The sequence below is a fragment of the Lithobates pipiens genome, unplaced genomic scaffold, assembly GCF_037356315.1.
Source record: "Lithobates pipiens isolate NorthernLeopardFrog02 unplaced genomic scaffold, aLitPip1_a1.2 Scaffold_8, whole genome shotgun sequence".
NCBI lineage: Eukaryota > Metazoa > Chordata > Amphibia > Anura > Ranidae > Lithobates > Lithobates pipiens.
In genome coordinates this window covers 680,106,569-680,178,657 of record NW_027507903.1, presented here as the reverse complement: position 1 = coordinate 680,178,657, position 72,089 = coordinate 680,106,569, and the positions used below count along the sequence as shown (strand labels likewise).

General features: G+C 45.8%; 1 protein-coding gene and 2 long non-coding RNA genes across 3 annotated transcripts in view; 2 read left to right on the top strand and 1 right to left on the bottom strand.

Moving 5' to 3' along the window:
• LOC143962081 (uncharacterized) overlaps nucleotides 1-1,449 on the bottom strand; it is a 6,888-nt gene extending 5,439 nt beyond the window's left edge. Inside the window, exon 1 of the long non-coding RNA XR_013270622.1 lies at nucleotides 844-1,449. This is a non-coding gene — a long non-coding RNA (uncharacterized LOC143962081). The remainder of the gene's footprint in view (nucleotides 1-843) is intronic.
• An 11,005-nt stretch (nucleotides 1,450-12,454) lies between these two features.
• LOC143962079 (uncharacterized) lies at nucleotides 12,455-68,764 on the top strand. The gene is made up of 2 exons (XR_013270621.1): nucleotides 12,455-13,525; nucleotides 65,428-68,764. It is a non-coding gene; the product is annotated as an uncharacterized LOC143962079 (long non-coding RNA).
• LOC143962076 (E3 ubiquitin-protein ligase TRIM8-like) lies at nucleotides 61,896-62,676 on the top strand. Its single transcript, XM_077471409.1, has one exon. It carries the CDS (start codon nucleotides 61,952-61,954, stop codon nucleotides 62,654-62,656), a length of 705 nt encoding a protein of 234 aa, XP_077327535.1. The 5' UTR covers nucleotides 61,896-61,951; the 3' UTR covers nucleotides 62,657-62,676.
• Nucleotides 68,765-72,089: the final 3,325 nt, after the last annotated feature.

Sequence of the window (72,089 nt, the reverse complement as noted above, 5' to 3'; positions counted from 1 at the left end):
TGGGGTGGCCATGGCTTGGGTTGCTGCAGAATTCCCCATCTAGTAGTCTGGGCAGTGTGTGTCTAGTGGCAGGACACAGGTGATAACACCCGGTTTGTCCAACAATCCGGTCTCTGGTCTGGGAGTAGGATCCCTGATCTTTTTTGGGGCAGATGGACTTATATAAAACTATGAAGATTTACCCTTAATATACGATGAAGGGTAAATTTTTCCTGGTGGCGGGATATACCCCTCTTACACCAAGTCTGCAAGAGAACCCCCCTGGTCTGGTGGTCAGTCAAATCCACTTGTCATCTATTCTTAGGAAGAGTAGACCTAACGTGCAATGGGGGCAGGCGGATGCTATGTCACTACAAGAGGGCTCCTCATATTCTGCACTCATTTAAACAACAACAATTATTTTCCTTATACTCTATATTAAAACTTATACTCTATATACTTACACGTGTACCTAGAGAGAAACAGACATATTCTTAATATACTTTAAGACATGAAATAACCGTATTGCAATACATTTATCAATTTATAGTGCACTTTTTTTTAAAAAAAAAATTTTTTTCAAATGGGCGTCCACTCCACCAATCCCTTTGTCACGGGCGTAATCTACTACTTCCCGTGTTAAAAATACTATTACCAATAGTTTTAAGTCAGACCAACCTAGTCGGACTCCCCTAAACCTATAAATTCCTTGCGAGCCCTTTTAACCTCCCGAGGAACCAGCCTAGTTCATCGCGAAGGCACAGTTACTTCTTTTAATTTTAAACTAAGTTCGTAGCGGCCGCCCGGACAGAGTAAGTGTTTACACCATTCACCAATCAGGTAAAAAAGAGTAAAGTGACTTACCTGTCGCAAGACGAGACGAACCCCACTTTGCTGGTACCAAAACTGTTAGGTTGCTCGTCTTCTGTAAGTAACCCCTGGTAGCCTAGGCTAGGATTGAAGAGCGGAGGTCCCTTTCACCGGTGGACAAAACATTACACATACACGCTATTGTACGTGAATAATGAATGTGTCTATTGAAGCACACACAACAATTTTATTTAGTTTGAACAGAAGGACAGCCCTGTGGTTTAACCAATCAGGGACTGCCACATAAAATATGCAAGATAGTATATTTTACTACGTCATCATGGTTTTTTTGTACAAGCAATTTCTGCCTAGTAACAAAAAGCTAAATATATACATTTTTATACAGTTTAAAATGTTTCTTAAGTCTGGTGCAAGACAGGCCTGTGGTTTTAACGCCATGGAGTTACTTCTGCTCTCAAAAAGGGAAGTAGCTTAACCGCATCCATCTGTTCTAAACAGATATCTAACCTTGTGATAAAATACCTTGTACAAGCAAAAAACACATATGACCTTAAGCAATAGATTTCTATGTCATGCTAACAGTAATTTTCCAATACCCAAAATGGATGTCTTCTAACAAGATGGTTCCCTCATTTACCTTATAATGTACATATTTAAACTCCTCTCATTGGCTCAGTGTTTCACACTCAGCTAATTGAAGAGAATCCCATGTCGCTGATTGGTTGTTTGATCTTTTTGTTTTTGATCATAGAGCTACTTGGCTACATTACCATTCTTGGGTGGAATCCGCCCCTTGTGTGCAGCTCGAGTGCCGAATCCACTTGTACCCCCCGGGTTCTTCTCATCGGGTTAGAGATCTGATGCCGGCTGGCAGACATTCCTCCATTACACCTTTCTAATATGTTGGATGCCCTCTGAACAGCGATGTACAGCATTACATGGTTAGAATATACCATACAATTTTTTGATCATGTCTTTATTCAAATATTGTTTGAAAAAGATCAACTATTTGCAAATACTGTTTGTTTACCATTACTTGTGTCTTCTTATAATGCTTATAGATGGGAATGTAATACATCACCAGCCCCTGAAGAAGAGGTTAGATCTCTTAACAACCTTAAAAAAGGCATCGGGCCATTTCTTGGTCTCATTATTGAGCTGGGATCGATATTCGTGGTGATATTATCCCTAATATTTTGGTATATTAACACTGTAGTTTTTTGTGCATCCTCTAATAATCACTGTGCATCCCTAAGTTCTTATTGTTATTTATGTGATTTTCCTCTTTATGGCAATAAAATTTATACTTTGTTACAAACTTTGGAGACTACTGCCTAATTAAAGTCCCACTAGAGGAAAAAATTGGTTTTGTATTCTCCATAAATCAGATGTCACCAGCAGATTCCCTCCATAAATCAGATGTATCCTCAGCGGAGCCCCTCCATAAATCAGATGTCCCCAGCAGACCCCCTGCATGAATCAGATGTCCCCCACCGGAGCCCCTCCATAAATCAGATGTCCAACAGCGGAGCCCCTCCATAAATCAGATTTCCCCCAGAGGAGTTCCTCCATAAATCAGATGTCTCCTCAGTGGAGCCCATTCATAAATCAGATGTCTCCCAGAGGAGCCCCTCCATAAATCAGATGTCCCCCAGCAGATTCCCTCCATAAATCAGATGTCCATCAGCAGAGCCCCTCCATAAATCAGATGTCCCCCAGTGGAGTCCCTCCATAAATCAGATGTCTCCCAGCGGAGCCCCCCAATAAATCAGATGTCCCCCCAGTGGAGCCCCTCCATAATTCAGATTTCCCTCAGCGGAGCCCCTCCATAAATCAGATGTCCCCCCAGCGGAGTTTTCCTTTACAATGTTGTATAAATGTCTATCCCATAGTTTGTAGACGCTTTAGCGTTTCTGCAAACCAATCAATACACACTTATTGGGATTTTTTTACCAAAAACATGTAGCAGAATACATATTAGACTAAACTGATGAAGAAATTTGATTTTTAAAATGTTTTTATTGGATATGTTTTATAACAAAAAAAAAAAATATATAAAAAAAAACATTAAAAAATATATATTTTTTTATTTTATAGCGCTAAAAATGCAGTGATGATCAAATACCACCAGAAGAAGCTTTCTGGGGAAATTGCTATATATTGAATTTATGTACAGTGTTGCATGACGACCCAATTGTCAGTTAAAGTAAAGCAGTGTCGTATCGCAAAAAATGGCCTGGCCATGAAGGGGGGTAAATCTTCAGATGGTTATATAACCAATTTCCTTTTCATCATGATGTACTCATCTCCACTTTTCATGTCATTGCACTTAGTGCTCCGCATGTCTTCTCCACATCCGTCTTTCCCTCTTTCTCTCTTCTAATGTTGGGAGGTATAATTCTCATTACTACTGCAAAACGAATCTCCTCCCTTCTGTACTCTGATCTCCGTGTCCTATAATATTCATCCAGCCTCACCCTGTGTAGGAGGACGTCACCCCTCCCCCATCCACATTCCTCTCCGGTGTCAGAGACTTTCAGTTTCGTTTCTCTTCTGCTGTCAGCGATGGCGTCTGGTGATCTGAGAGCTGAGTTGGAATGTTCCGTCTGTCTGAACATTTATACGGATCCTGTAACCCTGAGATGTGGTCACAACTTCTGCCGGGTCTGTATTGATGGTGTGCTGGATACACAGGAGGGGTCTGGAGGATATTCCTGTCCTGAATGTAGAGAGAAGTTTCCGGATCGGCCTGCACTGCAGAAGAACATGAAACTACGTAACATAGCAGAGACTTTCCTGTCTACTCATCAAGATCAAGAGTCCGGGGTCTTCTGTACTTACTGTGTGGACTCTCCTGTACCTGCTGTTAGATCCTGTCTGCACTGTGAGGTTTCTCTGTGTGATAAACACCTGAGAGTCCACAAAAAGTCCTCAGAACACGTCTTATGTGACCCCACCTTGTCCATGGAGAGCAGGAAATGCTCCATCCATAAGGAAGTTTTGAAGTATTTCTGCACTGAGGATGAGACCTGTATCTGTGTGTCCTGTTGTCTGATTGGAGAACACACAGGACATAAGATGAAGTCACTGGATGAGGCTTCTGAGAAGAAGAAGGAGACACTGAGGAATGTTCTGCAGAAACTTCTGACAAAGAGAGAGGAGACGGAGGAAAGAGTCCAGAGTCTGCAGGAACACCGGAGGAAAGTAGAAGAAGAAGCCGCTGGTGACACCGAGAGAGTCACTGCCCTGTTTAGAGATCTCAGGAGACGTCTGGAAGACCTGGAGAAGAGAGTCCTGAGGGACATCTCCGGGAGGGCAGAGCGGATCTCCATCTCCATCCGGGATCTGGAAATAAAGAAGGAGGAGCTGTCCAGGAAGTTGCGTCACATTGAGGAGCTGTGTAACGTGACGGATCCACTGACTGTCTTACAGGAATCAGACACAGGTGACTTGTGTGATACTGAGGATGGAGATAATGAGGACAGAGAGAGACATGAGGAGCTCCTCCATGATTCAGGGGGTCTGGATGTGGCGGGGGTCTTACACACAGGTTTATCTGATATAATAACAGAGGTAAATGTATACTTCTATATACAGGGAGCTGCAGACATATTACTGGATGGAAACACAGCTGATAATTATCTACAGATATCAGATGACAGGAAAACTGTATCCAAGTCACATAGAAACCAGAATCACCCAGAAACACCAGAGAGATTCCAGGGTTATTGTCCTCAGGTGTTGAGCAGTCGGAGTTTCTCCTCAGGGAGACATTACTGGGAAGTGGATGTCGGGGGGTCAGAGAACTGGAGAGTCGGGATGTGTTACCCCAGTATAGAGAGGAGAGGGGAGGAGTCAGAGATTGGAAGGAATAAGAAGTCCTGGGGATTGGACAGGATTTTTAATCAGTATTCGGTGATACATGACAGTAAAGAGATCCTCTTCCCCCCCAATCCCTCCAGTAACAGAGTCAGGATAGATCTGGATTATGAGGCCGGGCGGATCTCCTTTTATGATCTGTGTGACCCGATCCGACACCTCCACACCTTCACCACCACCTTCACTGAGCCCCTCCATGCTGGGATAGGTGTATGGGAAGGTTGTATAAAGATATGTGGGGGGAGGCGGGAGATGTGAGAACTCCGCCCACAGTCTGGTGATGTCAGAAGGAGGGGAATTCATTTAATATTCATCCAATAGTATATAGCAGTGGGCGGGGCTTCCTGCAAGTTTTTCTACTATAAATAAATGTGAGATTTCTTACTGATCGCTGTGATTGGGTAGAATATCTGTCCAATTATTGGAGTAACAATAACATGTTCCTATTGGTCAGTGAGAAATCTATCTATCTATCTATCTATCTATCTATCTATCTATCTATCTATCTATCTATCTATCTATCTATCTATCTATCTATCTATCTATCTATCTCTCCCATGACAATCTGACATAATACTTTCTGTGTTTAACATCAGCCATCTCCTCCTCCTGCCCCTCCCCCACATGTGGTCCCTCTTGTGTTGGGGGAGGAGCAGTCATGATCAGACATAGAGGGGGGGTGGGGGTCACTGTGATGGGATAGGATGGGGTCACCTCTCCTCTCTGCCCCTCCCCCTCCATACAATCGATACTACAAAGAGATGGAAATAAATGGGACAATCTGATAGGAAATCTATGAAGACGTCATCTAGAGATTTATTACTGGAAGAAAAAAATGTGATCAGAGAACCCAGACTGTTTTTAGGCAGAGTGGGTCAGGATTAGATCCCCTGTCAGGTTTTTCTTCTATCCGGGGCTCCATTACAGAGATTTCCCCTCATTTCCTGTCCCGGTGACAACATTTATCTAGACAGGAAATGAGGGGAACTCTCCAACAGGAACACAGACTGAAATAAGAATGATATGTTCAGTATAATAAGGAAGGGGAAGGATTAGAGCCCCTGTCAGATGTTTATATGTCTGTGTCCCTGTACAGATTTCTCTCCCTCCTTGTATTGGTGTCACCAGGACAGGAAGTGAGAGGAAATCTCTCTAAGGCTGGGATCACATTGCTGTGCAGATCACATGTCATGTCTGTGTGATGTGAATTCAGCCGTACAAACTGTGTGACTGAAATCACATTCACACCAGAATGGTGCCGGACCCTTTTTTTGGGTCCTCACTGGAATCGGATCACATTGGGTGTCACATCTATACAATCCCATTCCTGCACCATTTCAGCGTTTGCACTGCGATCTGCGAAGCGATCTGGGGGTGTCATTAACTTTCCATTGACCCCCCGCAGCGGTTCTCAGATGTCAGTGTGACCGTCCGGTGATTGAGGTGTGATGAGGGAACCCGCACAGGAATCGCACTGGTTCCCGCATCCCACAAGTCTCATCCCAGCCTAAGGCTCCATTCACACCTATGCAGGGGGCTTTTCAGCCTTTCTGATGTGCTTTTTTGCTGTGATTTCTGCAGGTTTTTATACCGTGATTTGCATTTTGTGTTTTTTATGCATTTTTTGGGGGGAGGGGATTTGTTGCTGGGCAGATTTAACCACTTGGTGCCCACACTATAGCCAAAAGACGGCTACAGCGCTGTCTTAAAATGCCGGGAGGGAGTCCATGTACATCCTCCCGTTCTCACACTGCCCACCCCACCTTGGGATTTGGCTGATCAGGTAAAGGGCCAATCACAGCAAGCCCTTTAACATGTGATCAGATGTCAGCCAATAACAGCTGATCACGAAAGTAAACAGGAGTCGGTCAACAGCTTTTTTTCCCGCACACTGTCAGCATTAAGAAAAGAAGAAAGCTGATAACCGGCTTCTGTTAGAGGGACATCGGTCCCCTTAGTGCCCACCAGTGCTGCTAATCAGTGCCCAGCAGTGTCATCTATCAGTGTCCCTCAGTGCCATCTATCATCTGTCACTTTATCTTTCTGAAAAGAAAGCTGGGGGGGCCACATATGTCACATGGCCTGGGACCCTATATGATATAACATTGTCTGAGGGCCCCAAATGTTGTGAAAGGTCTGAGGGACGGGGCCAGGCTAAGGGTTTGTAAAAGAGACGGCCACCTTGGAGGGCTTCATTAGAAGGGGGGCACAGAAATGGGCGGGGCCTACAATCTATGGTGCTGAAGTAGTTCACAGTTCATGGGGGGCACATGTTGGCCTTTTTTTCTTGTCCTATCACTGCCTGGGGGCCCCAAGTATGTCATATTACTTAGGGACCCTTTATGTGTCACGCTACCTTAGGGGTCCAAGTTACATTAATAAGTCTCTTTGTCATTTGCTCACTTAGAGCAGTCACAGACCCCCAGCCCATTTCTAGCACCTTTTATAGCCCCCCATCAATCCATATCAGAGCCCTGAGTCCTCACCCATGTAGGATACATGGTGGGTTATGTCGGAGGTTACACAGATTTGATGATGTCACCCCTCCATCATGTGACAGTATGGAAGTCCTGTGATTGGTCACTCAGGCCTGAACACTGCATGCTGGGAGAAGGTCACATGATCCCTCAATACCTGGGAAACTGGAGACTTAGTGAGGACTTTGATGGAGGAACAATAAAGGAAAGTATAAGTGGGTGTTTATGGCTCTTGGGTCACCTACAGAAGGGGGTGGGGCATTCATTCCAATGGCTCCTCCCAGTACATGAGCACTGTGTATATGAGATGGGATGGGGAAGAATTGTATAGAGTGCCGGAGCTCAGAGAGAGCACAGAGTGTAATATGACTTATTGTCTGTGTCCGAACTGTGATGTCATAGTAGGGAAATGGGAGGTACAGATAGAGGTGTACTGGCCCTTTAAGAACAAATCTATCTCCATCTATATATCTATCTATAGGATTATAATGTGTAGAAAGTATCATTCCTTATTATTAATATATTTCCAATGAGTTTATTCTATTGATTATTTTATTGTGTGAAGAAATAGAAATGAATAATAGATCTACAAATAGAAAGAGATGAAAATTGATTAAAAAATCTCAGAGGAAATATATGAAGAAATGATCCTGAGATTTACTAATGAAAGAAATAATGGGATTTATCACTAATATAATGATATCACTATAATAATGTATGATTACTAGAACTGGAATGTGTCCCCAATATAATGTGTCCCCATAGAATGGATCACCAATAGAATTCTATGGGATCTCTTTTATAATGGATCCTAATATAATGTATCATGTGATGGTGTATTATAATCACTAGATGTGTCCCGGTGATGGGGGAGAATTAGGAAATGACATGTTAAAGCGGAGGTCCACCCTAAAATGGACCTCCGCTCATCGGAATCCCCCCCCCCTCCGGCGCCACAATCGGCACCTTTCAGGGGGGAGGGGGGTGCAGTTACCTGGATAATCCAGGTAACTGCACCCACTTCCGGGCTAGCTCTCTGCGGAACGGGGCATACGTTACGCCCCCGTTCCGCAAGCGCCCGCCCCCTTCAGCAAGTGCCCCGCTGCCTGCTGGGAAACACACAGCTCCCAGAGGCAGCGGGGACCGTCCGGATTGCGCCGCGCGGCTCGCGCATGCGCAGTAGGGAACCGGGAAATGAAGCCGAAAGGCTCCATTTCCTGATTCCCATACCCAAGATGGCGGCGGGACCCGGCAGCCGAGCGAGCGATCGGCTTCGGGTGCCGACATCGCGGGCGCGCTGGACAGGTGTCACTATTTAAAAGTCAGCAGCTGCAGTATTTGTAGCTGCTGGTTTTTAAAAAAAAAAAAAAAAAACGCGGAGTCCCGGTGGACTCCCGCTTTAATGTGAAATAAAGATTCTTTATGAAATCATTATTATTATTATTATTATTATTATTATTATTATTATTACTATGCAGAGTTTATATAGTGCCGACAGTTTACACAGCGCTTTACAACATGAAGACAGACATTATGAAGACAGACATTACAATTAAAGTGTAATAGAGGAGGAATCAGAGAGCCCTGCTCCTTTAGCGCTTACAATCTAAATTCAAGTGTCCATATATAAATGCATATAAAAAATACGTAAAGTATAAATTCAAGTGTCCATATGTGAACTGATACAAAAATATATATAAAATGTCCAGTGTATAAATAATAATAATTGAAACTTCATTGTTTGATCAAATGATATTTGACCACGAGGACCCGTCACCTCTAAACACCACTATTAGATGGAGGCAGGGGCGGACTGACAACTTATGGGGCCCCCGGGCAATAGGAGATCATGGGGCCCCCTGTGTCCCTGTCCATACGCAAACCACACAAAACACCAACTTATTGCACAGCGCCCACATTACATACATTAGTCCCTTCCCCCTTTATCTACAGTGGCTGCAGCTGAGGATGTACACATGCTGCAGCAGGAATTATACCTCCTGTTGCTTTTGGTGGGTGATTTTGACCCATTCAAGTAAATAGGACCACTCTGCAAACACCTTGCAACTTTGTGCAATGCACGAAGTTGCAGCATGCTAGTGTGGGATCCAAGTGGTTAAAGCAGGTGATGAAGAGGCAATACAAATCTTAACCCTTTTTTTTCGCTGTACTGCACAAGGTTGCACGGCCTTTTGCAAAGCAGCCCCATTCACTTGAATGGGTTACGCTTGGCAGGCACTACACTGGTTAAGTGTGACAGGGTGTATAATTCCTGCTGCAAATGCAACATGTGTAAACCCCTGGCCACTACAGTTAAAGGGGGTGTGGTTGGGGGTGAGAAAAAAAAAACAGGGCTCAACTATGAGGTTTTACCACCCCCAAAACTGTGAATGTAGACAATCCCTAACTGTCCTGCGCCCCCTATCAGAGTTGGTGTTTAGGGGACACCTGGTATGAGGACAGAGAGGGACTCCTGAGATGAGGACAGAGAGGGGGTCCTGGGATGAGAGCAGAGAGGGGGTCCTGGGATGACAGCAGAGAGAGAGGGGTCCTGGGATGAGAGCAGAGAGGGGGTCCTGAGATGAGAGAAGAAAGGGGGCTCACGGATGACAGCAGAGAGAGGGTCCTGGGATGGGAGCAGAGAGGGGTCCTGGGATGAGAGCAGAGAGGGAGGGTTCTGGGACGAGAGCAGAGAGGGGTCCTGGGAGGAGAGCAGAGAGGGGTCCTGGGATGAGAGCAGAAAGGGGGCCCAGGGATGACAGCAGAGAGGCGGTCCTGGGATGACAGCAGAGAGGGGGTCCTGGGATGAGAGCAGAGAGGGAGGGTTCTGGGACGAGAGCAGAGAGGGGTCCTGGGACGAGAGCAGAGAGGGGTCCTGGGACGAGAGCAGAGAGGAGTCCTGGGACGAGAGCAAAGAGGAGTCCTGGGACGAGAGCAGAGAGGAGTCCTGGGACGAGAGCAGAGAGGAGTCCTGGGACGAGAGCAGAGAGGAGTCCTGGGACGAGAACAGAGAGGAGTCCTGGGATGATAACAGAGAGGGGGTCCTGAGATGAGAGAAGAAAGGGGGCTCACGGATGACAGCAGAGAGAGGGTCCTGGGATGGGAGCAGAGAGGGGTCCTGGGATGACAGCAGAGAGGCGGTCCTGGGATGACGGCAGAGAGGGGGTCCTGGGATGAGAGCAGAGAGGGGTCCTGGGACGAGAGCAGAGAGGGGTCCTGGGACGAGAGCAGAGAGGGGTCCTGGGACGAGAGCAGAGAGGAGTCCTGGGATGAGAGCAGAGAGGAGTCCTGGGATGAGAACAGAGAGGAGTCCTGGGATGAGAACAGAGAGGGGGTCCTGAGATGAGAGAAGAAAGGGGGCTCACGGATGACAGCAGAGAGAGGGTCCTGGGATGGGAGCAGAGAGGGGTCCTGGGATGAGAGCAGAGAGGGAGGGTTCTGGGACGAGAGCAGAGAGGGGTCCTGGGACGAGAGCAGAGAGGAGTCCTGGGACGAGAGCAGAGAGGAGTCCTGGGATGAGAACAGAGAGGAGTCCTGGGATGAGAACAGAGAGGGGGTCCTGAGATGAGAGCAGAAAGGGGGCCCAGGGATGACAGCAGAGAGGGGGTCCTGGGACGACAGCAGAGAGGGGGTCCTGGGATGACAGCAGAGAGAGAGGGGTCCTGGGACGAGAGCAGAGAGGGGTCCTGGGATGAGAGCAGAGAGGGGGTCCAGGGATGACAGCAGAGAGGGGGTCCTGGGACGAGAGCAGAGAGGGGTCCTGGGATGCGAACAGAAAGGGGGCCCTGGGATGACAGCAGAGGGGGGGGGTCCTGGATGAGAGCAGAGAAGGGGGTCCTGGGACAAGAGCAGAGAGGGGTCCTGGGACAAGAGCAGAGAGGGGTCCTGGGACGAGAGTAGAGAGGGGTCCTGGGACAAGAGCAGAGAGGGGTCCTGGGACGAGAGCAGAGAGGGGTCCTGGGACGAGAGCAGAGAGGGGTCCTGGGACGAGAGCAGAGAGGGGTCCTGGGACGACAGCAGAGAGGGGGTCCTGGCATGACAGCAGAGAGGGGGTCCTGGGATGACAGCAGAGAGAGAGGGGTCCTGGGACGAGAGCAAAGAGGGGTCCTGGGATGACAGCAGAGAGGGGGTCCTGGGATGACAGCAGAGAGAGAGGGGTCCTGGGACAACAGCAGAGAGGGGGTCCAGGGATGACAGCAGAGAGGGGGTCCTGGGACGAGAGCAGAGAGGGGGTCCTGGGATGCGAACAGAAACGGGGCCCTGGGATGACAGCAGAGGGGGGGTCCTGGATGAGGGTAGAGAGGGGGTTCTTGGAAAAAAGCAGAGAGGGGTCCTGGGACAAGAGCAGAGAGGGGTCCTGGGACAAGAGCAGAGAGGAGGTCCTGGGATGAGAGCAGAGAGGGGGTCCTGGGATGAGAGCAGAGAGGGGTCCTGGGATGAGAACAGAAATGGGGCCCTGGGATGACAGCAGAGGGGGGGGGCTGGATGAGAGCAGAGGGGGGGTCCTGGATGAGAGCAGAGAGGGGGGCCCTGGGACAAGAGGCAAGCAGCATCTCTTTGGTTTTGGGGGTGTAACAGGATATGTGCTGCAGGATACTTTTGGATTGGGATTGGGTAAAGGACTTGTCCTAATAGGGGGATCAGATTTGTAATCTCCCCACACCACCCCACCTTGCAGCACAAGTTTGCTGCTCTCCAAAAGCAACCCCCACCATCACTTCTCAGTGTGTGCATCCTGACCCCCCCTTCTTGGTTACTGGGACGGTCACAGTGTGTCCCCCTCCCCCATCACACTATATACACACCCCAGATGACCAGCACAGCTCTTGCAGTGGATGTCTTTCCTCCCCGGCTCCTCCCACCTCCTGTCTGTGTACACCGGAGCCAATGAGGAGGATCCTCTGCCAGCTCTCTGTGTGATGTGTGGGCTCAGTGGGGAGAGATGCCAGTGTCGGCTGTTAGTGCTGGAGAGGAACGATCGCTGTGTGGGGAACCCGGGCACCCTGAAACACATGTGGGGGACCCGGGCACCCTGAAACACATGTGGGGGAGGTGTCCTGACTCTCAGAGCTCACGCTAGCGTGCCCCTGTCGGAACAGATACCGGAGCTCAGTGCTGGAACTTGTTACAGGACTGGGCTCCATGATCAACACAGACTACCAGGAGCCTCTCATGGGGCCCCCTGCTGGCCCCGGGCCCTCGGGCAGTGCCCGAGTGCCCTAATGGTCAGTCCGCCCCTGGATGGAGGCTTACCAGATCCCCAGTGACCCCTCTATCAGTGACCCCTCTATCAGGGGAGGTCAAACTGCGTGAATTTGATCTCAGGTCCCATAGACGTCAGGTGCCCAGATGCCGGAGACTTTAATAGGGGTCTAAAGTTCACATGAAGTATTCTATATACGAGCTCCATCGAATCTTCTGTATACATTCGACAGACACCATAAGCCTTCAAAGACAGATTCGACCGTAATTCATGTGGATTTTCGGACAAATGCAATTTTTGAACGAAAAACTAAATAAATAAAAACGAATTTCGAGAGTAACTAAATAAATTAATTTTTCAGACGAAAACGAAATTCCGAAACTAAATATTTTACTCTGCACATGTCTACAGGATATATCTGGATTATGAGGCCGGGCGGATCTCCTTTTATGATCTGTGTGACCCGATCCGACACCTCCACACCTTCACCACCACCTTCACTGAGCCCCTCCATGCTGGGATAGGTGTATGGGAAGGTTGTATAAAGATATGTGGGGGGAGGCGGGAGATGTGAGAGCTCCGCCCACAGTCTGGTGATGTCAGATGAAGGAGGGGAATTCATTTAATATTCATCCAATAGTATATAGCAGTGGGCGGGGCTTCCTGCAGGGTTTTCTACTATAAATAAATGTGAGATTTCTTACTGATCGCTGTGATTGGGTAGAATATCTGTCCAATTATTGGAGTAACAATAACATGTTCCTATTGGTCAGTGAGAAATCTATCTATCTATCTATCTATCTATCTATCTATCTATCTATCTATCTATCTATCTATCTATCTATCTATCTATCCTTCTCCTCCTGCCCCTCCCCCACATGTGGTCCCTCTGTGTGTTGGGGGAGGGGCAGCCATGATCAGACATAGAGGGGGGTGGGGTCACTGTGATGGGATAGGATGGGGTCACCTCTCCTCTCTGCCCCTCCTCCTCCTTCTCCATACAATCTATACTACAAAGAGATGGAAATAAATGGAACAATCTGAGAGGAAATCTATGAAGACGTCATCTAGAGATTTATTACTGGAAGAAAAAAATGTGATCAGAGAGCCCAGACTGTTTTTAGGCAGAGTGGGTCAGGATTAGATCCCCTGTCAGGTTTTTTCTTCTATCTGGGGCTCCATTACAGAGATTTCCCCTCACTTCCTGTCCCGGTGACAACATTTATCTAGACAGGAAATGAGGGGAACTCTCCAACGGGAACACAGACTGAAATAAGAATGATATGTTTAGTATAATAAGGAAGGGGAAGGATTAGAGCCCCTGTCAGATGTTTATATAACTGTGTCCCTGTACAGATTTCTCTCCCTCCTTGTATTGGTGTCACCAGGACAGGAAGTGAGAGGAAATCTCTCTAAGGCTGGGATCACATTGCTGTGCAGATCACATGTCATGTCTGTGTGATGTGAATTCAGCCGTACAAACTGTGTGACTGAAATCACATTCACACCAGAATGGTGCCGGACCCTTTTTTTGGTCCTCACTGGAATCAGATCACATTGGGTGTCAATCCGATTCCTGCACCATTTCAGCGTTTGCACTGCGATCTGCGAAGCGATCTGGGGGTGTCATTAACTTTCCATTGACCCCCCCGCAGCGGTTCTCAGATGTCAGTGTGACCGTCCGGTGATTGAGGTGTGATGAGGGAACCCGCACAGGAATCGCACTGGTTCCCGCATCCCACAAGTCTCATCCCAGCCTAAGGCTCCATTCACACCTATGCAGGGGGCTTTTCAGCCTTTCTGATGTGCTTTCCGCAGGATTTTATACCATAATAATTTCATTTTGTGTTTTTTATGCATTTTTTGGGGGGAGGGGATTTGTTGCTGGGCAGATTTAACCACTTGGTGCCCACACTATAGCCAAAAGACGGCTACAGCGATGTCTTAATATCCCGGGAGGGCGTCCATGTACATCCTCCCGTTCTCACATTGCCGGCCCACCCTTGGGATTCGGTTGATCACAGATCAGGTAAAGGGCCAATCACAGCGAGCCCTTTACCATTTGATCAAATGTCAGCCAATGACAGCTGATCACGAAAGGAAACAGGAGCCAGTCAACAGCTTTTTTTCCCCTCACGCTGTCAGTCTTCAGAAAAGAAGAAAGCCGTTACCCATATTACTTAGGGACCCTTTATGTGTCACGCTACTTTAGGGGTCCAAATTACATTAATAAGTCTCTTTGTCATTTGCTCACTTAGGGCAGTCACAGCCCCCGGCCCACTTCTACCCCTTTTATAGCCCCCCCCATCAATCCATGTCAGAACCCTGAGTCCTCACCCATGTAAGATACATGGTGGGTTATGTCGAAGCTTACACAGGATTGATGATGTCACCCCTCCATCATGTGACGGTATGTAAGTTCTGTGATTGGCTGCTCAGGCCTGAACACTGCATGCTGGGAGAAGGTCACATGATCCCTCAATACCCGGGAAACTGGGGACTTAGTGAGGACTTTGATGGAGGAACAATAAAGGAAAGTATAAGTGGGTGTGTACGGCTCTTGGGTCACCTACAGAAGGGGGCGGGGCATTCATTCTAATGGTTCCTCCCAGTACATGAGCACTGTGTATAGTGAGATGGGACGGTGAAGAATTGTATAGAGTGCCGGAGCTGAGAGAGAGCACAGAGTGTAATATGACTTATTGTCTGTGTCCGAGCTGTGATGTCATAGTAGGGAAATGGCTACCGAGGGGCCCTTTAAGAACAAATCTATCTCTATCTATCTATGTATCTATAGGAATATAATGTGTAGACAGCATAATTCCTTATTATTAATACATTTACAATGAGTTTATTCTATTGATTATTTTATTGTGTGAAGAAATAGAAATGAATAATAGATCTACAAATAGAAAGAGATGAAAATCGATGGAAAAATCTCAGAGGAAATATATGAAGAAATGATCCCGAGATTTACTAATGAAAGAAATAATGGTATTTATCACTAATATAATGATATCACTATAATAATGTATGATTACTAGAACTGGAATGTGTCCCCAATATAATGTGTCCCCATAGAATGGATCACCAATAGAATTCTATGGGATCTCTTTTATAATGGATCCTAATATAATGTATCATGTGATGGTGTATTATAATCACTAGATGTGTCCTGGTGATGGGGGAGAATTAGGAAATGAAATGTTAATGTGAAATAAAGATTCTTTATGAAATTATTATTATTATTATTATTATTTTATTTATTTATTTTTAACAGTTAGAGTTTATTAAAGAAATATCCAGTTACAATACATAGTAACAAAACATAATAATTTCAGATGCAACTGCCTGATTGGACAACAATTCAGCCACAGTAGTTACAGACTCACATTGTTAGATATCTTGGTTTCAGTGGTGGCCGATCAGCGTCTGTCAGATAACTTTCCATAGTCAGACATCAATGTAATGCTCGAGCGGATCAACAAAGATCCTATTAATCTAGTAGTCACATCCATATATAGAAAAAAATCCCCTTGTAAAAGGGTTAGGCACATTGGCGTTCATAGCGTAACAGATAAAACCTAAACACAAACATTAAAGCATTACAAAAGCCTTATTAGGCATATTTTCATTTTTAACAGTATACAGATGATGTTACACCATGCGAATTGTGATCAAAGAGCCAGAAGTGGTGAAAGAAGATAGATAAGAAGTGGCCGCCTTTCTCAAGGCCGGCACCATGAAAAGGAAAAAGAGAGGATGTGGTTGTCTATAAAGAAAGAGAGGGTAATGACAGGCCGGGTCCTCAGCGACACTCCCTCATCAGGTTTGTGTCAGGGAGGCGTATGTAGAGTAATATATAAAAATGACCCAGGGTTGCCAGGTATCAGTGTACTTGTCTATGCTTTCGTGTGCTATAGCCCTAATCTCTTCCATTTTGTGAAGATGACGTACCTCTCCCAGCCATTCCTTGATTGAGGGGGTCGTAGTATCTCTCCAGTATCTAGGTACGACCGCCTTTGCGGCTGTAAGTAGGAATCTCGTCAGCGATTTATTATAATTTTTCATCGAGAGGTTAGTAATGTGTAATAAACAGCATTTTGCGTCTGGGGAAGAACAGGATATCAAGGGCAAATTTCCCTTCCTATGGAAAAAGGAAATTAAATATTTAGGTATAAAGCTGGCAGCCTCATTAAAGGAAATCTATGAGATAAACTATATCCCCCTACTGGACGAAGTAAGAGAAGATACAAAAAAAATAATGATGAAACCATTGTCCTGGTTTGGCCGGATAAATGCCCTTAAGATGATCATACAACCAAAAATATTATATAAGTTACAGATGTTACCGATATATATTCCCCCAGTCTACTTTAATACTATTAAACGTCTAATAACCAAGCTCATCTGGAAAAATAAGAAGCCTAGAATAGCCTTAAAGGTATTACAACTGGGAAAAGAGAGGGGAGGTCTAAAAGTACCGGATTTTAAGAAATATTACGAATCTATAGTATTAACACGGGTGGTGGAGTGGACAAAATTAGATAATGAAAAAAGATGGGTGGCAATAGAACACAGCGCTGCAGAGACACGATTAGGAAAGGAAATTTGGATACCCCCAAAACACAGATCACTCGGACCAACAACACTTGCACTCACAAAAAACGTTTTTAGAATATGGGATGGAATTCACAAGCATAATAAGTGGAAGTACAACTCTCCACTAATGGCATTAAAAGAAAATAATTTATTTCCACCGGGGAAGAGCACTATGGGAGGACACTGGATTAGAAGAGAAGATATTCAATTGAGACACATAATAAATGCGGGTAAAATAAACACGTTAGAAACACTACAGGAGTACATGGATATAGATGGATGGAGGTACCTCCAGCTCAGACATTTTGTCTCATCATTGCCACAACCACTGAGAAGTGGAACAGACCTTAACGCCTTAGAGCGGATATGTGAGGGGAAAATAATAAGAGTAAATATCTCACAGATATACAAGATGCTGGGAGAAGTGGACGAGACGGAGGTACCTATATATATAAAAAAGTGGGAAGAAGAAATAGGGCCACGAGGGGAGAAACAGAATTTAGAAAAAATCTTACACTTAACACACGGGACATCGAAAAATCTTAATACAATAGAAATGAATTATAAAAGCCTTGCTAGATGGTATAGGACACCAGACAAGATGAGGAGATATCAGGAAGAGCAACTCGGGATGTGCTGGAGAGGGTGTGGACAGCAAGGGACTGCGGCACATATCTGGTGGGAATGCCCAAAAATTAGAAATTACTGGAGAGAAACATTAACTTTAATAAAAATAATAACAGGAACTCAGGTACTAGAAAACCCATGGACATGTCTTTTCCATGGTACAGACACCCCAACTCAAAAGTACAAAGAAGGCCTCATAGGAAACCTAATAAACGTAACAAAGAGCTTGATACCAAAAAACTGGAGACAGGCGGAAGCCCCAAAATTGAGGGAATGGATAGGTAAAGTAGAGGACATGTATAGAATGGAGGGATGGGAAGAGGATGAGGAGAGCGGGGAAAAGAAATTTCGAAAGAAATGGAAGCAATGGAAACTGTTTAAATCAACGAAGAAATATGAAGAGGTAGTAGGGCTATAGGGGGGGGGGGGGGGGTAGTAGGATGCATATGTATATGTATACTATGTTTTATACTTTTTGTATGGAAAAAATTTAAATAAAGATTAAAAAAAAAAAAAAAAAAAAAAAAAAAAAAAATAATTTTTCATCGAGAGGTTAGTAATGTGTAATAAACAGCATTTTGCGTCTAGTGGGATCTTTGTATCGGTTATTTGTTTTATAATGCTAGTCACTTGAGTCCAATAAGGTTGAATTAGGTCACATTCCCACCATAAGTGTTGTAAAGTGCCCTTAGCTCGGTTACAGCGCCAACATAAGTCCGGAACCGCGGGGAACCAGTTATGCAGTTTAATTGGCGTATTATACCAATTCGTTAAAAGTTTGAAGGAAGTTTCTTGTAGTCGGGTGCTAATTGCACATTTATGGGCAAATACACACGCCTGTAACCATTGATCTTTTGTAAATGATACATTTAGTTCTGCTTCCCAGAAGAGCTTGTGTTTGTTAGGTTCCTGGAGGACTGCGGATTACAACCAAGCATATGTAAGGGAGATGTTTTTCGTAGAGGTGGTGGCCTGGAAACAAACCGCCTCAAATGGTGTTAGCGGTCGTATAAAATGTTTAATAGTGATGGCCGAACGGTTCGCCCGGCGGTCGTTTCGCGGCGAATTTCCGACTTTCGCCGTCCGCGGGTTCGAACGCCTTTTTCCGTCGTTCGCCCCGGCGGACTTACGTGTTTAATGTATACAAGAACTTTAACCTTTCGTGACACGTTTATCATGTGTTACAGGACAACCAATTGAGACATGACAGCTCATGGACACTTGGACATTCCCCCTAACCTATAAATACACCCGATCCGGTGGCCATTTTACATTCTTTCTTCTGTCACTGTAGGGAAAGGATCCTGTGTGGAGTAGGGACAGAGAAAACGCTAGCTATTTGGTACACAAAAGTTCTTTTCAGGACTGGTATAGGTGTTAGGTCAGCAGCCTGAGTTTCTTTTGTCAGTTTAGATAAAGGGACAGAGCGCTGTATGCTGCTATTTTAGGGACAGCTCAGCCAGATTAGTCTTTCTTCATCATCATCATCATCATCATCATTAGCTGTTACTATCAGGTCCACAAAAGAGCTGTTCCAGCTAATCGTTCCAGCCTACTCTTTTTTGCCAATTTGTATAGGGACAGGCAGGAAGCAGTGTGTCAGGCAGTGAGGATAATTTTAAAGACTTGCTGTTACTATTAGTTCCACAAAGGTTCTTTTCAGGACTGGTATCAGTGGTACGGTAATAGGCTTGTACACGTATAATATTCTTTCTTCCAAATATAGAAAGAATATTATACTTGACTGCTGCCCTTCTGCTGCAGTCTGCTAATCATTCACAACTCACTTGTTCCACAAAAGTTCTTATAAGGACTGGTAACTTGGTCTGTCTAGGGTGCTACGGTACATAGGCTTGGGTGCGGTACAGTCTGCTGTTCTGTAAGGACCGCTATCGGTCCACAATAGATAGGGTTGCCGTGCACTACTGCTGACCGCTGCCCTATACTGCAGCAGTCCTTCAGCGGTATAGGGACTGACGCACAGTCTGCTAAACACTAATACACAACCTGCTTGGTCCACAAAAGTTCTTATAAGGACTGGTAACTTGGTATAGGGTGCTACGGTACATAGGCCTGAGTGCGTTACAGTCTGCTGTTCTGTAAGGACCGCTATCGGTCCACAATACATAGGGTTGACGTGCACTACTGCTGACCGCTGCCCTATACTGCAGCAGTCCTTCAGCGGTATAGGGACTGACGCACAGTCTGCTAAACACTAACACACAACCTGCTTGGTCCACAAAAGTTCTTATAAGGACTGGTAACTTGGTATAGGGTGCTACGGTACATAGGCCTGAGTGCGTTACAGTCTGCTGTTCTGTAAGGACCGCTATCGGTCCACAATACATAGGGTTGCCGTGCACTACTGCTGACCGCTGCCCTATACTGCAGCAGTCCTTCATTGGTATAGGGACTGACGTACAGTCTGCTAATCACTAACACACAACCTGCTTGGTCCACAAAAGTTCTTATAAGGACTGGTAACTTGGTATAGGGTGCTACGGTACATAGGCCTGAGTGCGTTACAGTCTGCTGTTCTGTAAGGACCGCTATCGGTCCACAATACATAGGGTTGCCGTGCACTACTGCTGACCGCTGCCCTATACTGCAGCAGTCCTTCATTGGTATAGGGACTGACGTACAGTCTGCTAATCACTAACACACAACCTGCTTGGTCCACAAAAGTTCTTATAAGGACTGGTAACTTGGTATAGGGTGCTACGGTACATAGGCCTGAGTGCGTTACAGTCTGCTGTTCTGTAAGGACCGCTATCGGTCCACAATACATAGGGTTGCCGTGCACTACTGCTGACCGCTGCCTTATACTGCAGCAGTCCTTCAGCGGTATAGGGACTGACGCACAGTCTGCTAAACACTAACACACAACCTGCTTGGTCCACAAAAGTTCTTATAAGGACTGGTAACTTGGTATAGGGTGCTACGGTACATAGGCCTGAGTGCAGTACAGTCTGCTGTTCTGTAAGGACCGCTATCGGTCCACAATACATAGGGTTGCCGTGCACTACTGCTGACCGCTGCCCTATACTGCAGCAGTCCTTCATTGGTATAGGGACTGACGTACAGTCTGCTAATCACTAACACACAACCTGCTTGGTCCACAAAAGTTCTTATAAGGACTGGTAACTTGGTATAGGGTGCTACGGTACATAGGCCTGAGTGCGTTACAGTCTGCTGTTCTGTAAGGACCGCTATCGGTCCACAATACATAGGGTTGCCGTGCACTACTGCTGACCGCTGCCCTATACTGCAGCAGTCCTTCATTGGTATAGGGACTGACGTACAGTCTGCTAATCACTAACACACAACCTGCTTGGTCCACAAAAGTTCTTATAAGGACTGGTAACTTGGTATAGGGTGCTACGGTACATAGGCCTGAGTGCGTTACAGTCTGCTGTTCTGTAAGGACCGCTATCGGTCCACAATACATAGGGTTGCCGTGCACTACTGCTGACCGCTGCCCTATACTGCAGCAGTCCTTCATTGGTATAGGGACTGACGTACAGTCTGCTAATCACTAACACACAACCTGCTTGGTCCACAAAAGTTCTTATAAGGACTGGTAACTTGGTATAGGGTGCTACGGTACATAGGCCTGAGTGCGTTACAGTCTGCTGTTCTGTAAGGACCGCTATCGGTCCACAATACATAGGGTTGCCGTGCACTACTGCTGACCGCTGCCCTATACTGCAGCAGTCCTTCAGCGGTATAGGGACTGACGTACAGTCTGCTAATCACTAACACACAACCTGCTTGGTCCACAAAAGTTTTTATAAGGACTGGTAACTTGGTATAGGGTGCTACGGTACATAGGCCTGAGTGCAGTACAGTCTGCTGTTCTGTAAGGACCGCTATCGGTCCACAATACATAGGGTTGACGTGCACTACTGCTGACCGCTGCCCTATACTGCAGCAGTCCTTCATTGGTATAGGGACTGACGTACAGTCTGCTAATCACTAACACACAACCTGCTTGGTCCACAAAAGTTCTTATAAGGACTGGTAACTTGGTATAGGGTGCTACGGTACATAGGCCTGAGTGCGTTACAGTCTGCTGTTCTGTAAGGACCGCTATCGGTCCACAATACATAGGGTTGCCGTGCACTACTGCTGACCGCTGCCCTATACTGCAGCAGTCCTTCATTGGTATAGGGACTGACGTACAGTCTGCTAATCACTAACACACAACCTGCTTGGTCCACAAAAGTTCTTATAAGGACTGGTAACTTGGTATAGGGTGCTACGGTACATAGGCCTGAGTGCGTTACAGTCTGCTGTTCTGTAAGGACCGCTATCGGTCCACAATACATAGGGTTGCCGTGCACTACTGCTGACCGCTGCCCTATACTGCAGCAGTCCTTCATTGGTATAGGGACTGACGTACAGTCTGCTAATCACTAACACACAACCTGCTTGGTCCACAAAAGTTCTTATAAGGACTGGTAACTTGGTATAGGGTGCTACGGTACATAGGCCTGAGTGCAGTACAGTCTGCTGTTCTGTAAGGACCGCTATCGGTCCACAATACATAGGGTTGCCGTGCACTACTGCTGACCGCTGCCCTATACTGCAGCAGTCCTTCATTGGTATAGGGACTGACGTACAGTCTGCTAATCACTAACACACAACCTGCTTGGTCCACAAAAGTTTTTATAAGGACTGGTAACTTGGTATAGGGTGCTACGGTACATAGGCCTGAGTGCAGTACAGTCTGCTGTTCTGTAAGGACCGCTATCGGTCCACAATACATAGGGTTGACGTGCACTACTGCTGACCGCTGCCCTATACTGCAGCAGTCCTTCATTGGTATAGGGACTGACGTACAGTCTGCTAATCACTAACACACAACCTGCTTGGTCCACAAAAGTTCTTATAAGGACTGGTAACTTGGTATAGGGTGCTACGGTACATAGGCCTGAGTGCGTTACAGTCTGCTGTTCTGTAAGGACCGCTATCGGTCCACAATACATAGGGTTGCCGTGCACTACTGCTGACCGCTGCCCTATACTGCAGCAGTCCTTCATTGGTATAGGGACTGACGTACAGTCTGCTAATCACTAACACACAACCTGCTTGGTCCACAAAAGTTTTTATAAGGACTGGTAACTTGGTATAGGGTGCTACGGTACATAGGCTTGAGTGCGGTACAGTCTGCTGTTCTGTAAGGACCGCTATCGGTCCACAATAGATAGGGTTGACGTGCACCACTGCTGACCGCTGCCCTATACTGCAGCAGTCCTTCAGCGGTATAGGGACTGACGTACAGTCTGCTAAACACTAATACACAACCTGCTTGGTCCACAAAAGTTCTTATAAGGACTGGTAACTTGGTATAGGGTGCTACGGTACATAGGCTTGAGTGCGGTACAGTCTGCTGTTCTGTAAGGACCGCTATAGGTCCACAATAGATAGGGTTGACGTGCACCACTGCTGACCGCTGCCCTATACTGCAGCAGTCCTTCAGCGGTATAGGGACTGACGTACAGTCTGCTAAACACTAATACACAACCTGCTTGGTCCACAAAAGTTCTTATAAGGACTGGTAACTTGGTATAGGGTGCTACGGTACATAGGCTTGAGTGCGGTACAGTCTGCTGTTCTGTAAGGACCGCTATAGGTCCACAATAGATAGGGTTGACGTGCACCACTGCTGACCGCTCACCTATACTGCAGCAGTCCTTCAGCGGTATAGGGACTAAGAGTTTTGTCACAGGGTCATTTAAAAAATGACATGCAGAGGAAGAGGCAGGCCCTTCCGCAGGGGTGGTAGGGGTAGGGCAGGAGCAACAGGCTTGAGCCAAAGTGGGAAGTTGCAGAAGGTGCGTTCAATTACTTTAAAGGATGCACCAGACTTGGTTGAGTGGCTCGCTCAGCCTTACTCTTCTGCACCCTCCTCATCCTCTCGATCTGCACCCTCTTCTTCACTCTCTGCTATGTGCACCCCCAAAGACACTACCACCAACAACACGACCACCACCACCACCACCACCACATACCTTCCGCTTGAGTCACTGGAATTATTTTCCGATCCATATCAAGAGGACATTTCTGATGCGCAGCCACTCTTGGTATTGGATCAGGAAGAGGAGGTAGCAACAAGCGCTACTCAGCAGTCTGACGCCAGTACCCAGATCAGCCCAAGGAGGAGGTTGGTCCCCGGTGTTGCTGCCTACTCTACTTATAGCGGTGGGGAAGGTGACGTTGATGATGACGTGTCTAGTGATGTCACGTGGGTGCCCACAAGAGAGGAAGAGGAGGGGAGTTCAGAGGGAGATATGGACCAGCAGATAGGGAGGAGAAGCAGCAATGACTTACATTGCACAGCAGGGACAAAGCAGACTGCAAATGTATCAGGAGCGAGTCATCGACCATGTACGGTCACATCTGGCGCTCCCAGGACACCGGCACATGGCTCCGCAGTGTGGGCTTTTTTTAACGTGTCCGCTGCTGACAATAGCGTTGCCATCTGCAATCTTTGCAGTCAACGCGTTAGTCGCGGTAAGCCCAATACTCACCTAGGGACGACCGCCTTAAGAAGGCACATGAGCAGCCATCACCGAGCCCAGTGGGAGCAACGGAACACACAAAGCCACACTGCAGGCTCTCACCGTCCAGCCTCGTCTTCTACTTCTCCTTCTCCTCTCTCCTCACAATTGTCCTCCACTCCACCTTCCATCACGCCAAGCTCACATTTTTCTGCAAAAAGGCAGGCTTCCGTGGGCCTAATGTTTGAGCGTAAAAAAATGATGACGCCGGATAACCCTCTTGCCCAACGGTTGGCGGCTGGCTTGTCAGAACTCATAGCCCGCCAACTACTGCCATATAAACTGGTGGACTCGGAGGCCTTTCGCAAATTTGTGGCCATTGGAACACCACAATGGAAGGTCCCAGGAAGGAAGTATTTCTCAGAGAAGGGCATCCCAGAGCTATATGGCCATGTTCAGCGGCAAGTGAATGTATCTCTGGCACACAGTGTCGGTGCCAAGATACATCTGACCACAGACACGTGGTCTAGCAAACACGGGCAGGGAAGGTATATCAGTTTTACTGCCCACTGGGTGAACCTTCTGACGGCCGTCAAGCATGTAACCCGTGGCACCCGTGTAGATTTGGTTTTACCGCCACGGATTGCATGCAGGCCTGACTCTTCTTCTCCTCCTCCTACTCCATCCTCCTCCCTCTCCTCCTCAGCTGCCTCCTCCTTTTCCGCTGCTAGCGTCTCTTCCACTGCACCGCCCAAGCTCCCCAGAACCTATTCCACATGCCAGGTGAGACGTTGCCATGCCGTGCTGCGTCTGTTGTGCCTGGAAGCAAAGAGCCACACTGGCCCGGCACTCCTTTCAGCTTTGCGTTCACAGGCAGATGAGTGGCTAACACCGCTCAATTTGACAGTTGGTAAAGTGGTGTGTGACAACGGTGCCAATCTGCTTAGCGCATTGAAACAGGGCAAAATCACGCACGTGCCGTGCATGGCACACGTCTTAAACTTGGTCGTGCAGCGATTCCTTGTCAAATACCCTGGGGTCCAGGACATCTTGCGGCAGGCAAGGAAAATCTCGGCCCATTTCAGAAGATCTTACACGGCCATGGCTCGCCTTGCTGACATTCAGCGGCGACACCATCTGCCGGTCAGACGTCTTATTTGCGATTGCCCGACGCGATGGAACTCAACCTTCTATATGCTTGATAGGCTGCTCCAGCAGAAACGTGCAGTTAACGTCTACCTGTATGAACTCTGCGAAAGAAACGGTTCTGGGGAGCTGGGTTTTTTTTCACCGCGCCAGTGGCTGCTCATGCGCGACACATGCAGACTTCTGCGGCCATTTGAGGAGATCACCAAACTGGTCAGTCGCAGCCATGGCGCCATCAGTGACATGGTACCTTATGCCTTCTTTCTGGAGCGTGCATTGCGTCGTGTCATTGATCAGGCTGTGGAGGAGCAGGAGCGGGAAGATGAGGAAGTCGCAATGCTGGATGAATTCCCAGGGGGGGCTACTCTATCTGAGACAAGTCAACAACAGGAGTCTGATGAGGAGTCAGAGGAGGATGGTGCCGGGGCGGATGAGCAGGAGCAAGAAGAGCATGCTTTAAACCTTTCTGGGATCCCTGTTGTGCGAGGATGGGGAGAGGAGAATGAAGAGGACGACATTATCCTGGATGATGAGCAGGAGCCAGGCCACCACACCGCTTCCACTTTAGTGCAAATGGGGGCCTTCATGCTCCAGTGTTTTAATAGGGACCCCCGTATAAAAAGCATGAGGGTCAAGGACCAGTACTGGGTGGCAACGTACTTAGACCCCCGGTACAAACACAAAATGGCGGAAATGTTACCGCCGTCGCAGAGGGCTGTCAGAATGCAGCACTTCCAGGCCTTGCTTCGAGAAATGCTGCATTCTGCTTTTGCGTGCGCTGGCAGAGGAGCAATTCCCACTCCCAGAGAAGGATTTGCGGGTACCAATCCAACAGCGCCTGCAAGAAGAGGCCGGTTTGAAGATGTGTTGGTGACTTCGGATATGAGGTCATTCTTTCAGCCGACCCATCGACAGGTGTCATCCGGATCCAGCATCAGGGAACGCCTAGACCGTCAGGTGTCCGACTACATTGGGTTAACGGCCGATGTGGACGCTCTGAGGAGTGATGAACCCCTAGACTACTGGGTGGGCAGGCTTGACCTCTGGCCAGAGCTTGCCCAATTTGCAATCGAACTGTTGGCTTGCCCCTCATCCAGTGTCCTGTCCGAAAGGACGTTCAGCGCAGCAGGGGGGATTGTGACCGATAAGCGTACTCGCCTAGCTCACCACAGTGTTAACTACCTCACATTTCTAAAAATGAATGAGGCATGGATCTCGGAGGAATTCAACACATGTGATCAGTAGACCATGTATATGTCTATAAACAATTTTTGGAATCAAGCACACAGACCTTCTTAATTCATTTGGCTCACTTCCCTGACCCAAAAAAGCACACCGTACTATATGCCCCTACCCTCCTCTTTGAAGAGGTTGAGCGGTGTCATATTTCTACTGGGGCTGCTTATTATGAGGGGTTCCCACCATCCCTGTGCTGTGCTGACTTCCTCCTGGGTGTTCTTATTATGAGGGGCTCCCACCATCCCTGTGCTGTGCTGACTTCCTCCTGGGGGTTCTTATTATGAGGGGATCACACCATCCCTGTGCTGTGCTGACTTCCTCCTGGGGCTGCTTACGGTGCTGCTGTCAGCGCTGTATGTCACGGAGCTGCTGTCAGCGCTGTATGTCACGGAGCTGCTGTCAGCGCTGTATGTCACGGAGCTGCTGTCAGCGCTGTATGTCACGGAGCTGCTGTCAGCGCTGTATGTCACGGAGCTGCTGTCAGCGCTGTATGTCACGGAGCTGCTGTCAGCGCTGTATGTCACGGTGCTGCTGTCAGCGCTGTATGTCACGGAGCTGCTGTCAGCGCTGTATGTCACGGAGCTGCTGTCAGTGCTGTATGTCACGGAGCTGCTGTCAGCGCTGTATGTCACGGAGCTGCTGTCAGCGCTGTATGTCACGGAGCTGCTGTCAGCGCTGTATGTCACGGTGCTGCTGTCAGCGCTGTATGTCACGGAGCTGCTGTCAGCGCTGTATGTCACGGAGCTGCTGTCAGTGCTGTATGTCACGGAGCTGCTGTCAGCGCTGTATGTCACGGAGCTGCTGTCAGCGCTGTATGTCACGGAGCTGCTGTCAGCGCTGTATGTCACGGTGCTGCTGTCAGCGCTGTATGTCACGGAGCTGCTGTCAGCGCTGTATGTCACGGAGCTGCTGTCAGCGCTGTATGTCACGGAGCTGCTGTCAGCGCTGTATGTCACGGAGCTGCTGTCAGCGCTGTATGTCACGGTGCTGATGTCAGTGCTCTGTATTACGGTGCTGCTGTCAGTGCTCTGTATCTCCTGCACCCTCTTGTTTGCCTACCCTGGTCCCTGACCTTCCCTCTCCTCCATTGCCTTCATTAGCTCCATAGTCCTGAATTGTCAGAACAATTTCCCAAATAAAAAAAAAATGCTTGTAGTTATCGATCCCAAATTCACCTCATACATGTATTATGCTATTGTCCAGGTGGTGGGACTACGTGCTACCCCCTAATAATTACCCCGTGGCCGCAAATTCGACCTAAAGGTTTGCGAAATTCGCCTCCCATTGAAGTCAATGGAGCCCGCGGCGAACGGTCGTTTTCGCGAACGTTTGTGCCCGTTCGCGTTTCGCGTTCGCGAAACGTCCCGTCGGAAGTTCGTCCATCACTAATGTTTAAGCCTCTGTGGGCTGCTCGAAATGTAGTCATGTAATTGTCTATACGTCCAGTGGCCTAGATAGGTTAAGCCCAGTTCTTTCTGCAGGTTTGAAATTGATTTCATTTTGTTGCCTTCGAGACAATGTGTGGCTAAAAGTGGTGAATTCCTGCATGTGAGATGCCGAATAGGTTTGTGCATGCCCGGTGGAAAGTCTGGATTAGCCACTAGTGGTATTAATGGGCTAGGGGAAGTAGTCAGGCCTGTCGTTCGAGTCACTGTTTGTAGGATTTGTAGTGTTGTCCCTATGAGGGGATGTTGTTTTAGCTGCTTAGGGCAAAGGTTCCACGGAATCCATGGTGAATGTGACACCGGAGTAGAGTCTATGCTGTTTTCCAGTGCCACCCAGTCTTTATTATCTGCATGACAGGTCCAGTCTATCATTCTAGTAAGGTGCGTAGCCTTGTAATCATTTTTGAAATTGGGGAATCCCATCCCCCATTGCGTTTATCTCTGGTGAGTAGTGCTAGACTTATGAGTGGCTTTTTGGACGCCCAAAGAAAGTTTCGAAGGATAGCATTCAGGGATCGAAAAAAGTTTGCAGGTAACCATATGGGGAAGGTTTGAAAATAATACAAGAATCTGGGCAAGATCGTCATCTTAATAATGGCTGCCCTGCCGAACCAGGAGAAATGTTTAAGTTTCCATCTCTTCAGATCTTTTTTTACGTTTTGTAACAGTGGCAAACAATTTTGGCTGTATATCGAATTTAAGCTAGGGGTCAGGAGAACTCCCAGATATTTAAGGGGGCGGGGTTCCCATTTAAATTTACAATTGCGTAGTATAACATCCCTCGTGGTCTCGCAAAGCGTTAAATTTAAGGTTTCTGATTTTTTGTAATTTTATTTTGAAGTTCGCTAGGTAGCTGTAGTGCATAAATATATTACACAAGTTGGGCATAGTGATATGTGGCTGAGTTATGAAGAACAATAAATCATCCGCATATGCGGCACATTTGTACGCCTTGTCTCCTACTTGGAAGCCATGTATGGAGGGTGACAAGTTTACTGTGCGGATTAACGGTTCTAAGGTGAGTATGAACAGCAGGGGTGAAAGAGGGCACCCTTGCTTTGTCCCATTATGTATCAGCACCTTGTCTGACAGTGTCCCATTCACTTTGATTTGTGCCATCGGGTTATGGTAGATAGTCTTAATCCAAGATAGCATATGTGCTCTCAGGCCTATGTGGGAACAGGTCGCATACAGAAAGTCCCACGACACGCGGTCGAAGGCCTTCTCTGCATCTGTGGATAAAAGCAAGCCTTCAAATTTTCCTGTTTGGGCTCTGTGTATAAGGTTAAGAGCTTTGATCACATTATCTTTCGCCTCCCTGCCAGGCATAAAGCCTACCTGTTCTGGGCCTATGAGTTTGTGCAATAGTGGTCGCAGTCTATTCGCTAAAATTTTTGTGTAAAGTTTCAGGTCCACATTCAATAAGGAAATTGGTTTATAGCTGGCACAATCTAGGGGGTCCTTGTTGGGTTTGGGCAGTACCTTAACGTGTGCCCTCAAAAAATCTTCTGGTAACGCTTGTGGGTCCCGAAAGTGGTTAAATGTTGTCGTCATGTGTGGTATCAGTATCTCCGAAAAGGTTTTATAGTAGTGGGCTGTCAAACCGTCCAGTCCGGGGCTTTTCCACTTTTTTAGTTCTTTAATAGCTGTGGTGAGTTCTCTTTCAGTTATCGGTTCTTCCAGCGACAGAGCGTCCTCCTCAGCAAGTGTGGGGAGTCCGCTATCAGCAGTGATTTCTGTCATTGTCCCGTTAAGTCTCTAGGTTTATGTGTCTGTGGTAAATGATATAAGTTGGAGTAATATTCCTGAAATCTTTGTGCTATCTTTGTGGCATCTTGTGTTGTCTGACCAGTGCTGGTTTTTATTGCCGCGATATTCGTCGATAGTGATGTTTCTTTAAGGGCTTTCGCTAAACATTTTCCCGTTTTATCACTGCGTTCATAGAAGAACCCCTTCCTAAGGAAAAGGATTTTCTGTGCTTTAAGACTTAGGTGGGCTTGTAGCTTTTTCCTTAAATCGAATAAAGCCACTGCTGTATCTGTTGCTAATGATTGTTTGTGTTTTCCTTCCAGGTCTCTTATGGCCTGTATGAGGTCGTTGGTCTCCTTTTCTGCTACTCTTTTTCTCGCCGCCCCCATCTGTATGAGCTCCCCCCGGACCACGCATTTATGGGCCGCCCAGATTGTGAGAGGCGACAACTCCTCTATGATATTTTCTTTGAAATACAGTTTGATTGTATCCGCTATTTTGCTAATATTCTCCTTATCAGTGAGCAGGGAGGGATTCAACCTCCATGTATGGGAGCGGCGGTGTGTGTTCCTCCTTTGAAGTTGCAACGATATGGGGGGGTGATCTGAGAAGGTCTGCACACCTATTTTGGCTGATTTTATAAGGGATATATCCCTCTGTGAAATTAAAATGTAATCTATGCGTGTAAATTTGTTGTGCAGGGTTGAGAAGTATGTGTAATCCCTACCTGTGGGGTTTGTTAAGATCAAGAAGTTTGTTCTCAGTGAGATGGTCACTCAGTCAGTTGTTGACCAGACATTCAAGGAGTTTGGAGAAAAAGGGGAGTAAGGAGATAGGGCGTAGGTTGTAAAGAGTGGTGGGGTCCAGTGAGGGCTTTTTAAGGAATGGTGGTGACTAGTGCATGCTTCAGAGAGTTGGGGAAGATGCCAGAAGAGAGGGAGAGATTGAAGATGTGAGTTAGAGGATGAAGAATAGAGCCTTGCAAAGGAACAGGGTCCAGGGGGCAGGTGGTTAGGTGGGTGTTAGAAAAAGTTTAGTAAACTTTGTCTATAGTATCAGCAGGGTTGAATGAGGGAAGTAATGATTGTACCTGTGGACATGGAGTGTTAATTAGAGAAGGTATCTGTACAACGGAGATCTCCTCACAAACTGTATCAGTCTTATTTTTTTTAAGAGATTGGTGATCTCCTGGGCAGTGAGTGAGTTAGTGGGTGGAGGCAGTGGAGGAAGAAGAAGAGAGTTGAAGGTAGAGAAGAGTTGATGGGGGTGGGGTAATAAGTTAATAACGAGAGTGATTAAAATAGGTCTGCTTGGCAGTGTGGAGGCAAGAATTGTATTTTTGGAGGGCAGATTTATATTGGTTGAAGACTTTGTGAGTCTTAGGCCGCGTACACACAGGCGGACTGTTCGCCCAACTAAGTTCGTCAGACTGTTTGACAAACAGTCCGTCCAAACTTTTGAATAAACGAACTTGCCCACACACGGCACTTTTTGAGCCGACTGTTTCAGCGAACTAAGTTTGGCAAACAGTCCGCTCAACTTTTGAAATGAACGGACTCGCCCACACACGCGGCGCAAAGTCCGCCCATTTCGAGCGCGTGTCCAGGTAGGCGGGGCCCGCGAAGGAGACGTCGCTGGACCCGCCGCTTGGAATTGACTTAAAGGGACACCCAACGCCGAAAAAAATCGGCGTGGTGGTTCCCCCTAAGTTCACAACAGACCCTTGTCCGAGCACGCTACCCGGCTGGCCAGGAAAGGGGGGGCGAGCGAGCGCCCCCCTCCTGAGCCGTACCAGGCCGCGTGCCCTCAACATGGGGGGTGCCTTGGGGAAGGGGTGGCCACGCAGCCCCCCACCCCAAAGCACCTTGTCCCCATGTTGATGAGGACAAGGGCCTCTTCCCGACAACCCTGGCCGTTGGTTGTCGGGGTCTGTGGGCGGGGGGCTTATCGGAATCCGGGAGCCCCCTTTAAGAAGGGGGCCCCCGGATACCGGCCCCCCACCCTATGTGAATGAGTATGGGGTACAATGTACCCCTACCCATTCACCTGTAAAATAAAAGTACCCAAAAAAAAAACACAACACACGAGATAAAATATTTTATTGCACAGCTCCGGGGGTCTTCCGTCTTCGGGGGTCTTCTCCGGACTCCTCCACTATCTTCTTGTAGCTCTTTTGCTAGCGGAGGAGTCCAGCTTTCTTCCTCCCCGCCGCCGGCCTCTTCTCCCGACTTCGGGGGTCTTGTCCCCCTCTTCGGTTCTTCTGCCGGGCCACCGCGCCTTCTTATAGCTCTTTTAGAGGCGGTGGCCCGGTCTTCTGACGCCGCCGCCTTCCGTTCTTCTTCTTCTTCTTCCTCTTCTTCTTCTTCTTCTTCTTCTTCTCCAGGAGATGTTGACACGATCTCTCCGGCCGGAATGCCAGAGCCGCGCTGCGCTGCCACTTATATAGTGCCAATGGGGCGGTGTCACATGGTATATGTCACATGGGTTGCTCACATGGTGACCCTGCCCCCTTACGATGTCATAGTCCCCATGTGACATATACCATGTGACACCGCCCCATTGTCACTATATAAGTGGCAGCGCGGCTCTGGCATTCCGGCCAGAGAGATCGTCGTGTCAACATCTCCTGGAGAAGAAGAAGAAGAAGAACGGAAGGCGGCGACAGCGGGAAGAGAAGACCGGGCCACCGCCTCTAAAAGAGCTATAAGAAGGCGCGGTGGCCCGGCAGAAGAACCGAAGAGGGGGACAAGACCCCCGAAGTCGGAAGAAGAGGCCGGCGGTGGGGAGGAAGAAAGCCGGACTCCTCCGCTAGCAAAAGAGCTACAAGAAGATAGCGGAGGAGTCCGGAGAAGACCCCCGAAGACGGAAGACCCCCGGAGCTGTGCAATAAAATATTTTAACCCTGTGTTGTGGTTTTTTTGTACTTTTTTTCACAGGTGAATGGGTAGGGGTACATTGTACCCCATACTCATTCACATAGGGTGGGGGGCCGGTATCCGGGGGCCCCCTTCTAAAAGGGGGCTCCCGGATTCCGATAAGCCCGCCGCCCGCAGACCCCGACAACCAACGGCCAGGGTTGTCGGGAAGAGGCCCTTGTCCTCATCAACATGGGGACAAGGAGCTTTGGGGTGGGGGGGCCGCGTGGCCCCCCCTTCCCCAAGGCACCCCCCATGTTGAGGGCACGCGGCCTGGTACGGCTCAGGAGGGGGTGCGCTCGCTCGCCCCCCCTTTCCTGGCCGGCCGGGTAGCGTGCTCGGACAAGGGTCTGTTGTGAACTTAGGGGGAACCCCCACGCCGATTTTTTTCGGCGTTGGGTGTCCCTTTAAGTGCATTCCAGGCGGCGGTGCCAGCGACGTCTCCTTCGCGGGCCCTGCCTACCTGGATACGCGCTCGAAATGGGTGGACTTTTCTCCGTGCGGCAAAAGTCTGCTCATTTCAAAATTTGAGCGAACAAGCCTACACACGGGCGGACTGTTCGCTCAAACCAAGTTTCAGCGGACAGTTTTTCGGAAATTCCAAAAAACTTTGTTCGTCAGACTGTCCGCTGAAACACTGTTCAGTGGACAAAGTTGGGCGAACAGTCATCCCGTGTGTACGCGGCCTTACACCACAGGCACTCAAGAGTGTGGCTACGTTTTTTGAGTCTTTTGGTGTCACCTGTTCGCAAGGTTGTAGGGGTTGGGCCGGATTCTGTGTGTAGTGAGCGGGAAAGCTTGTCTAGGGAGTCTTATAGTGACCTGTTTTAGACAGAAGTGACTAGGTTGGGACAGGACAGAGGTGAGATTGTGTCATAGAAGTGGTCAGTAGCAGAGAAGAGAAGGGTTAAGGTGGGTTAGGTGACAAATGTTTCTACAGGTAATTGTTAGGTGGTTGGTGGGAGAGGAGGTGGAAGACAGGGAGAGCAAAACTAATAAGGTGGTGATCAGACAGAGGGAAAGGATTGTTGGAGAGGTTGCACAGAGTGCATAAGTAGGAGAAAACAAGGACAAGCGTGTTGTCATTGGAGTGAGTAGGTCAAAAGAGGAGGCTAGACTAAGAAGTTTAGAAGTAGCAGGAGTGTTGTGCCGCGTACACACGACTGGGCTTTCTGGCAGACTAGGTCCGAAGGTCTTCCCGACGGACTTTCAGCGGACTTCCGACAGACTTTCCGAATGAACGGTCTTGAACACACACAATCACACCAAAGTCTGACGGAATCGAACATGATGATGGTCCGGTGGAGCTCCGGCGGAAAAATTTGAAACATGTTCTATTTCTAAAGTCCATCTTATTTTTGGACAGCAAAGATCTGATGAAAAAAAGGTGGTGTTGCGCTCCTAATATACTGAAGATAATTAATTTTGTGACAGTTGTAGACATGTCACTGGAGAAGTGATCGAGGGGGTGTACATCTCACCTAGGTTGCTACACAGTGTGAGATGGTAAGTCCAGGATGGATCAGTTTCTCAGCAGCGATATGCTGCTGAGTTGTTATTTAATCTTGCTGGGCCTGGGTTTATATGGAATGGCAGGTAGGTTTGGTAGAGGGACCTGTCATTCCACACCCCCCGATCCAGTTCTGGGTTTTGGATCAGGTGAGCTTTGATCCTAAATTAGCCTGGGAAGGTAAAGGCTCTGCAGGGCCTGCAGGTGATTGCTCTCAGCCAGGGAATGAACAGTCTGTGTGTTGGAGGAAGCTGCGAGCGCAGCCACTGCTGGAGCTAAAACTCACCCTGCGATATCCAGGCGAAAGACGCTGTGTTTATAAGTGTCAGATAGGTGAGAAGAACCTATTAGTAAGCGCCCAGTCGGGCTAGGTCTTTTATTTTATTTGTACTTAAAAAGCACGGTGTTGCTGTATATTTTTGTTTGCTGGACTGTTTGTACCACGAATAAACGCCAAGGTCTGCTTTATAAATTCCAAGTCTGCTGTGAACTGTGTCCAAACACACCCTACCCCGGGAAGATCCCTTACAATTGGTGGAGTAACGCGGGCAACACGGTTGCTAGGGGCAATGGTGTGGACAGACTTGGCTACAGCTGCTTATGTCCTGGGTGAAAGCTGCAACTACACTCCAAGAACAGTCCAGCAACATGGAGGAGATGCTGAAGCAGTTTATGCAAGTGAGTTTGCAACAACAGCAGGCTCAGACAGAGGCCAATAGACGACATGAACAGTCCATGGCTGCACAACAGCAGATGCATAAGGAAGAGTTGCAAGCTTTGCGCCAAAGCCAACAACAACTTATCGAGCACCTGATAGTAAATCGAGAGGCGCCTGTGGTTGCTAATCCACCCACAGTGGAGGGAGCCGCTCCAAAGATTTTTTTTGTGAGAAGGACTGTGCAGCAAGCGCTGCAAAAGATGACTGCTGAGGACGATGTTGAGGCCTATCTAACAGTATTTGAGCGCGTGGCTGAGCGAGAGAAGTTACCAGCCGCTGAGTGGGCAGAGGTAATTGCGCCCTATTTAACAGGTGAACCTCAAAAGGCCTACTATGACCTCAGTGAGCAAGAGGTTAAGGACTATACTCGGCTAAAAGCTGAGGTACTTGCCCGACTAGGAGTTACTACTGCAGTCCGTGCCCGGAGGGTACGCAACTGGAGCTACAGTCTGGACAAATCAGCGAGGTCCCAGATGTATGACCTAATCCATTTGGCAAGAAAGTGGTTGGAGCCAGACACTTCTACTCCTGCACAAATCCTAGAGAAGGTCGTGATGGATCGCTACCTCCGAGCACTTGCTACTGACCTGCAACGCTGGGTGGGACAAGGTGATCCTAAGAATGCAAACGAACTTGTCAACCTTGTGGAGAGGTTCCAGGCGACTGAGGACTACCTCCGTGATGTTCCTGCAGCATCTTCACCTCCCCGGAGCGCCAGATCTGTGCCGTCAGCTGGTAAGAGACTTCCATCTATTGGGGGAGTGTGGAGGGGTGCTGATGGAGGGAAAAGGGCTCAAGTGGTGTCTCAGGGACAAAAGACTGGTGATGGTCCTGGGTGGCTAAGGGGCTCTAAAAAGGACTCCTTGCCAAGGAGACCAGGCCCTATCCAGTGTTGGAGATGCCATGAGGCGGGACACGTGTCTGCCCATTGCCCTCTTACCACTGAACCCATGGAGTGTGATGCTAGCCGGCGTCAGTCGCTATTTGCGGAACCATCTTGTGCTGCAGTTCCTGGACTAGAGACTGAACCGCAAATCTGCAACATTACAATCAATGACTTTCCTGTTAAGGCGTTAATGGACTCGGGAAGCCTCGTAACCTTGGTGCATGCTAGCCTGGTGGCTGGGGACTTAGGGTCTAAAAAGCATATGAGTGTTGTGTGCATACATGGTGATACAAAAGTGTACCCTATAGTGCTGGCTAAAGTCAGGACTGAACAAGGCACAGTACAATATGAAGTGGGTGTAGTTAAAAACCTCATGCATAATGTAATATTGGGGCGCGATTTTCCATTATTCTGGGCTCTCTGGGAAAAAAGAAAAATCCCCAAAAGGAGTGAGGATACCTCTAAGGTGGTTGCCTTGTCCACTGTGAATGATAAAAGTGTGCAGGATGAAAATGATTGTTTTCCTTTGCAGGTCCTGGCTGGGGAGGAGGAGGCTCCTCCCACTGAGCAAAATATACTAGACTTTGAGGTGTCTAGGGATAATTTTGGGGCTGCACAATTACAGGACCCCACTCTCAAAAATGCGAGAGAGCAGGTTGCTGTTATGAATGGGGTACCTCAGGAACCAGATGCTGAAAAAAGATTTCCACATTTTTCGGTGACTAATGATCTTTTCTATAGAGTCAATAAGATTAAGGATGAGATTGTGGAACAGCTTCTGGTACCTAAGCCGTACCGGCGTCAGGTGCTTGACATGGCACATAACCATGTTCTTGGGGGACACTTGGGGACTGACAAAACGTGAGAGAGGGTTCTCCAGAGGTTTTTTTGGCCGGCGATATATGATGACATTAAAAAATACTGCGAGTCGTGCCCCACATGTCAGGTTAGTGCCCCAGTGTCACATTTTCGCAGTCCTTTGGTTTCGCTTCCTATTATAGAGGTGCCTTTTGAGCGTATTGCCATGGATTTAGTGGGTCCCATTGTAAAGTCAGCTAGAGGACACCAGTATATTTTGGTAGTCATGGATTATGCGACCCGCTATCCTGAGGCTGTACCCTTAAGAAACACTGCATCTAAAACAATTGCACGTGAGTTGTTTTATATGTTCTCTAGGACTGGGATCCCCAAAGAAATCCTAACTGACCAAGGTACGCCATTTATGTCAAAAGTAATGAAGGAATTATGCAAACTATTTAAAATCTCACACATCCGTACCTCTGTATACCACCCCCAGACGGACGGATTGGTGGAGAGATTTAATAAAACTTTGAAACATATGTTGAAGAAAGTGGTGGAAAAAGATGGTCGTGACTGGGATCATTTATTACCCTACCTCATGTTTGCTATTAGGGAAGTGCCCCAAGCGTCCACAGGGTTCTCACCATTCGAGTTGGTCTATGGTCGTCACCCTAGGGGTCTACTGGACATTGCAAAAGAGACATGGGAGAATGAGTCCACCCCATACAAGAGTGTTATTGAGCATGTAGCACAAATGCAGGACCGTATAGCCACTGTAATGCCCCTGGTAAGGGAACACCTCCAGAGGGCTCAAGAGGCCCAAAGTAGAATTTACAACCGGTCCGCAAGAATCAGGACATTCAACCCAGGCGATAGGGTCCTTATACTAGTCCCCACTGTTGAGAGTAAATTCTTGGCGAAGTGGCAAGGTCCTTATGAAATTGTTGAAAAGATCAGTGAGGTGAACTACAAGGTGCACCAACCAGGTAGAAGGAAGCCTTTCCAAGTTTATCACATAAACTTGATCAAGCCCTGGAAAGACAGGGAATCCTTGGTGGCGACAAATACTGTTAATAATTTGTCACAACCAATCCCTCCAGTCAAGGTAGGTGATACTCTATCAGTGTCACAGAAACAGGAGGCTCAGGAATTTTTACAGAAAAACAAAAACAAGTTCTCTGACCTCCCAGGGCGTACACACCTCATCCATCATCACATTGAAACTGAGCCTAGAAGCAGAGTAAACCTTAAGCCCTATAGGATACCGGAGGCATGTAGGAAAGCCGTATCTGCCGAGGTAAAACGTATGCTTGATCTGGGGGTAATTGAGGTGTCACAGAGTGAATGGTCCAGCCCGATTGTGCTAATCCCAAAGCCCAATGGAACTTGGAGGTTCTGTAACGATTTCAGAAAGTTGAATGAGATCTCCAAGTTCGATGCTTATCCTATGCCCAGGGTAGATGAGTTGATTGAGAAGTTGGGTAACGCCAGGTACATAACCACCCTCGATCTCACAAAGGGCTACTGGCAGATTCCACTTTCGGATGAGGCTAAAGAGAAAACTGCATTCTCCACCCCTGATGGGCTATTCCAGTATGTAGTGATGCCATTCGGGTTACATGGAGCGCCTGCAACTTTCCAGAGGTTGATGGACTTGATTCTGCGACCACATCGTGATTACTCAGCTGCCTACCTCAATGATGTGGTCATTTTTAGCCCTGATTGGGAAAGTCACCTCTGTAAGGTACAGGCCGTGTTGGATACCATAAGTGATGCAGGGTTGACCATAAATGCCGAGAAGTGTGCTCTAGCCCTAGAAGAGGCCAAATATCTGGGCTACATTATTGGGAGAGGATTGATTAAGCCACAGCTAAATAAAATTGAGGCAATACAGAATTGGCCTAGACCCCTGACAAGGAAACAGGTTAGAGCTTTCCTGGGTATTACGGGTTATTACCGTAGATTTGTGCCGAACTTTGCCTCAGTTGCTGCTCCACTAACTGACTTGACAAAGGGCGGAAAGACAACAATGGTCACGTGGACCCCAGAGGCCGAGAAGGCTTTCCAAGGCCTTAAGTCTGCCTTGTGCCAACCACCTGTGTTAGTTACCCCCGATTTCAGGCGAGAATTTCTGGTCCAGACAGATGCCTCTAACACAGGCTTAGGTGCAGTACTCTCACAAGTAGTGAATGGTGAGGAGCATCCGGTGACGTACTTGAGTAGAAAACTAACCCCGGCCGAGAAAAATTATGCCATTGTGGAGCGAGAATGTTTGGCAGTGAAGTGGGCCCTAGAATCTTTAAAGTATTACTTGCTAGGCAGGAAATTCAAGTTGGTGACAGACCATGCCCCCCTAACATGGATGAAGTTAAACAAGGAGAGAAATGCAAGAGTGACTAGATGGTTTCTGTCCCTACAAAACTTTAATTTCACTGTGGAACACAGGCCAGGGAAATTACAGGCAAATGCTGACGCATTGTCGAGGGTAAGTTTGTCTGTGGGGACAAAAGGCTCAGCCCTCCAGTCTGAAAAAGAGGGGGGGGGATATGTAGACATGTCACTGGAGAAGTGATCGAGGGGGTGTACATCTCACCTAGGTTGCTACACAGTGTGAGATGGTAAGTCCAGGATGGATCAGTTTCTCAGCAGCGATATGCTGCTGAGTTGTTATTTAATCTTGCTGGGCCTGGGTTTATATGGAATGGCAGGTAGGTTTGGTAGAGGGACCTGTCATTCCACACCCCCCGATCCAGTTCTGGGTTTTGGATCAGGTGAGCTTTGATCCTAAATTAGCCTGGGAAGGTAAAGGCTCTGCAGGGCCTGCAGGTGATTGCTCTCAGCCAGGGAATGAACAGTCTGTGTGTTGGAGGAAGCTGCGAGCGCAGCCACTGCTGGAGCTAAAACCCACCCTGCGATATCCAGGCGAAAGACGCTGTGTTTATAAGTGTCAGATAGGTGAGAAGAACCTGTTAGTAAGCGCCCAGCCGGGCTAGGTCTTTTATTTTATTTGTACTTAAAAAGCACGGTGTTGCTGTATATTTTTGTTTGCTGGACTGTTTGTACCACGAATAAACGCCAAGGTCTGCTTTATAAATTCCAAGTCTGCTGTGAACTGTGTCCAAACACACCCTACCCCGGGAAGATCCCTTACACAGTAAATAACTATATTTAAACAAATATATACATAAATATATATCACCGTATCTCCTATATGGAGATCAAAATATCAAATAAATATGTAAAAAAACATATACTAAATGAAAATTCATGAGCATTAAGTGTATAAAGTGCTGACGTGCTAAACATACAAATTCTCATGCAACTGTGAATACACACAAACAATCTCCGAGCAAAAGGTGACTATCGTGATTAATAAATATCTTGATCAATAAAACGAATTGTTTTTAAAAAAAACAGAAATCATAAAAAAATAAAGTAACAATATAAGCATAACCATCCTAAGTAAGTGTATGGACACGAATCTGGGTCCAAAGTGAAAATAAGTAAAAGTTCTTATGGGAACAACAGGTGGAAGCTTCCATGGTAAACCACATCTGGTGATATTGTGAAGAGTGATCCTTTCGGTGTCAATAACACCCGTGGCATATACTGGGTAATTACCTTACTGCTTTAAGGTAAACAGCATTTGAAAAATGAAAGGAGATGAATCCAGCGTGTTTCTCCTATATACCAGTATCATATATCAGCGGTGGTCACTCTATTCCTTTCCGGGAGGAGGGTCCCTAAGGCCGGTATAGGCACTCAGTATGAGCAATCAGAGAGAACGAGAGCCTACTAGATGTAGTATTTTGAAACCAATTGCTGAATTTATTTAGCATACAAATTACTCACATTTGATTAAAATCAACAGCACAGTGTACAAACGAACATCGCGCTCATATCAGACGTCACTTTCGGTGTCCGTATGCCTCTCTCCTACGCGTTACGTCACTGTCACGTGACTTCAACGGGGATAGGCGATGGACGGCGGAAGTGTGCTTAAGTAGGCGAGCATCTATGCTCGATTGCTGATCGGCCATTTTATTGTAGACCGTGGCAGAAATAATGTAAGCGGCCATGTTCCCATGGATTTCATTATAGGATAAATAAAAAATTAAACAAAAAGGACAACGAACAGAAAAAACGAGCATACTTTTATTTCAGTGTCAATTGCAGACACTGGGAACCACCCGCAGCATTCTTGTTGTAAATAAATAAGAACTATATTAAAAAATAAATATATATGTGTCTCTGCCGATATCCGGTGTCAGCAAAGGATGTAAGTTTACAAAAATTAAAAAAAATATATAATAATACCAGACGGGACAGTGATAACCATAGCATCACTATCGAGCTAAAAGAACATATGTAATATTAATAGATCAGCCTTTATAAATAAACAATCTCCACAGAACATCCCTATTTATTTTAATCTATTTGTGGAGTTACTCCTTAAAAAATGGAGGGGAGGACATGGGGGAAAAACAAAAAACAAAAACAAGGGTTATGATAATTAATCCTAGGCTATTTAGGGAGATTCAGGCAGAATAGAAACAGGTTGCATATATATATATTGCAAAAAAATATAAAAAATAATAAAAACTTAAAAAAGAGCTACTTAAAAAGAGAAAATATATGTGTATACAAAAGTAAAAAAAAAAATTTAGGACAAAACAGCAGATAAAAATCTAAAATATCCCGATATCTGAACATAGGGTTAACCAAAAACAGACTCCGGAAATGACGTCTGATCGACCCATATAAGAACATACGCAACAAACAACAAAGTACAATATAAAGTGCGTTAATATTTCCATCAATCTAATAAAATATTCTGATAAATCATTAATAAAACAGTTCAAATTCTATATTAAGTCCCCTCAGGGAAAATGTGCCCAAAATAAAAATCCATTTAGATTCAATTTGGCTGAGGGTCCTAACTATATGACTTCCCCTCCATTGTTTTTTATATGGTACAATCCCCCAGAATTTCAGGTGTGAAGGGTCCTTTTCCATGATGTGTGGCAACATTCTTAGACACGCTGTGTTTGTCATACCCTTTCATGATATTTTGCACGTGTTCTTTAACGCTCACCCTTAGGCCACGTACACACGGGCGGACTGTTCGCCCAACTTTGTCCGCTGAACAGTGTTTCAGCGGACAGTCCGCTCGTGTGTGGGGCTTCAGCGGACTGTTTCAGCGAACAGTCTGCTGAACCAAGTCTTTCGGAATTTCCGTAAGACAGTCCGCCGAAACTTTCAGCGGACAGTCCGCTCGTGAGTAGGCTTGTTCGCCGTACTAAGTTGTGCGCATGCTCAGAAAGGATTTCCACGTCGAAGGTTGCATTGCAGTGTATTGGACGTCGAATTTTTCGACCCGTCGTACGTGCTGTATACGTCATCGCGCAAGTTTTCAGCGGACTGTTCGTTCATCATGTGTGGTCAAGTCCGTTCTGCAAATTTTGAACGGACTGTTTCTCAAACTGTTTGAGGAACTTAGTTGGGCGAACAGTCCGCCCCATGTGTACGCGGCCTTAGAGGTCTTTTAGTGCAGCCTACATAGTACAGGCCACAACTACATTCAAGTACATAAACTGTACCTTCAGTGTTGCAACAAACAAATTCGCTGACTTCGTAGCTGTTTCCAGTGCTAGTAGAGGTAAAACTGAAAACTTTTTGTACTGGATTTTTTGTTCTGGTGCATGCAAAGCATCGTTTACACGGGTAAAAACCTTTTCCGGTGAAAAAGGTGTACCCATTAGTTGGAGGGTCTGGGATACTTTTAACTATTATATCTCTAAGAGTAGGGGCCCGTTTGTAAACAAATTTCTGTATGGGTGGAAGGACAGTTTTCAAATGTATATCATTCAGCAAGATATACCAGTGTTTTTTAATAATTCTCTCCACACTTTTATATTGGGCGTTATACTCCAGGATAATAGATGTATTGTTATATCCCACTTCATTCTTCTTTTTATCCTGGATTAATTCTCGTCTGTCCATTTTCTCCACTTCCTGGATCCTCTCAATTTGGCTGTCATCATATCCCTTTCCAATAAACCTCTGGCCTATTTTGTTGGCTTGACTTAGAAAATCTTCTCGCATGCTGCAATTCCTTCAGAGTCGCATCAGCTGTCCCTTAGGGATATTGCATAGCCAGTTATAGTGATGGCAGCTTGTTATAGGAAGATAGCTATTTCTGTCAATGTTCTTAAAGGGCGTTATAGTGCTAAGTTTATCATTGTCCTGTGCAATCAAAATTAAATTGAGAAAAGTTACTTGACTCTGGCTTACTTCCCATGCAAGAGTAATAATTCTATAATTTTTGTTCAGATTCTCTAAAAATTCCATTAAGCGATTTTCCTCTCCTTTCCATAGTATAATGATATTGTCAATATACCATTTGTATACTACCAACTCTGTGGCTTTATTAGTGAAGACAACTTCTTCTTCCCACTTGGCCATGAACAGACCAGCCACACCATTGCTACCTCTGTCTTTTGATGGTAGTAATCTCAATTAAACCAGAAATAGCTATTTTTTAAACAAAAATCTAAGCATTTAACGTAACTTAATGTACTGTGTACTATTTCCTGGTCTGTTGTCGGTACTCGTGTTTTCATTGGGTTGCTTGATATGTACTTTTTTTATGTTCAGAGTTCTGACATACTTCTGAATGCTTATATACGTCTGAAATGTATCCAGATTTTTTATGGGGGCATATTTTAGACCTTTATCTAGTACACCGATTTCTTCTTGTGTCGAAGGTGCACCACTAAGGTTAAAAACGCCTTCTCCCTTTACTCTCCTTTTCTCTTGTTCTCTCTTGCCTGCTCTTCTTCCTCTTTTCTTCCTGGACTTCTTCTCATTCCTCTTGGTTCGTCCATCAGTCTTGGTGGATAATGTTATGTACTTCTTCCTAAAAAAGCCTTGTTCTCTTGAGGATCAGGATAATAAGTTCGATAGTATCTATCATTTCTGTCATCTTCTGGGTAGTCTCTTAATGGGGCATAATAATTATAGGTAGGTATCGGGTATTGTTCATATGGACGGTGCTGTATCTGAGGTGGACCCCAATTATTTCTATCCCTATAGTTATTCTCTTAGTATGGTGTCTGATTTCTCATTTGGAGCCCCTGTGTGGCATAATTGGGTCCCTTATGTTGTTCATAAGGTGGTCTATTCCAATTATTACCGTATGTCTATTTCTTAGTGTTATTTTTCCAGTATGGGTTCTTCCATCCGTTTTTCTTGGTGTTTGATTATGTTGTGGTGGTCTCCTATCCGACTGATGTGGTGTTGATTGTTTGGGATGGCCGTATCCTTCATTTGGTCTCATCCATATTGGGGATTCTCTCCTATTTCCCATAGCTTGTTCATTGGGTGGGGGACGTTTATATGCTATATTCCGGTCGGGAGCTGCATTCGGCTGTGGGTGTATGGCCTCTGCTCTATTTGTTTTTTCAGGTGTAGAGTAGGTAGAGATAGGGTCTAAGTGCCCTAGATAACCTGATCATTTTTAAAATCCTTAGTATCTCTAACATATTTTTACTTTTTCTACTTTGTACTTTTTTATCTTTTTTTATCTACTCTTTATTACATTGTGCAGTGAGTGCTCTAAACTCAGCTTACTCTTTGTGTATCTCAACCTCCTCTTTGATCTCTCCTATGTTGTGCTCTATCATTTTTATTTTCCTATGTTTTCTCTTGAGAAGGAATTGGAAAAGCTCCAATCCCTTCTCATTAAAGAACCTAAACCATTCACCATCGATTCCTGGTCAACCAGGCCATCATTGGGTGGAATATCCCATCTAAGGTGTCTGGGGACCAAGTTATCTTTTATATATTGTTCAAAAGTTGTCGTATCCCACCATAAGCTGACCCTTTTTTTTCCATATTATGGCATAGTGTTCTCATCAGACTTTCTATATCTCCTTTCTTTGTATGCGAGTTTGTAGTACTGAAAACCTTATCGAAATTGATCTTTCTTTTTTCCATAAAGGAAAACACTTCCATAGTGGTAGCGGGGGCGAGTAGGTTTGTAGTCAAGAGTGTACTCCGTTTTTTAAAGAGTAGCTCTACAAAGAGATTAAAATAAATAGGGATGTTCTGTGGAGATTGTTTATTTATAAAGGCTGATCTATTAATATTACATATGTTCTTTTATCTCGATAGTGATGCTATGGTTATCACTGTGCCGTCTGGCATTATTATATATTTTTTTTATTTTTGTAAACTTACATCCTTTGCTGACACCGGATATCGGCAGAGACACATATATATATATTTATTTTTTAATATAGTTCTTGTTTATTTACAACAAGAATGCTGCGGGTGGTTCCCAGTGTCTGCAATTGACACTGAAATAAAAGTATGCTCGTTTTTCTGTTCGTTGTCCTTTTTGTTTAATTCTTTTTATTTATCCTATAATGAAATCCATGGGAACATGGCCGCTTACATTATTTCTGCCACGGTCTACAATAAAATGGCCGATTGGTAATCTAGCATAGATGCTCGCCTACTTAAAGTGGAGGGCCACCCTGAAAACCAAAAAATGTTAAAAATGACAAAAAAATCTAAAAAAAATAAAATGAAAAAATTTTTTTTTTTTTACTTACCAGAAATGCCTGTTGCTAGGCACTTTATCCTAATCTTCCTCTTCCTCCTCCGCGGAGATCTTCTGTCTTCTCTCTTCGTCGCGGCGTCTTCTGGGTAATGGGTCGTGCTGTGTTCTGGGAACTGTGTCTTCCAGAACACAGCGCGTCCCATTCAGAAAGTGCTGCGGGACTCGCGCATGCGCAGTAGCTGCGGGACTCGCGCATGCGCAGTAGGAAACGGGCATTGAAGCCGTAAGGCTCCGCTGCCTGTTTCCCTTACAGTGAATGGCGGCATCGGGACCCGAGAGCCGAGGGACGGCTCGGCCTCGGGCGGCCGACATCGCGGGCGCCCTGGACAGGTAAGTGATTTTATTAAGTCAGCAGCTGCAGTGTTTGCAGCTGCTGACTTTTTTTTTTTTTTTAAACTGGCCCCCCTCTTTAAGCACACTTCCGCCGTCCATCGCCTATCCTCACTGAAGTCACGTGACAGTGACGTAACGCGTAGGAGAGAGGCATACGGACACCGGAAGTGACGTCTGACACGAGCGTGATGCTCGTTTGTACACTGCGTTGTTGATTTTAATCAAATGTGAGTAATTTTTATGCTAAATAAATTCAGCAATTGGTTTCAAAATACTACATCTACAGTAGTAGGCTCTCTTTCTCTCTGATTGCTCATACCGAGTGCCTATACCAGCCTTAGGGACCCTCCTCCCGGAAAGGAATAGAGTGACCACCACTGATATATGATACTGGTATATAGGAGGAACACGCTGGATTCATCTCCTTTCATTTTCCAAATGCTGTTTACCTTACAGCAGTAAGATAATTACCCAGTATATGCCACGGGTGTTATTGACACTGAAGGATCACTCTTCACAATATCACCAGATGTGGTTTACCGAGGAAGCTTCCACCTGTTGTTCCCATAAGAACTTATTTGCACTTTGGACCCAGATTTGTGTCCATACACTTACTTAGGATAGTTATATTCTTACTTTGTTTTTTTATTATGATTTCTGTTTTCTTTTAAACTATTCGTTTTATTGATCAAGTTATTTATTAATCACTATAGTCACCTTTTGCTCGGAGATTGTTTGTGTGTATTCACAGTTGTGTGAGAATTTGTATGTTTGTATGTTTAGCATACAGTGTCAGCACTTTATACACTTATTTTCATTTAGTATATGCTTTTTTTACATATTTATTTAATATTTTGATCTCCATATAGATATATAGATATATATTTATTTATTTGCTTACATATAGTAATTTACTGTCACAGGATTAATTATCTTCAGTATATTAGGAGCGGAACACCATCTTTATTCACAGATTTTATTTTGAGAATTGTTTGACTCATACGGTGTCTGCAGCACCCTGTATTTATACCTTACTATCCCATAGTAGTGCGGGAGGATTTTATATATATAAAGATCCGATGAAGCCCACATACGATCGAATTGTCCAGCGGATTTGTTCCGTTGGTCCTTTGCTGTAGAAAAGACCGGTCGTGTGTACACGCCATTAGTATTAACAGGGATTTTGAAGTCACTGAGAGTGATTGTGGGAATTTCAGAAGAGGGAAAGTAGAATAGTCATGCCAAAAAGTCATCAAGGATGATGAATGGTGATACATTGTATTAGTGAATGGGAGGTGACGGTGTCTGTGATGATAGATCAGTGTGGTGGGGGGGGGGCAATCAGTGAATAGGAGGTGCAGTTGTGTGTGATGATAGATCAGTGTGTGTGTGGAGGGGGGTTGGGGTATTAGTGAATGGGAGGTGCAGTTGTGTGTGATGATAGATCAGTGTGTGTGTGTGGAGGGGGGTTGGGGTATTAGTGAATGGGAGGTGCAGTTGTGTGTGATGATAGATCAGTGTGTGTGTGTGGAGGGGGGTTGGGGTATTAGTGAATGGGAGGTGCAGTTGTGTGTGATGATAGATCAGTGTGGGATCAGTGAATAGGGGGTGCAGTTGTATGTAAATGATAGATCAGTGTGTGTGTGTGTGGAGGGGGGGTTGGGGTATTAGTGAATGGGAGGGGTAGTTGTGTGTGATGATAGATCAGTGTGTGTGTGGAGGGGGGTTTGGGGTATTAGTGAATGGGAGGTGTAGTTGTGTGTGATGATAGATCAGTGTTGGGGGGTATCACAGACGGGTAATGAAGGCACAGGGACAAGGGAGGTCAGATGATTCAAGGGGTATCACCATCCATTTTTAATTCCTAGAAATTGTCCAGCATGCTGGCCAATTATCACAAGAAACCAAAGTTCTGCATCCTGGACCAGGCATGTACTGGCCATCGGGACTACCAGGGACTTTCCCGGTGGGCCGATGGCTCAGTGGGTCGTTTTTCAGCGCCCCCCTTTTGCATCTATGGTGCGGTGAATTCCCCCCGGAGGTCCGCATTGATTTACCCGTCAATCACCGACAGCTGGCGCCTGACGGGTAGATCGAGATGCAGAGTAGCGCAGGAAGCGTCTGTGATAGGTTCTCTCTCATGTCACACAGCGCTGCTCCCCAGCGGCTCCTCCTCTCTTCTTGTCCATCCCCATTTGCTTGTGACATCATCCGGGATGGACTAGAAGAGAGGAGGGGCCACCGGGGAGCAGCACTGCGTGACATGAGAGAGAAACCCTAAGAAAACAACAAGTAAACACTGTGCCCCATGTTCCCTGAATGTGCCCCATGTGCTCTGATGTGCCCTGAATGTGCCCCATGTACCCTGAATGTGCCCCATGTGCTCTGATGTGCCCTGAATGTGCATTGAATGTGCCCTTATGTGTTCTGATGTGCCCCGTGAGCCCTGCTGTGCCCCATGTAGCCTGAATGTGCTCTGAATGTGCCCCATGTGCCCCAATGTGCTCTGATGTGCTCTATGTGCCCCATGTACCCTGATGTGCCCCATGTGCCCTGATGTGCCCCATGTACCCTGATGTGCCCCATGTGCCCTGATGTGCCTTGAATGTGCCCTGATGTGCCCCATGTACCCTGATGTGCCCCAATGTGCTCTGATGTACCCCATATAACCTGATGTGCCCCATGGACCCTGATGTGCCCTATGTACCCTGATGTGCCCTGATGTGTCCAATGTGCTTTGATGTGCCCCATGTACCTTGATGTGCTGTGTCCTTATGTGCCATGTCCTGTACCTTGATGTGCTATGTGCCCTGTCCTGATGTGCTGGGCTCTGTACCCTGATGCGCTGTGCACTGGGCCAGTCTGGATAAAGTCCAGGGCCACATTTTTGTCCCAGTCCAGCCCTGTCCTGGACACAACTGAACTGAAATGACCCCCTAATATCTAAGCTGTTACCACTCACGGCTTACAGGTGTGTGGGGCACCTTGCTCCTGACACCTCTGGTCAGTACACTCGGCTCTCCAGCAGACTGGTTCACATCTTATCATAGCTCCCAACTGTCCCGGATTTCGAGGGACTGTCCCGGATTTGGAGCAATATCCCTCTGTCCCTCATTCCTCCTCCCTTCTCCCTCATTTCGGTCTGATCTATATAGATGTATATAAAATGCACTACTTATCTATCAAAAAGTGTTTCCCAGCGCTAAACCTTTCATCTGATTTTTAAATTGCTGCATTTGTAAATTCCAAAAGCCGATATAAAGGGATAGTAGTGGTAAAAAAAAAAAACACTTGTGGGTTTAAGCAAATTTTAGTTTTTTTTGTACAATTCTCCTTTAAGGGGGCGTGGCAAGGGGCGTGTCCTATACTTTTCCCTCATTCCCATCTCAAAAAGTTGGGAGGTGTGTGTTATCACAGACCACACCCACCGCTCTCCCCAGCAGTTACAGGTTAGACATGCCGGGCAATGTGACTTGGAGAGAGAACTCACACTCACCGGGGGGATTTACTAAGAGGAAGGCACCGCACCACTTCATACATTAATTGTCATTCATTGAACGTGCGAACCGACGCACATTGACACGCAAAACGATAATAAATATGTAAACGGCAACTGTCGCTACGGTAACTGCGGTTTTCTCATTGATAATAGCGCACGCCCAATCCGATTGGTTCATTTCATCTCATTGGATGTGTCTTGTTAGGTAATTAGTGTTCTCTGTGAATTAACCCTTTTGATGCTGATCTCATTCCTATCACTCCTAATATATCCTTGAAATGTGTTTTTTTATTTTTATTTTTTTACACAAATCTTTCCATACATTACAAAACAGAGAAGAGTTTCTAAATCCAATACATTTATATTTTCAGATCTTTATCATTAAACGTGACCATACACTGCAATCAGTTAGATCTTAAATAAATTCGATTTAGTGGAAGAGACTGATTGATTTCCTATCATTTGAATTAATTGTTGAAGTTCGTCTTCCTATTACCTAAATATCGAGTTGTACAGAGATTGGCCAATCAGATTGCATAGTACATGACCATCTTAAGAGCCAAACTTGGAACGTAGATGTGCCATGACCCACTTGTGTTTTCCGAACGATATTTCTCGGGCATTATACAAGGAACATGAGAGACCACCTTTATCCAAGACATGCCAGAGAGATCAGGAATCTTCAAACTACGGCTCTCCAGCTGTTGTGGAACTACATATCCCATGAGGCATTGTAATACTCTGAGATTCACAGACATGACTGGGCATGATGGGAATTGTAGTTCCTGAACAATCAGAGGGCCGTAGTTTGAAGACCCCTGTGCTAGACCATTATTATGTCTCCAGAATTGGGAGTGTGGCATCTACCCAACTTCTCTCTACTGGTGGACACAACAACCTACATCTATATATATATATATATATATATATATATACACACACACTGAAGCAGGAAGCAATATACAATGGCCCGGAAGTGACTCTGTACACAGGAAGTAGGTGTGTGTTTTGAGGCCAAATCATTTAGACATGAACACAAGACCCCCCCAAACACCACTCCATGTACAAAGAAATCAAAATGGTCTTAATTTGCAAATAAGAATCATCTCTTCCTCAGAGAACAGAGAGCGGGGCATGGTGGGGGAAGAAATTGGCAGCAGTACAAGCAACTTCCTGTAGGGGCGTGATGTCATTCCTGTGTGCTGACCACCGCTTCCGGGAACAAGATATGCACCTCCACGCCCACAAGATATACAACCCTCCGCACACACACCCCACAAGATATACATACCTCCACACACACACCCCACAAGATATACATACCTCCGCACACACACCCCACAAGATATACATACCTCCACACACACACCTCACAAGATATACATACCTCCGCACACACACCCCACAAGATATACATACCTCCGCACACACACCCCACAAGATATACATACCTCCGCACACACACCCCACAAGATATACATACCTCCACACACACACCCCACAAGATATACATACCTCCGCACACACACCCCACAAGATATACATACCTCCACACACATACACACCCCACAAGATATACATACCTCCGCACACACACCCCACAAGATATACATACCTCCACACACACACCCCACAAGATACACATACCTCCACACACACACCCCACAAGATACACATACCTCCGCACACACACCCCACAAGATATACATACCTCCACACACACACCCCACAAGATATACATACCTCGGCACACACACCCCACAAGATATACATACCTCGGCACACACACCCCACAAGATATACATACCTCCGCACACACACCCCACAAGATACACATACCTCCGCACACACACCTCACAAGATATACATACCTCCGCACACACACCTCACAAGATATACAACCCTCCACACACACCCCACAAGATATACATACCTCCGCACACACACCCCACAAGATATACATACCTCCGCACACACACCCCACAAGATATACATACCTCCGCACACACACCTCACAAGATATACATACCTCCACACACACACCCCACAAGATATACATACCTCCGCACACACACCCCACAAGATATACATACCTCCACACACACCTCACAACATATACATACCTCCTCACACACACCCCACAAGATATACATACCTCCGCACACACACCCCACAAGATATACATACCTCCGCACACACACCCCACAAGATATACATACCTCCGCACACACACCCCACAAGATATACATACCTCCGCACACACACACCCCACAAGATATACATACCTCCACACACACAGCAGTTGCACATCTCACATACACAGCGGTCACACATCTAGATGCATTTGGCTCATCTAGCTGCAGGAACCCAATTTTTAGGGAAATTAATAGTAAAGCAGATGCAGATTTCCAGGACTGGACTAACAAAGTTTCTAGTGAAAGGCAACTGGTGTTTTCTATTAAACAAGGTCTAAATGTGCCATTGACATGCATCACAGTTGAACTTAGAAATGTGTCTTTGCAAAGTTAAACTAAATGAAATCCTATTATTTTTTTATTTTTGCTTGGGGATAGATTGCAGGGGAATTAGAAGTCTTGTCAGTTTTTGGGGATGTCGGCTCCTCTGATAGGGTGAAGACACCTCCCAAATGTTGCCACTTTCTCCTTTAAATTTATTCACTTCCTGTCACATAGCCAAACAGGAAGTGAGGGTAAAACCCTACCAATGTCTTTCCTTGGGGACACACAGGTCAATCTAAATAGTTTCCCCATTAGGGAACTTGCACTCTAGCATTATGTACACTAGGATGACCAGATGTCCCCGTTTTCCGGGAACAGTCCCTGGATTCAGGATATGGTCCCCTGAGCCTGTCTGTCCCCAGATCTGTCTCTGGATTGGAGGGGGTGTGCAGGGCTGTCTCATGCCTCCAGTATAAACATTCAGCAATTGGTGAGCAAGCAGGAGGCCTCAGTGAGAGTGGAGCTGTCAAATCTAAGCACTGATGTCGGGGATGGGTGGGGCCGCACATCCTCTGATCAGAGTGTCTCTCTCTCCCAGCTCCACCCTCCTACTCCTGGCTACAAGTTGCAAATGTAAGGTAAGAGCGGGGCTGGAACAAAGGCTAGACAGGTTCCATGGAGGCGGAGTTTACATGGGAGAAGAAGGGGGGGTCACATGGTAGCCAGTCTAGAGCACATCGGGCTGTGCTTCCTTTAACACCTCCAGGCTGGAGGCTCCAGTCCAGTCCCTTTGGCAGCACAAGTGATTGCAGAGCCTTTTAGAGCTGCCCTGTGATTTCACTCACTGCTCTCTCCTCCTGGCTGCATTCACTAAAGAAATAAGTGTGTGTGTGTGTGTGTGTGTGTGTGTATGTGTGTTTATGTGAGTGTGAGTGTGTTTATGTGAGTGTGTGTGTGTGTATGGATTTGTATGTGTCTGCATGTGAGTGTGTGTGTATATAATGTGTTGTGTCCCACAGTGAAGACTGTTGATTTACTTCCTGCTTCTGCCATAAATCTAATCTATGTTTGCATTCCTAGGCTGCATATTCTGTGCTCTGCAGAGAAGTTATGGTAACTCTTCACTTGCTGCCACTTACTGTACCCGCTCTGAGGGCACTACTTTCTATTCAATTCCTAGCCTGCTCATACCTAAGCATAGTGAGGAGTGACTGGATGTAGACAATTTTTGAGCATAAGTTTTTTTTTTTTTTTTATATATATATTACCAGCCAATCCACCAATGGTCACGTATACTTTTTGAACAATTAATTTAGGTAGGTACAGTCACTATCTATTGAAGTATACGTAGGCGTGCCATTATTCATTTCTCTTCTTGCAGCTGGTGCTCTGGGTACTTTTCTTTGATTTATGTGATCCTCCCTGAGTCCCTGTGTACCCGGTATGTCTCTGTGTACTCGGTATGTCTCTGTGTATCCGGTATGTCTCTGTGTATCCGGTATGTCTCTGTGTATCCGGTATGTTTCTGTGTACTCGGTATGTCTCTGTGTACTCGGTATGTCTCTGTGTATCCGGTATGTCTCTGTATACCCGGTATGTCTCTGTGTACTCGGTATGTCTCTGTGTATCAGATATTTCTCCGTGTACCTCGGTATGTCTCTGTGTATCCGGTATGTCTCTGTGTATCCGGTATGTCTCTGTGTATCCGGTATGTCTCTGTGTATCCGGTATGTTTCTGTGTACCCGGTATGTCTCGGTGTACTCGGTATGTCTCTGTGTACTCGGTATGTCTCTGTGTATCCGGTATTTTTCTCTGTGTACCCGCTATGTCTCTGTATACCCGGTATGTCTCTGTGTACTCGGTATGTCTCTGTGTATCCGGTATTTCTCCGTGTACCTCGGTATATCTCTGTGTATCCGGTATGTCTCTGCAAACTCGTGCAAACTTTAGAACCCCATTGAAGTCTATGGGACTCAAACGTTCTAAATAAAAAGTGCTAATTTTAATGGCTAATATGCAAGATACTGTCCTAAAAAGGGTTTGGGGACCTGGCTCCTGCCCCAGGGGACATGGGTCAATGCCTAAAATGTTTTTAAAAATGGCCGTTTTGGCGGGAGCACTGATTTTAATGACGATTAAAGTGAAAAAATGTGAAATATTCCTTTAAATATGGTGCCTGGGGGGTGTCTGTAGTATGCCTGTGAAGTGGAATGTGTTTCCCGTGTTTAGAACAGTCCCTGCACAAAATGACATTCAACGGAAATAACACCATTTAAAGCTGCTTGCGGTTTTAATGTTATATCTGGTTCTGGCAATATGGATGAAAATCATTGAGAAAAATGGCATGGGTAGCCCCCCCTGCCCATTACCTGCCACTTTGGGTCTTGTACGAATATTAAGGGGAACCCCGTACCCATATTAAAAAAAGGAAATGCGTGTGGCCCCCAGGCCTTATATACTCAGAACAGCAGTATACAGGCGATGCAAACAAAATAGGGACTGTGTAGGTTTGTTGTGTTAAGTTGAATCTGTTTGTAATTTTCAACTGGTATATTTTTTAAGTGTAGCTCCAGTCAAAAAAACTATTTTTAAGCTTTTTGGAAAACATAGGGAAGGGTTATCACCCCTGTATAATTTGTTTTGCTGTCCGTCTATTTTCATCTCACTTGCTGTTGTCTCCTTCAGTTTGTAAGTAGCAGACGTTTGTAAGTTGGATGTTTGAAAGTAGGGGCCTGCCCTAAATGCTCTGCAGAAATGGCGGAACAAGGTGTTGGTTTTGCCACACCATTGTAAGCCCTCAAAGTGACTCTTGGTGGGCGCTGGAGCGCCCTGCTGTGAACGATTATATCAAGAATTGTAATTACATGCCATTGTAGAACAGTGGTAGAAAAATTGACCTTTGGTGGTTGTGGTGCTGGTGCCACAACACTATAAGTCCTCACATTTAACTCTTGGTGGGCACAGGAACGGGCCCTGCTGTGAAATATTATATCAAGAATTGTAATTACATGCCCCTGTTAAACAGGGGCTGAAAAATTGGGCCTTAGGCACTGGTGCCACGACACTGCAACCTCTCCCATATACTCTAGTTGTATATGGGGCTGAAACAGGAGCTGAAAAATTGTTAAACAGGGGCCGAAAAATTGGGCCTTAGGCACTGGTGCTGGTGCCATGACAATGCAACTTCTCCCATATACTCTAGTTGTGGTGCAGGAATGAGCCCTGCTGCAAAGCATTACATCAAAAATTGTAATTAAACGCTCCTGTTAAACAGTGGCTGAAAAATTGTGCCTGTTCGGTTTCTGAGATATTAAACATTCAATTTAATGCAAGCCCCACCCACTTTGCACCCCACGTTGCTGAATTTGAAAAACAAACACGCCATTTGTTTGTGCCACGTTTGTGCTGGTTTGTGCTGCAAAAATAAACATTTGTGCCGCTTTGGTTGTGGAGATATTGTGTGTTATATGTTGTGAAACCCTGCCCACTTTGCACCCCACGTTACCGAATTTGAAAAACAAACGCGCCATTCGTTTGTGCTGGTTTGTGCTGCAAAAATAAACGTTTGTGCTGCTTTGGTTGCGGAGATATTGTGCGTTATATGTTGTGAAACCCCACCCACTTTGCACCCCACGTTACCGAATTTGAAAAACAAATGCGCCATTCATTTGTGCCGCGTTTGTGCTGGTTTGTGCCGTAAAAAAAAAAAAAACTTTTGTGCCGCTTTGGTTGCGGAGATATTGTGCGTTATAGTTGCTGAAATCCCGCCCACTTTGCACCCCACGTTACCGAATTTGAAAAACAAACGCGACATTCATTTGTGCAGCTTTTGTGCTGGTTTGTGCTGCAAAAATAAACGTTTGTGCCGCTTTGGTTGCAGAGATATGGTGTGTTATATGTTGTGAAACCACATTGACTTTACACCTTGTTACTACATCTTACATACAGAACTTACAGAACCTATACTCAGCTTGGGTTTCCTTAATGTAAAGCTCCTCCCACTGTGCCGAGCACTGCACTTCATACTGTACACTGGAAAAGGCAGCATTGGAGCTCAAACAACTTTTTGCTTGATGGTTTCATTCTAGCTCAGGGAATCCAGGGTAAATTCATTTTTAACATCTTTAATTTTACTTATTATTAATAATTGTGCAATGTATTCAATTGCAGTGAAAATAATACATTTGGAATAGGTGATCGTGTGTTTGCTGTGTGTATACAAACTATTTTTTTTTGCAATACTAGCACATGACATCTCTAAGCCCAGTGTATTATATACCTTTTACTCCTCCAATTTCCCTTAAACACTTCCCGTAACCCACCTTAAACAAACGACTGGACTACATATGGATTAAATGGCCATCTGGCCGTAATTTATTTAACAAATCTGTTTCATAAATAACATAAATAACTTTAAAATAACCGTAAGGGCCGGTTCACACTGCGAGCCGCGGCGAGGCGTCTCCGACTTCCTCGCCGCGACTTGCAGGGGGGGTCAGCGGCGACTTGCAGAGGACTTCTGCATAGAAGTCAATGCAAGTCGCCCCCGAAGTCGCCCCGAAGTAGTACAGGAACCTTTTTTCTGAGTCGGAGCGACTCGAGTCGCTCCTCTCAGAACGGTTCCATTGTACTCAATGGGGACGACTTGTGGGAGCGAGGCGAGGCGAGCCGTGTCGCCTCGCCTCGCGTCGCAGTGTGAACCGGCCCTAAACCTTCCCAGCCTTTAAACGGGTCATGGGTAGTAGCATAATAACATACTGGTCACTGCGAACGACTTTGAACTTTTGACCTCTTGACCTCCAGACAGAATCCCCTGTGTCGGAGGCTATACCCAAGTCGTCACAGTGACCTACCCCTTTTAACCCTTCCAGGTTAACCCCTCATAACCTGGAAGTACCATTAAACCACCCCCATCCATGGATGGGTACAACAGTTTACTACACGTACCTCCCATTATTACCTTAAAAATCCCAAAGAACCGCCACAGCCCGAAAGGGGTAAAGCCTTACCCTTTTGGGCACCTCCACACTCGCAGCCCTCGCTGAATGCCCTCCTGCAAGCCTAACGTCCACAGATCCGTCCCAATGTCATTCAAATGAACGCCATCGCTCCTCAAATACCTCCACGTTTCCATTTCTAATTCCCTATGTCTGACTGCAAGGCCCCCATTTCTGATGAAGAACTTGCTGACCTCCTTGTTGACCTTCACCCTGGCCCTGTCTACCTTCTTGTCCGATAGGGCCCACCTCCAAGCCATCCTGCCCACCATGTCCGACCACACCATAACCATATTAGGGTAAGCAACTTTTAACCGTAAAAAAACGCATTTTATGTCCCGGATAAGATCTCTTATCGACCTGGCCCCCATGTCATTGCCCCCCACATGAAAAAGCAACACATCGGGTGACCTGTCCAGGCATGAAAACCTATGCACTTCTCCAAGCACCCTGTTCCACCTCATGCCAGGGATCCCGATCCAGTGAATTTGCGCCTCCTGTCTCGGTTCGGCCGCATATCCGCTCTCTTTGCTCCCCAAAAAACGTATGAGTGTCCCAGTATCCATCCCAAGCCCACTTCATAACCTGAGGAGAAAAAAAGATTAACACGTGAAAAAAACACTAACAAACCCATCCTAACCCCCTAGCCCAAAACATGAAACTAAGAAAAAAAATTTCCATTAATCTAACAGCTGTGGACGGACATACAATTTAAACCTGTCCGAGTCCCACCTCCCAAGTCGCCTAACCGCCTCGACTCCCAACCCCGCTCTGGAAGCCTCGGTGGCAGCCCCAATCCTGAAGGAGTGAGAGGAAAAATTTGTTGGGTCAAAACCTGCCGCCACCACGCACTTACGAAAAACTGTCACAAACTGAAACTTGGACAGGTAAGCGCCATCCAAATGCAGTAAGAATGGGCCCGAGACCGTCGGCCGCACCGCCAGGAAGCTTTCCACAGACCTAACAGGGCAGATTGCCACCTCCCCTATCCTGGCCAACTCCATTGTAACCCTCTACCCTCCTGGTCGGTCTTTGACCGCCGAATCCAGATTCTAACCCCAGCCTGGCCCAGTTCCGCATCCTCCCGTGCCAAACCCCCCGCAGCCCGTTTTGACGGGCTGACCAGTTTGCTAATCCGGAAAGCCCCAAAGAAGGCGAGGGCAAAAGCCGCCCGGAAAAGCGTTTGCTCATTGGCCGAACTACAAACCCCTACCACAGCCCGACTCAGGGCACGAAGCAGGTCGAAAGAGACTGGTCGCCTCTCGTCCCTCCTCGATGTCTGACTTCGCCATCAAGGCCCCCCGGCCGTAGCGCTGAACCCAAGCAATTGCTGCATCAAAAGAAATGTATGTCACCTCACACTCCTCCGGGGGGATAGCGTCGTTCACAGAACCCCCTTTTGGGAACGACAAGTGATGGATCCTTCTTTGGCACCACACCGAGAGGCGAAACCACCAGGTCCGGGAAAGGCACCTCACTGAATGGGCTTCCTCCTTGCCTAGTTTTGCAGCAACAACAGCTGGGTTTTGCAATGCGAACTTCAAATTCTTAGCCAGGGGTGGAGCCGAGGTCAAAGTACAGGGGATCTTGAAACCAGAAGTAAATCCGTCTTCCAACAATTTTGCTCCCGCCCGGTCGGGGTATCTACTGAGGAAAGGCAACATCCTTTCCACTCACACCGGCGTCGTCCCTCTTATGCGCAATATCTCCGGGATGCCCGCTCCCCTTCTTGAAACACTTAGAGAGAGCGTGCGTACCCCCGCAACCGGAACATAAGTGCTTGAACCGACAGTTGGCCCCAAACTTGCAGGTGCCTGCGTTACACTGCCAGCAAAAACCCCAACGTTTCTCGGTCGGCTGCCCTGAGGTTGTCGAACTTCCGACCCCCGGCTGAAAAAAACGGGTTAGGAGCCCGCGCCGCTGTCATGAGCTTCATCCACAGGCTAATGTCCTTGTGATCCCAGTGAAGAGACAGTCAGACTGCCATACGTTGTCTAAACTGCTCATCATAGCGAAGCCAAGCCGTACCACCATATGTCCTGTGTGCTTCGCTGATGGCTTCCAAATACACGAACAGCGCCAAACAGTGCTCCGGTGTCCGCCCTCCCACGATGCTCACCAGGATCGCGAATGCCTGTAGCCAGTTGGCAAATGTGCGCGGGATTAACCTATACCGACGCTTCTTCTCATCCTCCTTCTTCCGTTCCTAGGGCTTCAACCTATCCAGATTGAACTTCTCCAGCGGCAACAAGGTGAAAATTTCGATGTACTCACCTTTCCAAATCTTCTCCTTCACCTCGGCCTTCAGGTGTGCTCAGAGGGGGCCCTCAAAGCAGACGTATACCTCACTCTTCACCGTATCCGCCAAACAGACTGAGTCAGCAGTCTTGTCAGCCTGTTTTACCGTGCCCCCATCCGCCAGGGCCCGGCTGGGCCGTTAACAGCTCAACAACCGATGACCCAACGGAACTGGCGGGGGCGGCCTGCACCCCAGTCACCCCCCCAGCTGTGCCGGACACAGGCGTATGCGCCTGGGACCACGCGTGAGCTGGCCCGCCCACACCCCGCTGCTCAAACTTTTGCACTAGATCCTTGAGTCCCCGCAGCAAACTCCCCAGGGCCTCCTGACCTGCCTGACCACACTCCCTCTCTCCTGCCACAGGGGGGTCCTCCAGCAGAGCCCCTCCATAAATCAGATGTCTCCTCAGGGGAGCCCCTCCATAAATCAGATGTCTCCCAGCGGAGCCCCTCCATAAATCAGATGTCCCCCAGCAGATTCCCTCCATAAATCAGATGTCCCCCAGCGGAGCCCCTCCATAAATCAGATGTCCCACAGCGGAGCCCCTCCATAAATCAGATGTACCCCAGCAGATTCCCTCCATAGATCAGATGTACCCCAGCAGATTCCCTCCATAAATCAGATGTCCCTCAGCAGAGCCCCTCCATAAATCAGTTGTCCCTCAGCGGAGCCCCTCCATAAATCAGATGTCCCCAGCAGACCCCCTGCATAAATCAGATGTTCCCCAGCGGAGCCCCTCCATAAATCAGATGTCCAACAGCGGAGCCCCTCCATAAATCAGATGTTCATCAACAGAGCCCCTCCATGAATCAGATGTCCCCCAGCAGACCCCCTCCATAAATCAGATGCCCCCAGCACAGCCCCTCCATAAATCATATTTCCCCCAGCGGAGTTCCTCCATAAATCAGATGTCTCCTCAGCGGAGGCTCTCCATAAATCTGATGTCCCCCAGCAGAGCCCCTCCATAAATCAGATTTCCCCCTCTAGATGTCCCCCCAGTGGAGTGTTCCTTTACAGTGTTGTATAAATGTACTGTATTCACGACAATGTGCAACTTCCACCATCTAAGAAAAGACCAACCAGCGAACTATACTATATCGTGATAATTTAATATATGGTTTACAAAACAACGCACCTTCTTTTCTTCAGCACCACAATCTCATCTCCGGTTGGGCTCCTCCCCCCCCCCAGGTGCAGACTGCTGTACCGGACTCGGCAAGTTACGCACCCCCCCTTCCCCCCCTTCCCTTTAGTCGCCTGTTGTATCTTATGCATGTTCCTTATATGGCCGTGGCTCCCCTAAAAGGGCAGCATGATGCCATACTATCCGCAGATCCATCCAGGTGAGGCCACCTCCTTCTCCTTCTTTTGGGGGAGATAGGTGTGGCCTCCGTTTCCTGCAAGGAGTAATATGTTCACAAAGCTTTTAACTGTCAATGTATCTGCACCCTTCTGACTCTTACCCCCCTTTTCAAAAAATGTCTTTGTTTATCTTACGATATTTTCATTGTCATGTACCATTCTTATCAATAAAAATTTACGAAAAAAAAAAAAGAAAAGACCAAATACATCCAGAAACAACCACCGTCCACATCCAGAAACAACCAGCGTCCACATCCAGAAACAACCACCGTCCACATCCAGACACAACCACCGTCCACATCCAGAAACAACCACCGTCCACATCCAGAAACAACCACCGTCCTCATCCAGAAACAACCACCGTCCACATCCAGAAACAACCACCGTCCACATCCAGAAACAACCACCGTCCTCATCCAGAAACAACCACCGTCCACATCCAGAAACAACCACCGTCCACATCCAGACACAACCACCGTCCACATCCAGAAACAACCACCGTCCACATCCAGAAACAACCACCGTCCACATCCAGAAACAACCACCGTCCACATCCAGACACAACCACCGTCCACATCCAGAAACAACCACCGTCCACATCTAGAAACAACCACCGTCCACATCCAGAAACAACCACCGTCCACATCCAGAAACAACCACCGTCCACATCCAGAAACAACCACCGTCCACATCCAGAAACAACCACCGTCCACATCCAGAAACAACCACCGTCCACATCCAGAAACAACCACCGTCCACATCCAGAAACAACCACCGTCCACATCCAGAAACAACCACCATCCTCATCCAGAAACAACCACCATCCACATCCAGAAACAATCACCGTCCACATCTAGAAATGAAAGCTACAAGATCACCCCACAATCCGTCTAATAACAAGCGTTTTTGGACCCTACGACGTTGCGTGCATGCGCGGAGAGTAAGGCAGAATCTTACATTTAGATTCTCTCTCCTCGTCGCTCTCTGTTGCTGGCCTCTCATTGGAAAATGCATCTGACGAACTGAGCATGCCCAGTCGATACGTCACACCAGCTGATCAGGATATCAGCTAAAGTGATGTGATGTGCTGCGCATGCGCAGTGCATAGGATGCATTTTTCTATGAGAGACATTATTCAACAGGACACCGGCGCCCATGCAGGGGGTTGCCTACCCCTGATCTATCTCATAGTTTGTAGACACTTTAGCGTTTCTGCAAACCAATCAATACACACTTATTGGGATTTTTTTTACCAAAAACATGTAGCAGAATACATATTAGACTAAATTGATGAAGAAATTAGATTTTTAAAATGTTTTTATTGGATATGTTTTATAACAAAAACTAAAAAAAATATAAAAAAAACATTAAAAAAAATATATTTTTTTATTTTATAGCGCTAAAAATGCAGTGATGATCAAATACCGCCCGAAGAAGCTTTGTGGGAAAATTGCTATATATTGATTGTATGTACAGTGTTTCATGACGACCCAATTGTCAGTTAAAGTAACACAGTGTCATATTGCAAAAAATGGCCTGGCCATGAAGGGGGGTAAATCTTCAGATGGTTATATGACCAATTTCCTTTTCATCATGATGTAGTCATCTCCACTTTTCATGTCATTGCACTTAGTGCTCCGCATGTCTTCTCCACATCCGTCTTTCCCTCTTTCTCTCTTCTAATGTTGGGAGGTATAATTCTCATTACTACTGCAAAACGAATCTCCTCCCTTCTGTACTCTGATCTCCGTGTCCTATAATATTCATCCAGCCTCACCCTGTGTAGGAGGACGTCACCCCTCCCCCATCCACATTTCTCTCCCGTGTCAGAGACTTTCAGTTTAGTTTCTCTTCTGCTGTCAGCGATGGCGTCTGGTGATCTGAGAGCTGAGTTGGAATGTTCCGTCTGTCTGAACATTTATACGGATCCTGTAACCCTGAGATGTGGTCACAACTTCTGCCGGGTCTGTATTGATGGTGTGCTGGATACACAGGGGGGGTCTGGAGGATATTCCTGTCCTGAATGCAGAGAGAAGTTTCCGGATCGGCCTGCACTGCAGAAGAACATGAAACTACGTAACATAGCAGAGACTTTCCTGTCTACTCATCCAGATCAAGAGGAGTCCGGGGTCTTCTGTACTTACTGTGTGGACTCTCCTGTACCTGCTGTTAGATCCTGTCTGCTCTGTGAGGTTTCTTTGTGTGATAAACACCTGAGAGTCCACAAAAAGTCCCCAGAACACGTCTTATGTGACCCCACCTTGTCCATGGAGAGCAGGAAATGCTCCGTCCATAAGGAAGTTTTGAAGTATTTTTGTACCAAAGATAACGCCTGTATCTGTGTGTCCTGCAGTTTGGCTGGAGAACATCGGGGACACCGGGTGGAGACACTGGATGAGGCTTCTGAGAAGAAGAAGAAGACAATGAGGAATGTTCTGCAGAAACTTCTGACAAAGAGAGAGGAGACGGAGGAAAGAGTCCAGAGTCTGCAGGAACACCGGAGGAAAGTAGAAGAAGAAGCCGCTGGTGACACCGAGAGAGTCACTGCCCTGTTTAGAGATCTCAGGTAGACATTTGCACTAAAAAGTTATTTGTTTTCTTTTCATTCTTTTTTTGCTTTTATTTGAAATTCGGAAATGAGAAAATTCGGAAATTGAAAATCCAAATTTTGAATTCTGAATTCCTGAATTTCTGAATTTTCCAATTTTGGAATTTCCATTTCTGAATTTTCGGAATTCAAAAATTTGAAAATCCAAAAATTTGCAAATGAGAAAAAAAAGCAAGAAAATCTGTAAAATTTGAAATAATAACTATTAAATTATAGGTATTGGAATTTCCTTTCAAATTTGGCTGTTAGTGAAAGTAATGAATACAAATGTATCTGAAGTTATGAATTATCTGAAATAATGAATGTTGCATCTAAACAAATGGAATGGAACATATTAATAATTAATAGTAAAAAGGTTTTGTTATTATTATTGCTATTTATTATTATTAGATTGCTACTTTCCTTTTGTTTAAATTTGTTATTTCAGATAATTCGTAACTTTGGATAAATTCATACTCGTAACGTTCACTAACAGCTAAATTTGAAAGAAAATTCCACTACCTATAATTTAATATTTATTATTTCAGATTTTCAGGTTTTCAGATTTTCATTCTTTTGAATTTTCAAATTTTGATTCTTACTTTTGGAATTTCAAATTTCCAAATTTTATCATTTTCAAATTTATGAAATTTAAAATTTTATAATTTTCTCATTTCAAATTTTTTGAATTTCCGAATTTCCAAAATTTTGAATTTTCGAAATTTAAAATTTTCAAGTTTTCAAAATTTCAAGTTTTCAAAATTTCAAGTTTTCAAAATTTCAAGTTTTCAAAATTTCAAGTTTTCAAAATTTCAAGTTTTCAAAATTTCAAGTTTTCAAAATTTCAAATTTGAATTTTGGAAATATCAAATTTCTTAAATTTTGATTTTGGAAATATCAAATTTCTTAAATTTTGGTTTTGGAAATTTGGAATTTAAAAAATAGAAACTCGGAAATTCTAAATTTGAATCTCAGAAATTCGAAACTCAGAAATTCAAAATTCAAAACTCAGAAATTTGAAATTTGAAAATTCAAAATGTCCAAATTTAAATTTGGAAATTCTAAATTTGAAACTCAGATATTCGAAATTCTGATATTTGAAACTCAGAAATTGTAAATTCGGAAATTCAAAATAAGAAACTTGGAAATTTGAAAATTCAGAATTAAAAATTTCGGAAATTGAAAAATTAGAAAAATTTGTCAAAATTCGTTAAAAAACGAATTTGGAACTAAACAAATTGCACATGTCTAATCTCAGGAGACGTCTGGAAGACCTGGAGAAGAGAGCCCTGAGGGACATCTCCGGGAGGGCAGAGCGGATCTCCATCTCCATCCGGGATCTGGAAATAAAGAAGGAGGAGCTGTCCAGGAAGTTGCGTCACATTGAGGAGCTGTGTAACGTGACGGATCCACTGACTGTCTTACAGGAATCAGACACAGGTGACTTGTGTGATACTGAGGATGGAGATAATGAGGACAGAGAGAGACATGAGGAGCTCCTCCATGATGGAGGGGGTCTGGATGTGGCAGGGGTCTTACACACAGGTTTATCTGATATAATAACAGAGGTAAATGTATACTCCTATATACAGGGAGCTGCAGACATATTACTGGATGGAAACACAGCTTATAATTATCTACAGATATCAGATGACAGGAAAACTGTATCCTGGTCAGATATAGACCAGAATTACCCAGAAACACCAGAGAGATTCCAGGGTTGGTCTCAGGTGTTGAGCAGTCGGAGTTTCTCCTCAGGGAGACATTACTGGGAAGTGGATGTCGGGGGGGCAGATGGATGGAGAGTCGGGATGTGTTACCCCAGTATAGAGAGGAGAGGGGGGGAGTCAGAGATTGGAGATAATAAGAAGTCCTGGGGATTGGACAGGGAAGATGATCAGTATAAAGTGATACATGACAGTAAAGAGATCCTCTTACCCACCAATCCCTCCAGTAACAGAGTCAGGATATATCTGGATTATGAGGCCGGGCGGATCTCCTTTTATGATCTGTGTGACCCGATCCGACACCTCCACACCTTCACCACCACCTTCACTGAGCCCCTCCATGCTGGGATATGTGTATGGGAAGGTTGTATAAAGATATGTGGGGGGAGGCGGGAGATGTGAGAACTCCGCCCACAGTCTGGTGATGTCAGAAGAAGGAGGGGAATTCATTTAATATTCATCCAATAGTATATAGAAGTGGGCGGGGCTTCCTGCAAGTTTTTCTACTATAAATAAATGTGAGATTTCTTACTGATCGCTGTGATTGGGTAGAATATCTGTCCAATTATTGGAGTAAACAATAACATGCTCCTATTGGTCAGTAAGAAATCTATCTATCTATCTATCTATCTATCTATCTATCTATCTATCTATCTATCTATCTATCTATCTCTCCCATAACAATCTGACATAATACTTTCTGTGTTTTGTCACAGTATTTAACACCAGCCATCTCCTCCCCCTGCCCCTCCCCCACATGTGGTCCCTCTGTATGGGGGAGGGGCAGCCATGATCAGACATAGAGGGGGGGTGGGGTCACTGTGATGGGATAGGATGGGGTCACCTCTGCTCTCTGCCCCTCCCCCTCCATACAATCTATTCTACAAAGAGATGGAAATAAATGGAACAATCTGAGAGGAAATCTATGAAGACGTCATTTAGAGATTTATTAATGGAAGAAAAAAATGTGATCAGAGAGCCCAGATTGTTTTTAAGCAGAGTGAGTCAGGATTAGATCCCCTGTCAGGTTTTTTTTCTTCTATCCGGGGCTCCATTACAGAGATTTCTCCTCACTTCCTGTCCCGGTGACAACATTTATCTAGACAGGAAATGAGGGGAACTCTCCAACATGAACACAGACTGAAATAAGAATGATATGTTTAGTATAATAAGGAAGGGGAAGGATTAGAGCCCCTGTCAGGTATTTTCTTCTATCCGGGGCTCCATTATAGAGATTTCCCCTCACTTCCTGTCCCGGTGACAACATTTATCTAGACAGGAAATGAGGGGAACTCTCCAACAGGAACACAGACTGAAATAAGAATGATATGTTTAGTATAATAAGGAAGGGGAAGGATTAGAGCCCCTGTCAGATGTTTATATGTCTGTGTCCCTGTACAGATTTCTCTCCCTCCTTGTATTGGTGTCACCAGGACAGGAAGTGAGAGGAAATCTCTCTAAGGCTGGGATCACATTGCTGTGCAGATCACATGTCATGTCTGTGTGATGTGAATTCAGCCGTACAAACTGTGTGACTGAAATCACATTCACACCAGAATGGTGCCGGACCCTTTTTTTGGTCCTCACTGGAATCGGATCACATTGGGTGTCACATCTATACAATCCGATTCCTGCACCATTTCAGCGTTTGCACTGCGATCTGCGAAGTGATCTGGGGGTGTCATTAACTTTCCATTGACCCCCCGCAGCGGTTCTCAGATGTCAGTGTGACCGTCCGGTGATTGAGGTGTGATGAGGGAACCCGCACAGGAATCGCACTGGTTCCCGCATCCCACAAGTCTCATCCCAGCCTAAGGCTCCATTCACACCTATGCAGGGGGCTTTTCAGCCTTACTTATGGGCTTTCCGCAGGTTTTTATACCGTATAAAAAAAAATGGGCTGCGGGGGATTTGTTGCTGGGCAGATTTAACCACTTGGTGCCCACAATATAGCCGACAGACAGCTACAGCGCTGTCTTAAAATGCCGGGAGGGCGTCCATGTACATCCTCCCATTCTCACACTGCCCGCCCCCCCTTGGCATTCGGCTGATCACAGATCGGGTAAAGAGCCAATCACAACGAGCCCTTTACCATGTGACCAGATGTCAGCCAATGACAGCTGATCTATGGGATGACTTTTATAATGGATCCTAATATAATGTATCATTGTGATGTTGTATCTTATAATCGCTAGATGTGTCCTGGTGATGGGGGAGGAATTAGGAAAGGAAAAGTTATTGGGAAATAAATATTCTTCTCTATGAAATTATTATTATTATTATTATTATTATAATACAGGGCCGGCAGTTTACGCCAGAACTTTACAACATAGTGGCAGACATTCCAATTAGAGTGTAATACAGGAGGAATCAGAGGGTCCTGATCATTAGAGCTTACAATCTAAGCGGGAGGGTCAAAAGATACAAAAGGTAATAACTGTGGGGGATGGGCTGATGGAGAAAATAAATGTATAGTTATTAGTAGGAGATAGTCAGACAGATTGGGGTACTGAGTTCCAGAGGATGGGAGAGGCTCTGGAGAAGTCATGGAGGAAAGCATAGGAGGAGGTGATGAGGGAACTAGAGAGCAGAAGGTCTTGGGAGGAACAAAGAAAACAATTTGGTTGATATTTTGAAACCAGGTTTAGTGATGGGACTCGGCTGATCAAAAATTGGGTAAAGGGCCAATCACAACGCGCCCTTTACCATGTGATCAGCTGTCAGCCAATGACAACTGATCACGGAAGTAAACAGGAGCCGCAACAGCTTATTTCCCCCTCACGCTGTCAGTGTTAAGAAAAGAAGAAAGCTGCTAACCGGCTTCTTTTAGAGGGGCATCGGTCCCCTTAGTGCCCAGCAGTGCTGCTAATCAGTGCCTTTCAGTGCCATCTATCAGTGTCATCTATCAGTGCCCAGCAGTGCTGCTAATCTGTCATTTTACCCGTCACTTTATCTTTTTGAAAGTATCTGAGGAAAGCCAGGGGCCACATAGTAGGTGACATTGTCTGAGGCCCACAAATAGGTCACATTGCCAGGAATCTGGATGATATAACATTGTCTGGGGGCCCCAAATACTTTGAAAGGTCTGGGGGACGGGGCCAGGCTAAGCGTTTTGTAAAAGATACGGCCACCTTGGGGGCTTCATCAGGGGGTGCACAGAAATGGGAGGAACCTGCAATCTATGGTGATGAAGTAGTTCACAGTTCATGGGGGGCACATGTTGGCCTTTTTTTCTTGTCCTATCTCTGCCTGGGGGCCCCAAGTATGTCATATTACTTAGGGACCCTTTATGTGTCACGCTACTTTAGGGTTCCAAGTTACATTAATAAGTCTCTTTGTCATTTGCTCACTTAGGGCAGTCACAGCCCCCCGGCCCACTTCTACCCCCTTTTATAGCCCCCCATCAATCCATGTTAGAGCCCTGAGTCCTCACCCATGTAAGATACATGGTGGGTTATGTCGGAGCTTGCACAGGATTGATGACATCACCCCTCCATCATGTGACGGTATGTAAGTTCTGTGATTGGCTGCTCAGGCCTGAACACTTCATGCTGGGAGAAGGTCACATGATCCTTCAATACCCAGGAAACTGGGGACTTAATGAGAACTTTGATGGAGGAACAATAAAGGAAAGTATAAGTGGGTGTGTACGGCTCTTGGGTCACCTACAGAAGGGGCGGGGCATTCATTTGAATGGCTCCTCCCAGTACATGAGCACTGTGTATAGTGAGATGGGACGGTGAAGAATTGTATAGAGTGCCGGAGCTGAGAGAGAGCACAGAGTGTAATATGACTTATTGTCTGTGTCCGAGCTGTGATGTCATAGTAGGGAAATGGCTACCGAGGGACCCAATGTGGAAAGTACAGATAGAGGTGTACTGTACTGCCCTTTATGAACAAATCTATCTCTATCTATCTATGGGAATATAATGTGTAGACAGCATAATTCCTTATTATTAATACATTTACAATGAGTTTATTCTATTGATTATTTTATTGTGTGAAGAAATAGAAATGAATAATAGATCTACAAATAGAAAGAGATGAAAATCGATGGAAAAATCTCAGAGGAAATATATGAAGAAATGATCCCGAGATTTACTAATGAAAGAAATAATGGGATTTATCACTAATATAATGATATCACTATAATAATGTATGATTACTAGAACTGGAATGTGTCCCCAATATAATGTGTCCCCATAGAATGGATCACCAATAGAATTCTATGGGATCTCTTTTATAATGGATCCTAATATAATGTATCATGTGATGGTGTATTATAATCACTAGATGTGTCCTGGTGATGGGGGAGAATTAGGAAATGAAATGTTAATGTGAAATAAAGATTCTTTATGAAATTATTATTATTATTATTATTATTATTATTATTATTATTATTTTATTTATTTTTAACAGTTAGAGTTTATTAAAGAAATATCCAGTTACAATACATAGTAACAAAACATAATAATTGCAGATGCAACCGCCTGATTGGACAACAATTCAGCCACAGTAGTTACAGACTCACATTGTTAGATATCTTGGTTTCAGTGGTGGCCGATCAGCTTCTGTCAGATAACTTTCCATAGTCAGACATCAATGTAATGCTCGAGCGGATCAACAAAGATCCTATTAATCTAGTAGTCACATCCATATATAGGAAAGAATCCCCTTGTAAAAGGGTTAGACACATTGCCATTCATAGCGTAACAGATAAAACCTAAACACAAACATTAAAGCATTACAAAAGCCTTATTAGGCATATTTTCATTTATAACAGTATACAGATGATGTTACACCATGCGAATTGTGATCAAAGAGCCAGAAGTGGTGAAAGAAGATAGATAAGAAGTGGCAGCCTTTCTCAAGGCCGGCACCATGAAAAGGAAAAAGAGAGGATGTGGTTGTCTATAAAGAAAGAGAGGGTAATGACAGGCCGGGTCCTTAGCGACACTCCCTCATCAGGTTTGTGTCAGGGAGGCGTATGTAGAGTAATATATAAAAATGACCCAGGGTTGTCAGGTATCAGTGTACTTGTCTATGCTTTCGTGTGCTATAGCCCTAATCTCTTCCATTTTGTGAAGATGACGTACCTCTCCCAGCCATTCCTTGATTGAGGGGGTCGTAGTATCTCTCCAGTATCTAGGTACGACCGCCTTTGCGGCTGTAAGTAGGAATCTCGTCAGCGATTTATTATAATTTTTCATCGAGAGGTTAGTAATGTGTAATAAACAGCATTTTGCGTCTAGTGGGATCTTTGTATCGGTTATTTGTTTTATAATGCTAGTCACTTGAGTCTAATAAGGTTGAATTAGGTCACATTCCCACCATAAGTGTTGTAAAGTGCCCTTAGCTCGGTTACAGCGCCAACATAAGTCCGGAACCGCGGGGAACCAGTTATGCAGTTTAATTGGCGTATTATACCAATTCGTTAAAAGTTTGAAAGAAGTTTCTTGTAGTCGGGTGCTAATTGCACATTTATGGGCAAATACACACGCCTGTAACCATTGATCTTTTGTAAATGACACATTTAGTTCTGCTTCCCAGAAGAGCTTGTGGTTGTTAGGTTCCTGGAGGACTGCGGATTACAACCAAGCATATGTAAGGGAGATGTTTTTCGTAGAGGGGGTGGCCTGGAAACAAACCGCCTCAAATGGTGTTAGCGGTCATATAAAATGTTTAAGCCTCTGTTGGCTCGAAATGTAGTCATGTAATTGTCTATAATCCAGTGGTCTAGATAGGTTAAGCCCAGTTCTTTCTGCAGGTTTGAAATTGATTTCATTTTGTTGCCTTCGAGACAATGTGTGGCTAAAGGTGGTGAATTCCTGCATGTGAGATGCCGAATAGGTTTGTGCATGCCCGGTGGAACATCTGGATTAGCCACTAGTGGTATTAATGGGCTAGGGGAAGTAGTCAGGCCTGTCGGTCGAGTCACTGTTTGTAGGATTTGTAGTGTTGTCCCTATGAGGGGATGTTGTTTTAGCTGCTTAGGGCATAGATTCCACGGAATCCATGGTGAATGTGACACCGGAGTAGAGTCTATGCTGTTTTCCAGTGCCACCCAGTCTTTATTATCTGCATGACAGGTCCAGTCTATCATTCTAGTAAGGTGCGTAGCCTTGTAATCATTTTTGAAGTTGCATTTCATGAAATGAAATGAAGTTTCATTTTTTGAAATGTTTTTTGAAATGAAGTTTCATTGCGTTTATCTCTGGTGAGTAGTGCTAGACTTATGCGTGGCTTTTTGGACACCCAAAGAAAGTTTCGAAGGATAGCATTCAGGGATCGAAAAAAGTTTGCAGGTAACCATATGGGCAAGGTTTGAAAATAATATAAGAATCTGGGCAAGATCGTCATCTTAATAATGGCTGCCCTGCCGAACCAGGAGAAATGTTTAAGTGTCCATCTCTTCAGATCTTTTTTTTACGTTTTGCAACAGTGGCAAAAAATTTTGGTTGTATATCGAATTTAAGCTAGGGGTCAGGAGAACTCCCAGATATTTAAGGGAGCGGGGTTCCCATTTAAATTTACAATTGCGTAATATAACATCCCTCGTGGTCTCGCAAATCGTTAAATTTAAGGTTTCTGATTTTTTGTAATTTATTTTGAAGTTCGCTACGTAGCTGTAGTGTGTAAATATATTACACAAGTTGGGCATAGTGATATGTGGCTGAGTTATGAAGAACAATAAATCATCCGCATATGCAGCACATTTGTACGCCTTGTCTCCTACTTGGAAGCCATGTATGGAGGGTGACAAATTTACTGTGCGGATTAACGGTTCTAAGGTGAGTATGAACAGCAAGGGCGAAAGAGGGCACCCTTGCCTTGTCCCATTATGTATCAGCACCTTGTCTGACAGTGTCCCATTCACTTTGATTTGTGCCGTCGGGTTATGGTAGATAGTCTTAATCCAAGATAGCATATGTGCTCTCAGGCCTATGTGGGAACAGGTTGCACATACAGGAAGTCCCACGACACGCGGTCCGAGGCCTTCTCTGCATCTGTGGATAAAAGCATGCCTTCAAATTTTCCTGTTTGGGCTCTGTGTATAAGGTTAAGAGCTTAGATCACATTATCTTTCGCCTCCCTGCCAGGCATGAAGCCTACCTGTTCTGGGCCTATGAGTTTGTGCAATAGTGGTCGCAGTCTATTCTCTAAAATTTTTGTGTAAAGTTTCAGGTCCACATTCAATAAGGAAATTGGTCTATAGCTGGCACAATCTAGGGGGTCCTTGTTGGGTTTGGGCAGTACCATAACACGTGCCCTCAAAAAATCTTCTAGTACTGCTTGTGGGTCCCGAAAGTGGTTAAATGTCGTCGTCATGTGTGGTATCAGTCTCTCCGAAAAGGTTTTATAGTAGTGGGCTGTCAAAGCGTCCGGTCCGGGGCTTTTCCCCTTTTTCAGTTCTTTAATAGCTGTGGTGAGTTCTCTTTCAGTTATCGGTTCTTCCAGCGACAGAGCGTCCTCCTCAGCAAGTGTGGGGAGTCCGCTATCAGCAGTGATCTCTGTCATTGTCCCCGTTAAGTCTCTAGGTTTATGTGTCTGTGGTAAATGATATAAGTTGGAGTAATATTCCTGAAATCTTTGTGCTATCTTTGTGGCATCTTGTGTTGTCTGGCCAGTGCTGGTTTTAATTGCAGCGATATTCGTCGATAGTAATGTTTCTTTAAGGGCTTTCGCTAA

What these genes read in the sequence shown, in the direction of transcription:
- LOC143962076 (XM_077471409.1), top strand. Translation starts at nt 61,952, where the DNA reads ATGGCGTCTGGTGATCTGAGAGCTGAGTTGGAATGTTCCGTCTGTCTG.